Source organism: Callospermophilus lateralis, unplaced genomic scaffold (genome assembly GCF_048772815.1).
Source record: "Callospermophilus lateralis isolate mCalLat2 unplaced genomic scaffold, mCalLat2.hap1 Scaffold_65, whole genome shotgun sequence".
Taxonomy (NCBI): Eukaryota; Metazoa; Chordata; class Mammalia; order Rodentia; family Sciuridae; genus Callospermophilus; species Callospermophilus lateralis.
The window spans coordinates 2,066,388-2,138,476 of NW_027514826.1; the positions used below are offsets into that span (position 1 = coordinate 2,066,388).

Below are 72,089 nucleotides of genomic sequence, written 5' to 3' on the forward strand. Positions count from 1 at the left end.
ATGAGCTTTCTCCCCAAGGAAAAGATAATAGGAAAAAAAGGACTCATTCCCCAAATTCTGAAGAGCCCTTTGGCTCTTGGCCTCTTTGTGCCTTTGCCAGGGGCCATGACATCCCATGGCTAGTGCTCCTCTCTGGTGTGAATGGCCGTTGCTCTGTGACACACAGTGAGTGATGATAGAAGGGCTGATACCTCATTCTACTCATATTTCATCTCATTTCCCTTTGTCCTGCTTCACCTCGGTGATGGAGGAGAAATTTATATCCACAGATGGCATTTGCTCAATCTCCCTCTTATTGCTATTGCTATTTGGAGCTGGAAAATTCTTTGCTGTGGATGACATTCCCATTGTCCCATGTATCATGTGCTTAACAGCCTCCCAGGCAGGCATCTACCCACTAGCACTCTCTTCCTCGACCAGTCATGGCACTCTCGACATTTGCAGACGTTCTCTGGGAAGAAGGAGGAAACAAAATGACCACAGCTACAAACCATTGCCACTGACAATTTAAATGAGTTTCTCTCCTGCACAGAGAGAAACTCATTTAAATATTTGCCATTGGTGATGCCAACAATTAGATCACAGCACACAGTTTCTCTCAATCTTCCTCTATCCACTGAAGGAGACAGAGTCATCATCAAATCCCCATCAAACAGCTTTAGAATTTCTCATCAGCCTCTGGCCAGGCCTCCACGTTCCAAATCCCTTCTTCAAAGTTGAAGACAGATGTGCAAGAAGCCAGAATGAGATGTGAGAGGGGGTTATTCTTTCAGCCAGTCCACCCATGGTAAAGTCAAACAACTGAATTAAAAGAGCCCTTCCACAGCCAAAGCCTGGTTTGATAAGATAGGAAAGGTTGTTACCTAAGAAAAATTGCTACCATACATTCCAGCGACTTTGCAACCTACCGAAAAAGTCATCTTTAACACAACAGATGTCCTTTTAAAATTTTATCAGCCAGAAAAAGAGAGAGGGGGAGAATGTAAACCAGACCATTAAAATATAATCTACAGTCTACAAATTAATACAATGATCGCATAATCAGGTAGAAATGACATGAAATCAAATGATAGATAGCTGTCCTTATGGTGCCACGTAGAACGTAGCTCCTGGAGCCTGAAAAGGTGTGTGTAAAAATATGGGGCATGGTGACAGCTTGAAGAACAGAGCCACATCTGCTGATGAGTCCCCAAACACCCTCAGGAATCATGCTAACACAGCATTCCTGCATGCCTCTAACCACTCTGTGAGGGTGTTACAGGTCATGTGCATTTGCAAGGGCAGCCTCCTTGGAGGCCTGCCTGTGGTCCACACTTCATCAAATCCACAAATTGAATCACTTTTGTTGTTGAGCATAAGTACAGAAAATTGAAACTAAAGTAGTAGAAAGTCCTCCTTTCAAGAACAACAACAGGAGGGAGAAGGGGCAATCATGAACTGAAATTGATTTCCATGCATGTCTGTTTTGGGAGATGAACCCAACTACCATGTATAACCATAAAGATCTGATCAAGAAGCCAGTTTGGTCACCCCCCGCCTGTGATCTCAGCAGCTCGAGAATCTGAAGCAAGAGGATTGTGAGTTCAAAGTCAGCCTCAGCAACAGTGAGGTGCTAAGCAGCTCAGTGATAAAATGCACAGTAGGGCTAGGGATGTGGCTCAATGGTCAGGGGATCTTGAGTTCAATCCTGGAACCCTACTACTACCCAAAACAAAACAAAATAAAATCTGGTACACTGACGATTTGATATTTTCTCTTCAAACTTCATTCAAGTCCTGATAGGTCCTCTGAGGTATAGAGATGAAAATGTTGTTGGGACAGCAAGAAGGAGTCTTATATTAGCTTGTTGTTTCTGTGATATAAATTTAGGAGAGAAAAATTGGAAAGGAAAAGAAAGACATTGTAAACTAAATGGCTTGCAGAAAATAACCCCGTATGAAGAAAGAGATATACTGGTTATTCCTAACTCAAAATGTAGTGCCTTAACAAAACAATTCATTACTTCTCATTCTGTAAATTAAACGGGAAGTTCTACTTCTTCTGGTGTTGGCTAGAGTGTTAGAATGACTAGGAAATTGTGTTGGCCACATTGACATGGCTGGCAGTTGATGCTCACTGTCAACTGAAAGTTCAGCAAGGGCTATAGCAGAGGTTCTTAGTTGCCCTCCAGAGGGCCCTTTCCACATTACTGCTTGGTCTTCCTAACAACATGGCATTTCTTTCCAAGAAGCAGCATTCGAAATTATGAAGCAGAAGTTGCCAGTCTCTCAAGGCCTGCAAATGAAAATACTAGATTGTTACTTTACATTCCATAAATTTAAGCAGTCACAGGATAACCCCAGAATCAAGAGGAGCAAAAATAAACCCCACCTCCTCATGTGAGGAGCAGCGTACAGAGGGGAGAGGTCATCTTTGGACAGTAATAGCCATGATAAACTTGTCATTTGACTCCATATCTTACCACTTTGGGTATTTCTATATTTTTGATCCATATTTGTCTTTTGTCCCTTTTTTCTCCTAAAGTAGTGTCATATTGTAAGGAGAGAGGGGGACGTCCCCCTCCTTCAATTACAAAGATGGGAATGTGTCAGTCAGATACCTATGTGAACCGAAGGAGTCACCAAAAGGCCGGAGACAATGATTTCCTCTTTATACGAGTTTTGGCTGTGAACACTACTTTTTCCCCCTCCCCATGATTGTAACAAAGGAAATATCTAGACAATGTTCAAGAGCCATTTCCTTCTTTTTAATTACTTTTTAAGAGATCTGATTCCCATTGCATCTTCTGATGTTAAGAAATGAATGCACAAGTAAACAGTTGGACTCTATTTAAACCAAACTGCTTCACATGGTTAGTACAAACATTAATGAATGAATATGAGATTGCCTTTCATACAACAATGCTCAAAAATGGATGAGGAAGATGATGAATAAAATAGCTGACCATGGCACCTGATGTAGTAGGTGTTTAATAAATGCCAGCTAATATTATTGAATAGGGACTCTTTTAGAGTAGCATTGGGAGGACACGGGGGGCATCCATTTGAATGGGGGGAGAGGAATGTAAGGACCAAAAAGCTTGGGGTCAGGGGACGGGCGCGGTTCACAATGCCTCAAGGAGCATTTGACAGAGCTATCTCTAATACCAAATTATCAGAGACAGTTTCGGGATTTTCACTGGCACAGAAATGCATTTCCCCTGAGCCTTGGAATAAATACTTGCAAGGTTAGAGTTCAGTTCATTAATCTCCCCAGTTGTCTGTTTGTTTCGACGTACAGATGCGCCATTGTTAAGGCAATTTGAGGAGGGATGAAAGACATGCTGACCAGGAAGAAGTGTGTATTCTAATCCACTTCAACACGGTGGGGTGCAGGAAGGAAAAAAATATGTTTTAAATTTAATTCTCTGTTTTCAGAAACTGTAATCAAAATTGGAAGCTTATGACTTGGTTCTGTTCCTTTCCAAGGTTTGTTTATGAAATTTCCCTTCTAGCTGGCATCGGATCAACATTTCTTTTCCAAGCAAATTTTTATTTTGCTCAATTAGCCAAAACCTGTCAGGCGAGAGTGTTGTTAAGTTCTGACCCTGTCCCTTTGTACCAATGTTATTATATTGCTTTACTTAATTCAGCACATCTCCAATCCTTCATGAGACCCTGGTGAAGCCCTGTTCTTAGAGATGTTGTAACGAAAGCACAGAACGGGCTTGTATCTCCTAATGAGGCAAAGTGTGGGAGATTTTGACTAAAGTTGTCCTTGTCAGACTCAGCATCATATGTTTTCTTTTTTTGGCAGTACTGAGGATGGAACCCAGTAACCACTCTGCTATATCCATGGTCCTTTTTAATTTTTTTTTAAATTTTGAGATAGTGTCTTGCTAATTTGCCCAGACTGGTCTCAAACTTGTGGTCCCCATGCCTCAGCCTCTCAGCTAGCTGAAATTAGAGGTATGCACAACCATACCTGGCCAGGGTCATTTTTTTTTAATTGGCAAGATGCTTATCCATTTTGATCTAAATGATTTAACCTGAAAATGGTCAGCTCTCCTGAAGACTTTCCAGAATGGAGAAAAAAGCTTGGGAAAGAAATAGGGTGACTTGCTAATGATTATATGTAGACAATCTGAATACAAAGAAGGCAAATCCTGCATGTTTCCCACCTACCTGATTGGGAATATGGGGAGGCAGACATCAAGGTGGTCCCCCTGATGCCTATCTCTTGATATCCATGAGTCTGTGCAATCCTCTCCTTCAGGGTGTGGGTAGGATGTATGGCTTGCTTCTAAGCATTAGAATGTGTAGCAAAGGTGGTCATTCTATTCCCATGATGATGGTATGGTTACAGTACTCTGTCTTCTGAGCAGATTTACTCTGAAGTTCTGCTTGCTGGCTCAGGTGAGAAGGAAGCAGCCCTGTTGGAAAATCCCACAGGGCATAGAACTGTGGACAGTCTCTAAGAACCACAGGTGGCCTCCAGGGAATATAGGTAACCATACGGAGCTGAGCATGGCGTCGAGCCAAACAAAGAGCTGGGCTCTCATTTGCCCAGCCACAGGGAATGCGTGTGTCCCATCACATGAGAGAACATGGAAGTGGCTTATCCCCCAGTCAAGCCTTCAGATGAGTTGCATCCTGGTGGCACCTCGAATGCCCACTTGTGAGGCACTAATAAGAGGACCCAACCACCCAAACCTGAACTCTTAGCCACAGAAACAGGAGGTGATAAAAGTGTGTTGTGTTAAGCCATTGTGTCTGTGCTAACATGTTACACCAGGACAGAAAACATGCACGGTGCTACTCTGCTAGATAGCAACATATTCTCGGCATCCTACTTCAACTTGCCATGAATGTATCTCTGATCACTTGAAGGAAAACCAAGAAGTTCTCCCTGTATTTTCTTTTTTTATGTTAAAATTTCCCAAATGATTCCCTCTATTTCCTACCTCCACGTCAAATAACTCTCAACAAAAAATGTGTTACTTCTCATATTTTCTCTCATTTTTTTAAAAAATGGTTGCAATAGAATATTAATACAGATGGCCTTACTCACATCATATCTGGGGGAGTTTTAGCTCTATGGTCCCTTCTACTCCAACAAGCTCATCTGGGCTTCTTCACCTGACAGTCTCAAAGCTCCTAAAATCCAGAAAGAGAGTAGGAGTTACAGTGCACATTTTTAAGTCTCTTGGTCAGCCATGTTTATTTCTGTTCCATTTGCCCAAAGGAAGTCCTAAGGCTGGCCTAGATTTGGAAGTGGAAAAAATAGACTCTGTCTCTTTGTGAGTGAAATCACTATACCACATGTAAGGGCAGGGAAATAGGAAAAGTATTTGTGGCATCTTGTAATCTACCCCAGGATGGGAGACATAGCTGAGTGTGTGAACCAGAGTCAAGCTGCCAGGAAAAGGCACGATTCCAGTGCCCACAACTAGGGTGGCATGGAAGGCTGAGTCTCCACATTCTAGGACTTTATGTCACAGTACATTTACTCAGCTGCCAGGGCCGTCTCCTATTGTGGTGGAAACAAGAAATAGCGACCTTCCCCTACCTTCTCTCTCAGCTCCCAAGTAGAAAACAGCACTCGAACACCCCCCAGAGATACATCAGTACAAGGAGATATCTGACCACAGAAGAGAAGAAGGAAGGAGGGCTGATTCTTATGGACCTGTGGCCATTATTACTTAAGGAGAGAGCTCAAGATGCCACCCTCTGCTGATGGACAGACAGAGGCATGAAGGCCACACCTTGAAACATGGGGCCTTCTCATAAATTCCGATCTTTACAAATAAAGAAGTTGAAGTGCAAGGAAACAAAACAACTTGCTCTAAATCCTATGGTGACTGAACTGAGCTAGATCCCCCCCGACATCTGAACTCCTGAGAGGCAGCTCAGTAAGGTAAACAGAGACCTTGGAGATACACATGCTACCACCAGATGCTGCTGCACCTCCTGCACGGCAGTATTTCCATCTTGTTCTGATTTCCACTCTCTCCCTGGGGTTCAGGGAAACATCACCCCTACCTCAACTTTCAGGAGTAAATCCCAAAATCCCAATGGGCATTAAGCCAGTGATAGTACCCCTTTTCTCCTTGTCTGAAAATAGCCTGCCCAAGCTCATGGACAAGGATGATTTGAAGGGGATGCCATCTGTGCAAACCACACAGGATCCTAATCTTGAAAGTTCTCCATCGCTTGTCTTGGTGCTCTGCTGTCTTCTAGAAATTCTTAATAATGAATGAACAAGAGATATCACATTATGATTTTGCACTGAGTGTTGCAAATTGCTTAGCTGGTCCTGAGCATGTGATACAATTCTGATGAATATGACATTGGGAAACTTTATTGCAAATTCTAAAAAATATTTTTGTTGGTGACAGAAAACACACACACACACAGAGAGAGAGAGAGAGAGAGAGAGAGAGAGAGAGAGACAGACAGAGAGAGAGAACACACACACACACACACAAATGCTCCTCTTCTACCTGTGATGGCTGGAACACCCTTGAAGGGTGTTCCAAGACTCCTAGGAAGTTGGTCTTCCTTTTTTTGCACCCTTGAGGGTAGCTAATATTTCAAACTAAGTTTAAAAGAGCATGCGGACACTGAGAACAACATAGATTGCATATTTCCATCTCAATGATGTCAAGAACTACTGAATGAATGATCCTTGGAGTTTCTTGTCATATGATATAAAATAAATGCATTTACTTTTTTTTCCATTTGTGATGGGGCTTTCCTTTAAAGATTTCATTGACAAGTAGTAACTAGTTGACTTTCAGCAAGTTATTTGACTTCTGTGGATGCATCTTCTTAATTTTAAAATAAGGGCAGTGCCACTTCACAAGTTATGAGAAATAAATAGTTGTCATATAGCAGGGAATAATCCGATGATGATAGTGATGGTAGCTGTCATTGTTGTTACTAGTCCAGGGCAACTGTTTACTATAACCTACAACCTCCCACCCATTCCCACCCCATTTTAGATGTATTCAATTCACCTCCCAATAGTTCCTTAAAACATTTATTCAGTGACAAAGAAAATTTAAGCAACTTAATACAATCCACATGGGTCACGTGAATGTCAGATTATGAGGGCTGTTGAGTGTGCATCTGTATATATGCTAATAAACCAGCTCATTGATCCTATGCCTGAACGAGCAGCCATCAAAAGTAAATTAGTAGTTGGGTGCAGTGGTGGATACCTGGAATCCCAGGAACTCAGGAGGCTGAGGCAGGAAGATCGAGGGTTCAAAGCCAGCCTCAGCAAATTAGCCAGGTGTAAGCGACTCAGTGGGACCCTCTCTAAATAAAATACAAAAAACACTTGAGGCTGTTCAGTGGTTAAGTGCTCCTGCAAAAAGGGGGTTGGGGATGTTCAGCGGTTAAGTGCTCTGAGTTCAATTCTTAGCACCAAAAAAAAAAAAAACAACAAAAGAAAGAAAGAAAGAAAGTGAGTTAGTACCTAAATCTTCACATGCCAACGCAGACATCTCTCAAAACCATAATACTAAATGAGATAAAAATATTGAAGTCTGTTCTGATTACATGCTGCATGTCACCCTTGACATGACTGTAAAATAATAACAGTAACTTCCAGAGACACAGACAAAGGTTTATTTAGGTAAGCCAGAGACACTTTGAGGGAGAACACAAGCCATCCCCAGAGGGAGAGATGGCAAACCCTAGGTGATGGGCCTTCATTTTTGGAGAGAGATGATTGACAGGGGTGGAGCCAGGGTGGAGCTACACAATGTCACAGCAGCTTTCCCTGAACTTGCATGTGGCCCTCATGTTCCTTTTTACAGGTAAAGACATGGATAGCTTTCACTTTGGGAAGATGAAGTAAGTATATTTCCCCCCTTTTCTTTTCATTAAGTAAAACTAAAATCCCTGGATGTTATATATATACAAAGAACACACAAAAAGTCTTTGAAAAGTGAGAAGAAGACCAACTGCCTAGTTGTCTTGGAACTGGAAAAATGACACAGTGGCAAGTCCCCCTAGTCTTTCATATCATCCAGATTAGGAACTCTATATAGACACCAGGAAAGAACAACAACAGCAAAATCCCTCATCAAAAGTCTGCACGGTTTAGTCAAAGGACAAGGAAAGGGGCAGCCTCTCAAGAGAGAAAATATTTTGACATAATCCCCTCTACTCCAGCCAAACAACATGGAAAATATCATATCTCCCCGTCACCATCAACAAACAGTGGGAAGGGAACCTAGACTCTGCCGATCCTGTGAGACTTTATAAGGTACCTCAGTATTCCCACCATCTCCTTCCCCTGGGTTGTCAGAGAAAACCAGGTAAGGACCTGGGACTTCTATCCCCATTGAGCAGTAATGAGATCTCAGTGTCTGTGGAGACCACCTGGAGTTGGACCTGGACTTCCTTCTCCACCCAACAGTGATCTCCATCCTTCCCCATAAACGTGTACTCTGTGCCACTCTCCATGGCTGCAGGCAGCCCAGAAGCCCTCTAACTCCTTCCTCCTGATATTTGAGAATGAGCACCTCACTATCCTTTATGAGCTTGTTACAACATCATTACTCTAAGAAATATAAATCAAGATGAGATTACCAGATCCACATTCAAGTTTTTGAATCATACCCTAGCTGCCTTCTCCTTTGAGTCAGTCAAACTGGTACCCCCAACATTCCTCTTACACAAAAATTCCAGAGGTCTCCATCAATGGCAAGGCTAGAAGTACATCCGAGAGGAGCATCAAAGTGATAAATGGAGAGATCTGAGTTTGAAGGTTCCATTGTGAACCTTTGAATCTGCAGGTCACCTGAACTCTCTGATCTGCTGTTCATTATATTTTCTTTCTTTATGAATTGGGTGGGGATGGGCAAACTAAAAAATCAGAAGCCTGTTCCTATTGGAATAGCCTATGCTTTCATTATGTGTGAATCAGATTACCCTTTATTATGAAGGCAAGGCTCATGTGCAGAAAAGATCCTAACCATGCCTGGTGGATAATTATGACAGGAATATTTTCTAATCTAACTCTAATTCTGTTTAGGAATTTGAATGGTTTTAGCTTTGTGCCTGCGGCTTATAATGTCACCAGAAACCTGTCACAGAACCATAACCTTGTAACTCACTTAGCTGTTGATGCTCAAAGATATACATATATAATTTTAACAGTGCCCAGTACACAGACACTGCTATTATAACACTATTTCCACTTGGTCATAACTTCATGAAAAAAAATTCCCCTATTGGCTAAAATTTTTCAGGTCTAATCATATTCTTGAGGCGAACTTTTTCAATTAAACTCCACTTAAGCCAATTTTGAGTTCTTTGAATGAAGGAAAAATATATGTGCCAGACTTTTAAAAATAACTGTCAAGGCAGGTTCCTTTTTATGAAAATGTTTATTTAACACACTAACATTCACACTTCACAAAGGGGCTGACCCGCCTTGCATCTTAAATTTTCCCAAGTGCCGGGCACAAGTGCGTCTCTGCCTGCTCCTCCCCAAGAATTCTCCATTATCTCCTCTGCTGTGGAAAGTTACCAAGCCTGTAGGGTGGTTTTGTTTTAAGCTTGTGGAGCTACTTAGCATCTATGAGACAGATTTCAGTGAATACACATTAACTCTCCCCTTTACAATCACGGCAAAGTTTTCCATTTGGGGACTAATGAGAAGAAAGTCATTTGGATTATTGATCCAGTGTGAGTCACATAGAATGGGGGAAGAATGGGCAATTACCCACTATTTTGAATCACCTCCATTTATTGTTTCTAAACTTCATTCTGGAATGTACAGCCTTTGTTGATTATATTATTTCTGCAAAGGAAAACACACTTTGATTTCTCTCTCAAGCAACTGGAAAGGCAAGGCTTCTGGCTCTGGGGTCCTGTCTCAGACTCTCGGTTTTCCTTTCCTAGCAAATTCCCTCTATTCAATCTGTACATCTTCATCTGGTTGATTGGGAGCAGGAAGTCTGCCAGGACACACAGACACAGCCATCCTCTGTGGCACAGCCAGCCAAGGGCAGGACAAGAATGGATTTTTTTTTTTTTTTTTTTTTTTGCTGGATTCCTCATGTCTGGGCCTCTGTGCTGGAGACTTGCTTCTTGATTCCAAAGAGGTTTCCTCAGCACAGAAAACATGTACAAGAAACCTTGCAGAATGGAATCTCCTTTCTCCCAGCAAAAGCTTCCACAGGCTGCACGAGAAGCTCCAGCTAGGTAGAGATGGTCTTCCACAGGAGGTCAAAATACCTTGACCTGCTGACATCTTCTTTTTTTCCAAACCTCTGCTTCACCCCCTTCTTTGCAGGGAAGTCTTCTCGACCTTCTTTTGGGAGGGTTGGTTGGTGTCTATGCAGCAGTTATAGTGACCTTTTAGCCTGAGAATGTACCCCTGCCTCAGGACCTGTGCACATGCTCTTCTCATTGCCTGGCACACTCTAGCCACCCCTCTTCCTCTGCTGAACTCCTACTCATTACCCGGATTTTAGTTGACATTTCTTCAGAGAAGCCACACTCATCTTCCCAAATAGGTCAACCTCTGAGAACACTTGCTCTCATACCACCATATACTTCCCTTTTAGGTTACCTACCACTGTCATAATCTCACATTTATTTGTGTGATTGGCCTTGGATGACTAATTCTGTCTGTACTAGTTCCATGAATGCCCAGACCCCGTCTTACGCCCAATGCCTGACATAGGGCTTATGTAGGGGCCCAGCACTTATTTCTTAGGTAAACATAATGTAGGAATGAATGCACTTTAGAAATTTGCAAGGGGAAATGAAAGTCACAGAGCCCGGGCCAGCTCTTGCCAAATGCCTTGGCATCAGAAGAATTTGCCTGGTCTGTTTTACGATGTTATTCTAACCTTGATATGTAAGGCCTGGGAAAAGAGCAAGTGGACAGGAGAGGAAATGGTGGAGAAGAGGACCTGGACAGAACCTTAGTCGAGGTCTATGTGAAATGCTATCTGAGCCAGAATCTTGTAACCTAGAAATGGACCTTGGAGATCCTTCCCGGATTTTACAGAGGAAGAAAATGAGGCCCAAGATTCCATGGGAGTTATTGACTGACTCACCCCTCCCTTCATGACTCCTCCTCCTGGCCTGGCCTGCTGCTCCCTACAAGGAGACAGATGAAAAACAAAACAGAAAGCAGAAATAAACAGGAGGTGAAGCCTGTACTGAGAAGACCACAAGAGAGGAGCGTCTGGCTTCACTAGGAAGTCCCTAAGGGCACTGTGGGCACTTCTTTTTTTTTTTTTTTGGTAATTCCCCATAAACTCCTTTGTTCACTAGCCTGCAAAGATAAAAGGAGGGGAGATAAAAGAACCTACCCCAAATACCAGTCATTCTGTTAATATAGCCAAGTGGCTTAGGGTATGGGTCCTGTGACCAGACTCCTGATGGCATCCTACCAATGCCATTTGTAAGTTTTCTGGCCAATTTGCTTAACTTCCCTGCCTTGGTTTTCTTATCTATAATATGGGAGTAGCTGAAGTCATCTCAGAGTTATCATGAGGACGAACCGGTAATGTGATTTACAAAGTACCTGTGCATAACCCATAGGAGATGCTGGGTAGAAAATGACATTATTCAACATGCATGTACTGAGTGCTTACTGTATACCCATATGGGACTAGGCTAGATCTTGGGAGGCGGTTACTATATAACAGGAGAAGGCAGACAAATTTAAGAAATAGAAGAAGTATATGTAAGTGATGTAAAGAGACCTGAAGGACTGGGATTACAGCTTAGTGGCAGATGCTTGCCTTGCATGCACGAGGGCCTGGGTGCTATCCCCAGCACTGTCCCCCAACCCCCTACACACATGCAAAAGAAAACATCACCAAGAAACTGGAATGGAAGTGGGGGGGCTTTGATACTTTTAGACAGGTTCAATCAGGGCATGTCCTCTTTGAGGACAGGACATATGAACTGAAGGACCCAGCCAGATTGAGAGTTGAGAAAAATGTATGTTCCAACCTGGGACAAACTAGAAACAGAAAGTACAAGGAGCTGAGTGGGACTGTTCTTATTCTCCATGCAGTGAGAAGTCTGTGGATGTTTACAAGCAGCCAGGAGATAAGATCTGAGTGATTTTTTTTAAAAGATCTCTCTGGCTATGGTTTGAAGAATGGGTTACCCTTCCAAAAAAAAAAAAAAGTAATTGGCATTTTGAGGGGATCTTACTTTATTACAACAGTTCATGAAGCCAGGGGACAATCCAATGTCACTTTCATAGAAGCTTTCTATTTTTAACATAAATGCAAAGGAAAGAACACTAGATGGGTATCTTAGAGAACACATCAGTTCCAACTGAAGCACTCAAAGTCACCTGCTCTCTTTGGGCTTTGGTTGGTTTACCTGGGGGGGTGGGGAATAGGGAATTGGACTCCATGTCCTTTCCAGAATTAATGGCCTATCAAATATTGGCCAGGGTGAGACAAACTTTTTCACACTAATCAGGGTGATAATCATTCGTGCATTTGCATTTCCTGCTCTTTGGTTTCCCAGATGCTCAACTTAACTCCCTGCAATTCAGCTCCGTTGCTTCGATAGCCTGTCAGCTCCGGAGCTTCTTGCGTAAACTCTTCTAAGTTGGCAAGGAATCTTGGAGAAAAGAAGCATTCTTTGTGTGTAAGAATCAACCCTCTGCATAAACCTTGTCTGGAGGCCACATGTCTTGAAAGGGAGTTCTTTTCTTCCAAGAGCCCCCCCACCCCTCACCCCCGAGTTACAAGTGGTTCCAGTTTTCATTCATTTTTGGGTGGCTGCCTTACATGACTGAACAACAGGGGAACCCCCACAAGGGGATTTTACATGTGTAAAGCAGTGGTAATCAACCTTATCAACTTGCTCTGTGACACATGTGCGGCTTTGATTTTAAACCAAGGCAAAAAATGCATAGATACAAAATGATGAGCAATGAGACAGGAATAAGGCAAGATGCTGACCTACAAGAACTGCAGGTTTGGAGCAAGGATCTCAGCTCTGCCACTCACCAGCTGTGTGTCCTGGTGCGATTCATTCTGCCAGACTCAGTCTCCTCATCTGCCAAAAGCGGGGTTTGGATCATCATCATCTCCATGGTCTCTTCCAGCTTGGAGATTCCATGAGCAGTTGTGGAGCCGTATGGTTATCTATGGGTAGAGGACAAAGGATGACTTCCCTTGGCCTAGTTACTGGACTGGTACTTCTTCCTCATCCCATCACAGGGAAAAGTCAAGCAAGGAGCTAAGGAGCAGGGGACCAGGGATTGTGGAGACTCTAACGAAGGATTTCACCTTTCCCTGAAGGTTTCCCCAGGGTCTTTGAATTGGAGCCAGGACAGGTGGCAGCCACAGGGTAATGACGATTAGTAAAGCATGATGAGGTGGAACCTGCAGGGTGAGGTATTGACTTTGGCCTCCTTTAGAGTAGGAGAATGAACAGATGGAGTCTTACACTTCCACACATGTTTTTTTTTTTTAACTTAACCTTGAATGTGCAGAGAGGCAGAAGCCTAAACTCTCATAATTAAAAATATCATTTGTTATTGATTCTCTTCTTTAAAAAAAAAAAAAAAGTAAATCCAAACAAAGATTAATCTCGGAGCATTTCCCTGGGTTGAAAATATCCATAGTCTCAAAACATTCAACTAGATCTGGAAAATAAGATTCAGAGAGGAGACTTTTCTTTTAGGGTTTTTAAAAATTAAAATGACCAATATCTGTTGAATGCAAAAACATTTCTCCTCGGAAATTCATAATGAATTGATCATTATGATTTCAGTTATTCTTAACCGTGTCAGCAGTTCTCAGTGCCCTGGAAATGTTCCAAGTAGAAGGAGATGATAGCTCCCTAGGGTTATCATAGGACCTAAACCATTGCATACCTGTTCCTTTTTCAATTCTATTTTTTTTCATTCACTTATTCAACAAATACCAGTTGAATATGAATTATGTAATATGCTCTCTGCTGTGCACTAGGGAAAAATAGGGGATTGGACTTGATAAATAAGATATCAGAGAAGTCTGCAGCTTTCTCCTATATTTTATTTAAGTTTGAGTTCCTTTCCTGTTTTCTAAATTCTTCTATAATGTTCCCCTTCATCTATAAACACATACAGTATCCCTCTACTCATCCTGGTAAATATTCTAGTCCATTCTGCCATTTTCCTCCACACATCTACACACACCATCACCAGAACACACACATAGATGGGGTTCATGTCCCTGTCTCTTCATTTTCTCATGTCCACCTAGGCTCCCCATAACTCTTCTTCCATTCACTTCTTTAAGTCCCACCCAAGATCTCAAAACAAATACTCATTTTCTGGGAAATGCAGGAGTCCAACCTGAGGCCTCTTTTCCCTAATTGTACATACCCTAGACCACACATCTAATCAATCATTTTTCTCGTGCTCATTTCTCTTTATGTGTCCTGATTTGATCATCACATATCCATTCTATATACAGTCCAAAGAAAGGCAAATCATATTTTATGTCTTCAGTAATCCCACAATATTTGCTCAATGCTAGTCTCCAGGGAAGTTTTTCAGTACTTGCTTGGTTAGACATTTTATCAATAATCAAGATAAGCTAACATGGTGATGGCAGAGCTTCAACCACATGGCAGATGTTTAGAACATACATTAATGAATACAACATGCTTTAATCTGATACATTTCTTTGAGCCTTACACCAAACTTTCCCTTAACTCTACAACTCTTAAAATCATACAACATCAAAGGTCATAATATACTTTAAAATGACATGCCTAAAATAACTAAATACAGCTTACTACCTTTCTAAGTTCAATTATTATATGTAATTTAATTTTAGGTATTAATTTAAAGTCTCCTCTATTGCTCTGTACTGTCATATTCTTCTTAAATCAAGTGGCCCATATATATGTATCTACCTGGATCTGCCCTTATACTATCAGATAATAATTATTTTGCTTTTATAATCCATCTTTTTTTTAATGAGAGAGAGAGAGGGGGAGAGAGAGAGAGAGAATTTTTTAATATTTATTTTTTAGTTCTCAGCGGACACAACATCTTTGTTTGTATGTGGTGCTGAGGATCGAACCCGGGCCGCACATATGCCAGGCGAGCGCGCTACCGCTTGAGCCACATCCCCAGCCCTTATAATCCATCTTGATACCTAATAGCACACAATTCCTACAAGGTTTTTCATTAAAGATGTCTTGATTATTTTCAGCCTTATGCATTTCTTAATTAATTTAGAGATCGAGTTTTCAATTTCTACCACAAAAACCTGCTGGTGTTTCAGTTTATCTGTACACAAAATGTACAGATAAAATTAATTGACATTTTTAATCATATTCAGTCTTATCTTATGTGATATATCACATTATGAAAAATATAATAACCAAATTGGGAGGGATAAAATATGATCCTGACCCTCACACCACACACAAAATCAACTCCAGGTAAATTGAAGTCTAAATGTGAAATATAAACCAATGAAACTACTATAAAATAACATAAAAGTACATTTTTGAGGTCACAGTTTAGGGAAGGACTTCTCAAAAGGGACAAAAAGGTAATTATAAAAGAAACAATAACTTGGTCTTCACTGAAATTGAAATTAAACATACGGAAAAGACATAATGTATGTTGATTCTTACATACAAAGATGCATGCTACACAATGAGAAAGACACTGTAGATAGCAAAAGAGTTGTACCCAAAAGATATAAAGAACTCTTACAAGACAACAAGAAAATAAAGAAAGCCCAAAGGAAAAATGGGATATAAACCTGAAGACGAATTTCACAAAGAAAATTCAAATAGCCCACACATATAAGTAAAGGTACTCAATGCAATTTTGCATTAAAACTACAGTGAGATACCATGTCACAATCAGCAAAAAGACTAATATTGTCAAGTTCCGGCAATAAAATGAAGCAAGCAAAACTTCTATACATAGCTGTACCAAAGACACGTGCACCAAAATATATGCATGAGAATAATAGCAATCAAGAATAGTCAAAATAAAAATTACCCTAATCCATTCAATTTCAACACTGATCTAAATGAATAAATTATAGTGTGCTCATTCATTACGAAACTACGCAACAGTGAAAATAAACAGTCCATTTCTACATGCAAGAATATTGATGAACTTCAAAATAATGCGAAGTCAAAGAATCCAATCAAAACTAAATGTGTACCGAGTGATTCCACTTCTATAAGGTTCAAAAGCAGACTGAATTAATCGATAGTGGAGAAGAGAAAATAGACAGTGATTGGGGAGAGGATGCCAGGACTTACACAGTGCTGATAATCGTATTCTGAGTGGGGATCACACATGTGTGCTCACTTTGTGGTAATGCATGCATCATGCTGCACAATTGTAAGTGCACTTTTCTGTATGCATATTATGTTTAAATAAAGGTATTCTAAAATCAGAGGAGAAAATTCACCAGTATTTCTAAAGTAGAGTATAAAATATGGACTCAAAATTAATTGGTGAAGGAATTAGAAATACACCACTCAGCGTATTGACTATTTAATCTAGAAGCATTTGAAAAACATCAAGTACAAAAACATCTCTCTGACTTCCAAGCCATTTCTTAAAAGTAGAAGATGAAATATCCCTGTGAAAAAATGTTCTCCCTGTAACTAGGGAAAAAAATGGCATTCTTATCATTAAGGACTAGACAGTTGAGGTCAAAGAAATTCTGTACAAACAAATCTTATTAAGCTAATCTTTACCTACGCGGTCACTTCCCTGGCCAATTATGCCCTCCCCAGCCCCTCTTGCCTTATCACTTTTAACAACTTACTTTTTTTTTTAAATTTTTTAGTTGTTGACAGACCTGTATTTTATTTTTTTATTTATATGTGGTGCTGAGGATTGAACCCAGTGACTCACACATGTTAGGCAAGTGCTCTACCACTGAGCCACAACCCCAGCCCCACAACTTACTGTTCTTTATCTCATTCTGTATGTAAGCAACTAACTGCTTCTTTGCATGTTAATTCCCATTTGAAGGCTCCAGTGCCACGAACAATTTTTATTAAATAAATTTGCATGCTTTTCTCTTGTTCATCTGTTTTCTGTCAATTGTCTTCTCAGTTTCATCCAGGACCCTAAGAGGATAGAAATAGAGTTTTGCTGCCCCTGATCTATTAGTCAGTTTGCTGCTACTATAACAAATATCTGAGATAATTAACTTATAAATAGGAACAGTTTGTTTTTTGCTCATGGTTTTAGGGTTTTTAGTCCATGATTAATTGGCCCCTTTGCTTTGGGGTCTGTGGTTAGGTAGCACTTCATAGAGTAGAAGCACTTGATGGAGCAAAGACACATTTTGGCCTGGATGTAAAAGAGAGGAAAAGGGAGGGGTGGGGTTCCATGTTCCCTTCAAGGGCACACTCTCCCAATGACAGAAGACCTCCTATTTGGTTTCCCACTTTTTAGAGTCTCCACCACCTCCCCATAGCTGGAGAAGGAGCCTTTATTCAACACATGGGCCTTTGAGAGAGATTCCAGATCTAAACTATAGCATCACTTAATTTTCAGAAAATCTGAAGCAATATGGAAAAGATGTGTAGCACCTAGGGCTAGATTGGTCTCCCTTCTAATTAATGCCCCATTGGTTCTCAACTTTTGGTTACTTAATGTAACCTGTCTTTTCCATCCATTGGCTGTTCTGGATCTATTAACACCCAGGCAGTGAGCTGAGGACATACCACTTGGTTGTTTTACCCAAGGTCACCTTGACTTCTGCAGTTTTCCTGTCCTGGCTAAAGATCACTCAAGGTCACCACCACATGGTCTCAGGAGTGCCCATTTTCAGAAAGAAAATTCCTTTCACATCCTATTTTTCCTCTCAACCTGCAAAATGATTACTTTCCTGGTTAGAAACAGGAAAGGGTTCTTGAAAACCCTGGGCTGCTGTTATTCATCCATGTAACTGCTTTGACTTTTCACCTTTCTACCTCTCAAAAACAGTAGTTTTTCTCTTCCCAGACACAACAGGAAGAAGGAAACATTTTTTTTTCAGATTTTCCCTAAAATCTGCTACTACTTCAATTCTTCAATTCAGTAGACTATAGCAGAAATTTCAGATGAGGTAGTTATACCTTTAAGTCAAAGTTCCTAACTTTTATTTCATAATATGGACAGAATAATTTTCCCTTCTATCTTTAGAAAAAAAATATAATACATGTATTATATATATATATACATATATAATATTATACATATTATATATTATATTACATATATAATACACATATATTTTATATGTAATACACACATATACATAAAGTACATATATATTTCATTTTGAAATTACAGATATAAAATTTAAAGATTCAATAGTTCTCAGGTATCTCCTTTAGCAATGGAAACTGTGGAATTTCTAACAAAGCTCTTTTTATTATTCTTTTCATAAAAATTTCACATACAAATTAGAACTTTGTAAAAGCAATTTTCCAAGTTTTAATGGATCTACTAAACAGTCAGATACACATTGGCTTCTATATCAAAAAAACACAATTATCTAACAATCCTTTATAAATGTGATCACTAATTCTAAAAAGTCATTATCTTAAAATAATTAACTAATAAACTATATATATAGTTTTCTTAGTAAAGTTTCTAAGCAAGATTCAGTATGTTTTCACTTTATATAGGTACCCAATTCTGGTGAATGTGTTTTGTTTTTGTTTTGTTGTTTTTTATAACTATTTTAAAATCAGTTTTAAGTCCACAAGCAAAGTCCACTGATGGAAGGTACAGAGATATCCTATATGCTCCCTACCGCTGGGCATGGATAATGTCTCCTATTATCAGTACCCTTATCAGAGTGGTACATTTGTTATAATTAATGAATTTACTCTGACTTGAATACCATCCCTCAAAGCTCGTGGTTTACATTAGAGTTCACTGCTGATGTTATATATTCTATGGATCAGGACAAATGAATGACATGGATCTACCGTTACAGTATCCTACAGACCATTTACTTCTTTTTTTTATAGGGCCCATGTTATATTTTATAAATCAAAATTTACATACCAAATTCATTAATGGCACTTATATCACAGACCAACCTCTTCTTCAATGCTTGGACTTTTCTGTTGCATTCATTAGTTTATCCATCCATAAAACAGTACCACACTCTTTTAATTACTGTAATATAAAACAAATCTTTATATCTGCAGATGCCTCTTTCTTCCTATACTCACCCCTACCCTACTGGTGGAACCCAACCTTACCTGGTTCTTCTCTCTTTGTAGGAGTAGGATTGATAACCAGTACCTTCTTATTGGATGGGGCCATATGAATGATTTTTACTTGTAAGCACAGTGATGTGTGTGATTTTCAGGCCAGAGTATTTAAAAATCAATTTCATACCTTCTAGATATCTCTTTTATGTGTCACAATGCCTGAGATGGAGGCTGCTACTTCAACTTGACTCTCATTGTAAGGAAACAAAAAGAAGTCAACCTGCAGAGGACACACAGCATTAGAAATAAAGCTGTATTATCTTAAGGCACTGAGATGCAAGGCCAGGAAGTGGTGTTCTTACTGCATTTCAGTCCAGTTTATTCTCACTAAACATACTCCAAAATCAGTGATATTTTCAAAAACTGCCTGCAATTTCTTTTCTCATTCCAGTATTGTTTGCAAATGCATTAAATCTGAAGATTTATGTTGGAAAAAGTAATATCTTTACAATTAACCTTCCTGTCCAAAGGTATAGTGTGACTCTTCACTTACTTGTGTCTTCATTATTTGGAAAAATTTTGTCTATATTTCATGAAAATATACAGAGACTAAGAGCTAGGCAAGTATTGCTATTTTCTAATTATTCACATTTCCCCCCACTTTTTTGTGGGATTTTAATTATTTTGCAATTTGCCATCCTGGTGAGTTTATTAAATAAGTTCTAAATTGCTTTGAATTGAGCTTCTTAAGTTTCCTAGTTCAAAAATGAATATTGTTACAAAATGCTATTTTTTCTATGCCTTACTAATACCTATTTCCATTTCGTATCTTGTGTTGGATTGTAATTCCGGAATAAAACTGACAGTGTCTATGAATGTGTTTTTTTTTCTCTTGTTCTATATAAGAGATTGGCAAGCTAATTCTGCAAAGATCCATGTAGTAAATAAATTTGGGAGGGGGGGAGGGGGTAACTCTTATATAGAAAATTTGTTATTTTTTTGGTTTTGTTTTTTGAAAATTTTCCCCACATTTTTAATTGAAACATAATTAAAAGGAATAGTTGCACTGTTCTGCAGTATTTCCTCTTCCCCAGATAGTGGTTACATTTAGATTTGTAAGCTATACCATCTCTGTCACAACTATTCAACTCTGCCATTGTGGTATGAAAGCAGAAACGATGATTTATAAAAAAAAAAAAAAAAAAGTGAGCATAGCTGGATTTGGTCCATAGACCATGATTTACTGACATGTTTAATGATAGGACTTTTATAATGTTTCACTGCTACTATAATCTTGGTTATTGGTTTCTTTGGTTATTGGTTTCTTTGTTACTTTATTCTACAATACTAAAGGTCTTTTCAATTTTTTCTCTTTCTTTCTCTTTCCCTTTTTCTTTTTCTTTCTTTCTTTTTTTTTTGTTTTTTAGAAAATTGCTTTTTGACATCTACCAAGATCATCACATTAAAAAAAATCTTTCATATTTTAATTGTATAAATATATTTTAAATATTTCTAGAATGTTCTACAGTGTTCTATACTTCTGTAATATTGAACCAATCTTACATCCCTATTATGAATTTTACTTAGTAAAAGTGAAATATTTTCCGTTTATTCTTGAACCTTATTAAATACATATTATCTGAATACCGACAACCATCAGCCTCTCTTCTAGAAGGAATGCAGTAGTCAATTAAACAGACAAGAGTCCCTGTTCTCATGGAGAATCTAGCGGGAAGGCACAGATAATAGCAAAGACACTTATTTTGTTAGGAGAAGGATAATAAAGCAGAGATACAGAGTGACAGGTTTACCATAGTAGAAATATGGGGTTCAGGAATGACCTCTTCAATCAAGTGAAGTTTGAGCAGAGACTTTAAGGAAGTGAGGGCATGTGTGAGTCAGCTAAATAAGAAAAGTATCTGGATAGGGAGTAGGTAGGGTGTTGCAGGAGCACAACCCAGGAACCCCACATGGGCCACTTGCAGAGGAGTAGGCTAAACAAGGTTGTGGGGAAAAGCAGCATTTAATCTGACACTTAAAGAAATGCTAAATAAATGTAATGATGACTCTCATGTGCAAACTGGACTAGGCCACAGAGTGCCCAGACAGTGTTCAAACATTCCCCTAAGTCTATCTTTAAGGGTGTTTCTGGAAAAGATTAACACTGAAATCAGAAGTACTACAGATTTTCCTCCTTAATGTGTGCGTAGGCCTCATCCTTTCAATCAAATAAAAAATCTGAATGGAACAAAAAATGGTGAGTAAAAGGAAGCTACTCTCCAGACACATACTGAAACATGGCGTCTTTCTAGGTCTTAAGTCTGACAGCCTTCAAATTGGAGCTTACACCATCTGCTCTCCTGTTGCTCAGACTTTCAGGCTCAAACCAGAACTACATCATTGGCTCTCCTGGGTCTCCACCAGCTGTGGATCACAGGACTTGTCAGCTCCAGGATCATGTGAGTCAATTTTTTATTACAAATATAGATATCAATAAAGATAGGAACATGCATCCTCTTGGTTGCTCTGAACAATCCCTAATACAATAAATAAGAAAGAAAAAATGTATTCCATAACAATATGACTCATGGTTCCAAAATTAGAGGGAAAAGACCGTTTCAAGCAAATGAAAGAAACTTAGTTTGATTGAACATGAGAAGAGGTGAGGGTCAGGGCTGACTGGATGGAAAGGATCTGGATTTTTGCATGGTTCTGAAAACCATGCTGGATATACACCATATCCTGCAGGTATAGAAAGCCATTGTGAGTTTTCAGTAGCAGAATAAAATGACTAGTGAGGCCACCAGGTTTAATAGACCCAGAGGTCATCATTCCAAACCTAACTACTAGTAGAACACATGGGCTGGCACCAGAGGAAATGGGCAATGTTGGGACATTGAACTGGATTTTGTCATAAATTGGGTTACAGAGAAAATTTACATGAATTTTATGCAGAAATTGTTCAGGCTACATTCTTTGGTCAAAGCAAATCAAATTAAAATGTAATAAAAGGGTAGCTAAAAAATATAACCACAAAGGGAAAAATTGTAAATACTCTTTTTTAAGCTTATACTTGAAAATGGCATTTAGAAACTACTTAGAAATTAAAAACAAATTTCAGATTTATGCAGGATATTTTCTTATTCTGTTTTGTGTTTCTACAACAGAAGACCTGAGACTGGGTACAGAAGAGAGGTATATTTGCTGATGTTTCTAGGGGCTGGAAAGTCTAAACAACATGGTGCTGGTGATTGACGGAAACTTCCTGGCTGTATTACAGTATGGCAGACAAGCAGAAAGGGGAATGGCTGCCTGCAGAAAGGAGCAAGCACCTGGGGTGGCCTTGTTTCATAGCAATCCACTCTTGCAAGGACTAACCTAGTCTTGTGAGAATTACTATTCATCCCATACCAGGGTGGTTCCCCCCATGATCTACTCATGTGTCCCAAGGTTCTACCATTTAAATTTAAAATTTCCACCAGCTCAATAATGTTACATCAAAAAATTATGCTTCAACTTGAGCTTCATCAAGGACAAACCACACTGAGACCATCCTTCCCCTGACAAGGTTTTTTCAACTTATATTACTATCTCTATCCTCCGGCTGGAATACAAGTTTCCTGAGAGCAGGGACATTGTTTGTCCCCTAATGAATCCCCTACTTCTTGAGGCGTGCCTGTACTAGGGCTCCATGTGGCAGTCTCTCTGACTAAATTTTATTAATTTTACAATGTTTCACTGGACTTTTAAAATAATGAATATTTTTTGAGATATAAAACATACATATGTAATTATTAAACAAAATATAATTATTAAATTAAATCTAATGTTAAATTATTTATTTCACTATATCATCCTTTTGCATCTAATTGATCAATTGGATTCTGAAAGTCTCACTTTATTAAAGGATAATATGAAGATTATATCAACTTCAAATTTTCCAGATAATTGTGCTTTCTATGTCTCAATACTGAATCTTTGGGGGACATAAAATTTCAGGACTCTTAATTTTTCTTGTTTATAAGTTCTCATTTATACCACATAATCCTTTATCCCTTATAACACATTTAGTCTTTAATTCCATTTTGAGTGATACTAATATTAAACTAAGTGTTTATTTTTGTTTCATTTTCCTGGAGATGCATTTGCCATCCCATTATTTTTAACTTCTGTGTCATTCGATTTTAGGTGTCTCTCCTGTGAACAGTATATAACTGAAATTTGCCTTTTCACCCAATCTGAGGACTCTATCCTCTCATCCATAGTTTAAAATTTCTAGAAACATTCTTAATAGGGCCACAAGTAAATCTGGTCATATTTTCACCTCTGTATTATATATTTCTTATTTTGTGAATGTCTTAGTCTACTACGGCTGCTATAACAAAATGACATAGATTGAGTGGCTTAACCAATAGATATTTATGTCTCACAGTTCTGGAGGCCAAAAGTCCCAGATGAGGGTGGCCTTCAGCATGCTTGGTTCTGGTGAGGGCCTTCTTTCTGGGCTCCAGAAGGCTGCCTTCTCATTGTGTTCTCACATGGCAGAAAGACGAAGATCTGGTGACTCTTCCTCTTCTTATAACAGCCCTAATTCCATGATGAGGGCCTCCTCTAAACATAATTAGTTTCCAAAGATTCTATCTCCAAATACCATCACATTGAGAGTTAAAAGCATCAACATATGAATTTGGAGGTGGGGAGGTGACACATTCAGTCCCTATATGTCTTTGTATCAGGGCCATGTTTCTAAATCATCTTGTGCCTTCTACCCAGTCTCTCTGTTTTTCTCCTTTATGGATGCCAAAATATCTGGCTTTCAGAGAAAGAGCCATGCAGCTAACAGCCTGTGTCAGGAGGATAGGGTCTGTCTCAGCAGCTTCCTCCTGTTGACTTGTTGGTGCACCTCCCAGTACCAATGCTTCCTAGATGCTGTAGATCCTGACATTTGCCCAGATCCAGGGACCCAGCATCTTCTCTTCATGGCCTCTAATTCCTGCTGCCAACCCTCACACCACATACCCCGTTCAGGGGCTTATCCCAAGCCACCACTTACACCAACTCCCCGTGACAGTAATAGAGCCGACCTGCAGGCTTGTGAGAGCTGAATCTGTGCATCCCTTCCCCATTCCCCTTCAGTAACTTGAAATAGGCCATGGGGGTAGCATTATACCACATATCAAGTGCTCTAAATCAGGGCTTTATTTTTCCAGGCATCCAGTTTACCAGTTCACCATTTCCAGCACCTGCATTTTCTAAAAAAAGACAAATTATAGCCATATTCTCTGTCACCTTCTCTGTGTGGTCTCGGAAATTCTTTAAACTTTGTAGCACTTCAGCAGAACCCTTTCCTCATTTCTGGTGCCAAGTCTGTATTTTCCTCATCTTTCCATCCTCTTGCAAAATTAATTGGGTTTCTGAATGTGGGTTGGGGATATACAATGAGATCATGTTATCATCTATTTCAAAAGTCCTTGTGGTAAGTCTTGATTCCATTATCCATGCAAAACATGGACAGGATAAACCAGGTCCTTGTTTGTTCCCTTAATTATCTCCACTCAGCCAAATAGCACTTGCTCTGCCACTAATGATTCTAATCCAAACTGGGAATTGATGTTGACAAAACACAAGCTGTTTCATTTTTGCAAAGGCTGATCAAATCTACAAAAAAAAAAGACTTTGCTAGATATTCATAATCAAAGCCCCAATTATTGGAGAAAGTTCTAATTGATAGGCAGGGAAGTAGAAAAGCAAAACCATTGGAAAAGTAAGAGGGTATTTGCAAAATCGTAAAAGTATAACTATAGTCCTATCACAGAGATAAGATCTGAGCCATGTTCTCAGTTTGTCCCTCATGAAAATAAGACAAAATTATCACTTAACGTACATGCCCTATGGAAGCTCTCTATGGTTCATTGTTAAAATAACACCTCGTTCAGGGTAGCTTGCCAAGGGAGCTGTGTGTGTGTTTTAGAGCTTACAAAAGAATCCAGTTGGCATCTGAAGCAAAACTGGGGAGATTATGGCGATTTTGTAAATCAAGAAGAATTTATAGTGGGAAGTAGGGAGCCATTGAAGAGCTTAAAGCAGGAAAACAATGCCATAAAAGTTGTAATCAAGCAAGATTAGTCTGGCAGTATTAGGGCAAGATCTATCTTAAGTGCAATGAATTAGCAATGAGTTAAAAAACCAGAAGAAGAAGAAAAAAAATCCTATCTCTTCTACTTTTAGTAGGTAGTTAAGGTAGCACATAGACTGGGAAGTACTCAAGGAGTCTTGCAAAGCTTTCTCAGTTCATTAAGTTAAATTACCTATTTGCTCTCATTCGATATTCATGAGTGTTAAAACAAGTCCTGCGGCCCAGGGAGTCTCCAAGCAGCCCAGGGACCTCTTGAACATTTCTTTTCCTACCGTTCCATGGTTGCAGTAAATGAGCACTATCAACCAATAGCCCAGATACCAGTTTGAACCTCCTGCTGTCCCCCTTTTCTGGAACAATGGAAATCTCTTCCATTCTTATGGGAATAAAAGAATAGGAGCTCATGTCTGCTAACTCTCATTCAAAAGTAATTAGACAGCAGTAAAAAGGCAGTCAAGGAAACCAAGATGAGGAGGAGCTCATGCAGGCTTGACACGTGAAGGAAATTTGCTAAATGTAATGGTCAGAGTTCATCCGTGGGATAGATCGGATCTAAAACTTCCAGCCAAATTGTGTTTGTCAAGCAGCAGGCGTTCTCACCCGGAACACCTGTCCTGCTTGTCTACGTTATCTATGGCTTACCCAAGATCCAGTTCACATCTCCACTCATTGGTGAATCCTTCTGATCTCATATCCTCACAGCAATCTTTGACCTTTTCCACTGTAATAGTTGTTGCCTGCACCACAAAATAGCATCTAGCTTGTGTTTCTTGAATGTTTATGTTTTCCTGGGTGAATTCTTTGTCCGACCAGACTATCAGGTTCTTCCAAACAAGATCTGTGTTTTAGATGTCATTCACGCTCAGGAGCATATGAAAAACAGAAGAATGTTGAGTTTAAATTCATTCTCAATAACCCTTGATTCCAAAGTATGCCCATCATGGTGAAGGTCATTTCATGTCTCCCAAGCCCCAGACCCAACCATTGGTCACTCACTCTCAGCAGATGCTCAGCAATTGCTCCTTTCAGGAGCAGTCACATGAATTAAGTGACCACAACTTCCTTCCTCTCTACTTTACAATCCTTATCTTTCCTTCCCCGCTTTCTTAGAAGAAAGTTTGTTCCGGATTGGGAAATCAGACCGCTTCCTTTTGAAATTTCCTTCAAGAGTAACCCTGTCTTTTACCTCAACATCTTCAATCCATCCTTCTGCTTCAAACATCACAAGTTTCCCCTGAACCCACCATTTCCTAGTGTTAGTGCTCTCACTGTTTCCCAAAAAAATATTTCCCCCCAAATATATTTTTACAAATAGTATGACTCCTCTGTCCTCTCATAGAAGTACTTTGACTTTGGTTTAATCTTGGGTTTTTCTAATACCAATTAATTGAAGCTAAAGGAATAGGAGCTCATGTCTGCTAACTCTCATTCAAAAGTCATTAGACAGCAGTAAAAAGGCAGCCAAGGATACCAAGATGAGTTAGGGGCTCATGCAGGCTTATCACGTGAAGGAAATAGATCTGCCAAATGTCAGGGTCAGAGTTCATTCATTCTTTTAAGATTTCCAGTTCAAGTTCAGGAGTTCTATGATTCATGCCACTGGAGGGGACTTGCTGTTCAGACACAGAGAAAGAACTGATTGTCATTGTCACTGGAGCTTCTTCTCAAGGTGCACTGTTCCCTGAGCAGAGAAAGTATAGAATAAATGTTTGAGTAGGCATTTGAAACTAGGGTTTCATGTTCTTGTAAGGTAGGTCAGTATTGTTAACGTTGAGATGAGTTATCTGCAGGTAAGCAATCGTGTAAGTTCAAAAGTTAGGAAAAAAACAAGAAGAAAAAAGGACTGGTGACATAATGTTGGGAAATGACAATATGAAAGGAAAAAAATTGAGGAGGGTAGTGAAATATGGAGAACAAAATAACATTGGGCTGGGGATGTGGCTCAAGTGGTAGCGCGCTCGCCTGACATGCGTGTGGCCCGGGTTCAATCCTCAGCACCACATACAAACAAAGATGTTGTGTCCGCCGATAACTAAAAAATAAATATTAAAAATTCTCTCTCTCTCCTCTCTCTCTCTCTCTCTCTCTCTCTCTCTCTCTCTCTCTCTCTCTCTTAAAAAATAACACAAGGAAAAGGAGATGGAAAAAGAGTCGAGAATCAAGCATATAAAATGTTCCAGAAATATTTTTTAAAAAATGAGACTTATGAGAAAAAAATAAAAGTTTGGGTGCTTATGTTATGGGTTTTTGTTGTTGTTGTTGTTGTTTAGTGCTAGGGATTGAATTCAGGGCCTTGGTCATGCCAAGTACACATGCTACCACTGAACTATATCCAGAAATGATGCTTCTTAAATCATAAAAAGATTATTATTCAATGTAAAAAAATTAAAAATTACAAATAATCAAAACAAATAAAAACCAATAGTCTATAATCTCATCATTCAAAGGTTAAGTTAAATTACAAATAAATAAGGAATACTTCACTCATACTTATCTTCTCTAACTTTATCCATTTACCTGCCAAATGCCATGATTTTATTCTCTTTTATTGCTGAGTAATATTCCATTGTGTATATATGCCACATTTTTTTTATCCATTCATCTATTGAAGGGCATCTAGGTTGGTTCCACAGTTTAGCTATTGTGAATTGTGCTGCTATAAACATTGATGTGGCTGTGTCCCTGTAGTATGCTGTTTTTAAGTCTCAAATAACCAAATGCCAAATGTTTTCTTTGATATAAGGAGGCTGATTCATAGGGGGATAGGGAGAGGAAACCTGGGAGGAGTAGACAAACTCTAGATAGGGCAGCGGGGTTGGAGGGGAAGAGAGGGGGCATGGAGTTATTAATGATGGTGGAACGTGATGATCATTACTATCCAAAGTACATGTATGAAGACACGAATTGGTGTGAACATACTATGCATACAACCAGAGATATGAAAAATTGTGCTCTATATGTGTAAAAATCATTATAATGCATTCTGCTGTCATATATAAATAAAAAAAAATAAAGTAATAAAAAAGGAATGCTTCTAAAATATGAGTATACCCCAAAAGTTACACAGGGCATACTTATAAGAATCATAATTAAAACCCTATCTGAAAGTCAAATTAAAGTGGACATCTTGCATTTATTTGGCAACCTCAGTTAGAGTTCTGGGACTCTAACTGAGGCAGAGTCTGAAGAAGCTTACAGAGCTGCTACCTACCCACAACACAAGGTCATCACTTGGTTCCCCCAACCTCACCAGACACCTTGGTGCTGAAAGCAGACTGCCGCCATCTTGGCTCAACATTCTCGTCATATTAGGTGGAGGCAGTGCCCAGATTGGATCTCCAGGGCCCATGGCATTTTTGCAGAAATCACCAGCACTGCGACCACCCACACAGAAATCAGAGCCTCTGGGCTTGAGTAAGTCTCTGGACTCTGGACCCAAGCCCATAGTTTTAGCTCATGCATGGCTCACAAAGGACCTAGCAGAATCACCTATAGTACCTCTGCAGAACTTGAGATTGCGTTCTGCTCCCATGCAGGTCACTCAGCTGCTACCTACCCACAGCACAAGGCCATCGCCCAGCACCCCCCACCTCACCAGACACCTCAGTACTGGAAGCAGACCAACTCCACCTTGGAAAACCTTCCTCACCATTTTGTGGTGGGTGTGGCTATCAGATAAGATCACCATCTGAGCAGGTACCTGATTTCCAATCCTCCCCCGCCCCCCTATTGACGTTAACTCAGTACAGTGGCCACCCAACACAAGATCAGCTCTTAGTTGGACAGGAGTGCAGTGCAAACAGGATGCCACCCACCTGGTGTGAGCCTGGGGGTGAGAGGTCCTGCAGTTGGGACCTGATAAATAAGAGAGAAGAGACGACTAAAGTCTAGAGCATAATAGAGGGATTAGGATTTAGGAAATCTCCAGGCAAGAGAGGGAGACGATACCAGGGGCTTGGGTCAGATGAGTGGTCACAAAAAAAGACCCACAAGGCGCTATTTCTCTGCTGGGACTGGTGGGCGGCACTCCCCACTTCCAGATGCTCCACACCAGGTCCAGTCTTCACACCCTGGTTACCTACACCCTCCTGAGGGCAGAGACACCTACTGGATGAGACAACCCCACCTACTAGATGAGAAGAAAAGAAACGGATCTTTTAGAGCATTATTTTTTCTCTCTCTGTCTCTCTTTTATCTTCTGTTCTACCCTTCTATCCTCTGGCTCTCACATCCCCAACAAATGTAAAACCAACAATTTTGCATGAAATAGGACTTTTAGGACTATGTCACCTGAATAATATATTTTAGAGGAATTGCATAAGCCCCCCCCCTTTTTTCTCTTATTTTTTCTTTTTCCTCTCTCTTTTTCTTTCTTTCCATTTTTTCTTTCTTCTTCCTTCACCCTCCAAATTATACTATTTTAACATCCTGTATTTTTCTAAAAACACATATGTGTATGTTTTATGTACTCTACTGTCTTCCCACATAATTGTCTTCCCACGTAATTATCTACCCCAAATTATCTCCTATCTATTCTCCTGCTACTAACCCTCTTCACTAGATATCTCCTTCACATTTTCTAACATATATTAACCCTATACCCTCACATCTTCTCCCTTCAACATTTCATTCTATGCCTGACCCCCAGTTCATTGTCCACCACCAGAAACTGTAAAGCTTTTTATGAAATTACTGATTATATTTTAAATAATAATTGAATCCAACATTTCTGGACATTAAGGCTAAACTGTAAATGTCCTAATAACAACAATTTGTTCATAGGTGATGTATTGTTGATATTGGGATCTGTTAACATTATACTTCCCCACAAAGGAGAGATCTTGGAACCCTACAAAAGCACTACAAATCTATAGGGTAAAAACAATAACACACCAGATCCACAGAGCTGGAAAGGAAGACACATGAGCAACATGAAAAGACAAGGGAAAAATGTACCACAACAAATCAAGACAACACATCATTAGAAAAATTAACAACCATAGCAGAAAAAAAATTACAGAGAAAGATTTCAGTATATACATAGTAAAATGTTTTGGGATGTCAAAGAAGACATAGAGAACAATTACAGGCAGTGAAAGATCACTTCCATAATGAGCTACATAAACAAATCCAAGAAGCAAAAGAGCGCCTCAACAGGGAGACGGAGGTTCTACAAAAAAAAAAAAAAAAAAAAATACAGAAATCCTTGAAATGAAAGAAATAATAAACCAAATTAAAAATTCAAATGAAAGCATCACCATCAGAGTAGAACACTTAGAAGACATGAGACAATGAAGATCAAATAAATAATCTTGAAAAGAACATAGACCACACAGTGAAAAATGATAAGAAACCATGTGTAGAACATTCAAGAAATGTGGGTTAGCATAAAAAGACCAAATTTAAGAGTTATTGGGATAGAGAAAGACATAGAGGTTCAAACCAAAGGAATGAACAATCTATTCAATGAGATAATATCAGAAAACTTTCCAAACAGAAAGAATGAATTGGAAATCAAAATTCAAGAAGCCTACAGGAAGCTGAATGTACAAAATCCCAACAGACCCACACCAAAGGCACATTATAATGAAAATGCCCAACATACAGAATAAGGAGAGAATTTTGAAAGCACAAGAGAAAGGAATCAGATTACATATAGGGGAAAACCAATTAGGATAGTGGCAGATTTTTCAACACAGACCCTGAAAGCTAAAAGATCCTGGAACAACATATACCAAGTCCTTAAAGATAATGGGTGCCAACCAAGAATCTTGTATCCAGTAAAATTAAGCTTTAGATTTGAAGATGAAATAAAAACCTTCCATGATGAACAAAAGTTAAAAGAATTTATAGCTAGGAAACTGGCACTACAAAACATCCTTGGCAAAATATTTCATGAAGAGGAAATAAAAAACAGCAATGAATATCAGCAGAGGGAGGTAACACCTTAAAGGAAAAACTAATCAAAGGAGAAAACTAATTCAAGTAAAATAACAAAAATAAACAAATATGGCTGAAATTACAAACCATATCTCAATAATAACCCTAAATGTTTATGGCTTAAACTCACCAATCAAAAGACATAGGCTAGCAGATTGGATTTAAAAAAAGACCCAACAATATGCTGCCTCTAGGAGACTCATCTGTTAGGAAAAGACATACACAAACTGAAGGTAAAAGGTTGGGAAAAATCATACCACTCACATGGACTATGGAAGCAAACAGGGGTTTCAATACTCATCAAATAAAGTAGACTTCAAGCCAAGGTTAATCAGAAGGGAGAAAGATGGACATTACATACTGCTCAAGGGAACCATACACCAACAAGACATAACAATCATAAATATATAGGCCCCAAACAATGGTGCAGCTATGTTCATCAAACAAACTCTTCTCAAGTTCAAGAGTCAAACTGACCATAACACAATAAACTTGGGTGAATTTAAAACACCTCTCTCACCATTGGATAGATCTTCCAAACAAAAGTTGAATAAAGAAAATATAGAGCTCAATAACACAATCAATAACTTAGACTTAACTGACATATATAGAATATTTCAACCAGTATCAAGCGGATACACTTTCTTCTCAGCAGCACATGGATCCTTCTCTAAAAGATACCATATACTATGCCACAAAGCAACTCAATAAAATTCTGGCAAATCAAATACAAAAACATATCAAAAAGATTGTGCACTATGATCAAGTTGGATTAATCCCAGGGATGCAAGTTTGGTTCAACATACAGAAATCAATAAATGCAATTTATCACATCAATCGACATAAAGATAAGATATGATCATCTCAATAGATACAGAAAAGGCATTTGACAAAATACAGCATTCCTTTATGTTCAAAACACTAAAAAACCTAGGGACAACAGGAACATATCTCAACATAGTAAAGGCTATCTACGCTAAGCCTCAGGCCAACATCATTCTAAATGGAGAAAAATTGAAGGCATTCCCTCTAAAAACTGGAACAAGACAGGGATGCTCTCTTTCACCATTTCTTTTCAACATAGTTCTTGAAACACTGGCCAGAGCAATTAGAGGAAAGAAATCAAAGGAATATGTATAGGAAAAAAAGAAATTAGCACTATTCGCTGATGATATGATTCTATACCTAGAAGACCCAAAAAACTCCACCAGAAAACTTCTAGAACTAGTAAATAAACTCAGCAAAGTAGCAGGATATAAAATCAACACCCATAAATCAAAGGCATTCCTGTATATCAGTGACAAATCCTATGGAAAGGAAATGAGGAAAACTACCCCATTTACAATATCCTCAAAAAAAAATACTTGGGAATCAACTGGAAAGATCTATACAATGAAAACTATAGATTCCTAAAGAGAGAAATCAAAGAAGACCTTAGAAAATGGAAAGATCTACCTTGCTCTTTGATAGGCAGAATTACTATTTTCAAAATGACCATACTATCAAAAGCACTATACAGATTTAATGCAATTCCAATCAAAATCCCAATGGCATTCCTCATAGAAATAGAAAATCAATCATGAAATTTATCTGGAAAAGTAAGAGACCCAGAATAGCTAAAACAATCATAAGCAGGAAGAGTGAAGCAGGTGGCATCACTATACCAGACCTTAAACTATACTACAGAGCAATAGTTTTAAAAAAATCATGTATTGGCACCAAAATAGACTGGTAGACCAATGGTACAGAATAGAGGACACAGAGATTAACCCACAAAATTACAATTATTTATATTAGACAAAGGTGCCAAAATATGCACTGGAGAAAAGATAGCCTCTTCAACAAATGGTGCTGGGAAAACTGGAAATCCATATGCAACAAAATGAAATTAAACCCCTATCTCTCATCATGCACAATACTTAACTCAAAGTGGATCAGGTACCTAGGAATTAAATCAGAGGCTCTGTGTCTAGTAGAAGAAAAAGTAGCCTCTAATCTTTATCATGTGGGATTAGTCCCCAACTTCCTTAATAAGACTCCTATAGTGCAAGAATTTAAAACCAAGAATCAATAAATGGGACGGAATCAAACTAAAAAGTTTTTATCTCAGTAAAAGAAATAATCTGTGAGGTAAATAGAGAGCCTACATCCTGGGAGCAAGTCTTTACCCCTCACACATCAGATAGAGCACTAATCTCTAGGGTATATAAAGAACTCAAAAAGCTAAACACTGAAAAAAAAAAACCCAAATCAACAAATGGGTCAAAGACCTGAACAGACACTTCTCAGAAGAGGATATATAATCAATCAACAAATATATGAAAAAAATGCTCATCATCTCTAGCAATCAGAGAAATGCAAATCAAAACTACTCAAAGATATCATCTCACTCCAGTCAGAATGGCAGCTATAATGAAGACAAACAACAGTAAGTGTCGGCGAGGATGTCGGGGAAAAGGTACACTCATACTTTGCTGGTGGGACTGCAAATTGGTGCAGCCAATATGGAAAGCAGTATGGAGATTCCTTGGAAATCTTGGAATGGAACCACCATTTGACCCAGCTATCCCTCTCCATGGACTATATCCAAAGGACTTAAAAACAGCATACTACAGGAACACAGCCACATCAATGTTTATATCAGCACAATTCACAATAGCTAAACTGTGGAGCCAACCTAGATGCCCTTCAGTGGATGAATGGATTTTTAAAAAATGTGGCATATGTACACAATGGAATTTTACTCAGCAATAAAAGCGAATCAAATCATGGCATTTGCAGGTAATTGGATGGCATGGGAGAAGATAATGCTAAGTGAAGTTAGCTAATCCCAAAAAGACAAATGCCAAATGTTTTATCTGATATAAGGAGGCTGACTCATGGTGGGGTAAGGAGGGGGAAACATGTGAGGAATAGATGAATTCTAGGTAGGAAAGAGGGAAGGGAGGGGGAGGGAAGGAGAGGGAGGAGGCAGGGGATTAGCAAGGATGGTGGAATGTGATGGACATCATTATCCAAAGTACATGTAGGAAGACACGAATTGGGTGTCAACCTACTTTATATATAAACAGATATGTGAAAAATTGGGGTCTGTACGTGTAATAAGAATTGTAATGCATCCATCACATCTATTGTTTCAGTTACTAAGCCATATTTGCAAAATCATTCAGTCACTCATACATTCAGCGAATGAAGGGTTTGATAAAGTAACAGCATCCAGCCTCAACGATATATGGGAATTGCCCAGGAAGCCTCAAAAGTTGCTAATGCTTGGGGCTGGCATTGGAAAAGTGCTTTCCTAGCACATGCAAGACACTGAGTTCAACAGTAAGCACCACATAAAAATAAATGAGTGAAATAAAGGTTTTGTGCCCAACTATAACTAAAAAATAAATATTTTTTAAAAATGCTAATGTTTGCAGCCAGGTTTGAGGCGCACCAGTAGAGCACTCGTCTAGCACGCAGGAGATCCTGGGTTCCTGGGTTCGATCCTCAGCACCACATAAAAAATAAAGGAGTGAAATAAAGGTATTGTGTCCAACTACAACTGAAAAATAAATATTTAAAAAATTTTTAAAAAATAAAAATGCTGATGCTTCTTTTCCACCTTCAGAGATTCTAATGTAATTGATCTGGGGTCCTATCAGGGAATTAAGAGTTAACATTTCCACAGGTGATTTATGATGTACAGACAGGGTTTAGCCGCTGTCTAACAGAAAAAGAGTAGGGCTTAATTACTGATTGCATGAAGAGGGAGAGAGAAAAAAAAAACAAGCTTTCAAAAACATTTATTTACTTCCTTTTGATACCATCTGAATTCAATATTTATATTATGAATGGCAGTAACAGAACTTTCTTAGTGTAGTCACCTCCTCATCAAACTCAACTCATCTTTTTACCGTTTGCAGGATATATGGAGAGATATTTATGTTTCTCAGCTTATAATAAGTTTATTTCCCAATAAACTCATAACTGAAAACATTTCAAGTCAAAAATGGATTTAATGCACCTAATCTACTGAACACCATAGCTTAGTAACACACTTACACTGTAAAGTGCCGTTGTTTACCATCATGATTGTGTGGCTGACTGAGAGCTGTGACTCACTGCCACTTCACAACATCATAAAAAAAGAATTATATAAGGCATAACGCTAGCTCAGAAAATATTCAAATTCAAAATCTAGAGTATAGTTTCTACTGACTACATATTACTTTCACACCATAGTAGAGTGTGAAATATCATAAGTTAAACCATATTAAGTCAGGGACCATCTAGTCAGTCATGTAGACACTCCTGTTTTCCAACACAGTCTTCCGACTGTTTGCACACATCAATTAATAGAGCTTTCCATTACTCCTGAGACACTATTCCAACCTGAGTTTGCCTTTGCCTTTACTATTGCTTCCAACTTGGATCTCCTTCACTTCAATCATTCTCTATTCCACCAGTCCTTTATCTGTTTGATGGAGAACCAGCGATGACAGCAAGTACCTCTGGACCCCCAGTAGTAATTCCTCACTGTCTTAAACTCCAAAGCACCCGACTGCACTTCACAAAGTCTGTCTATGAAAAAGTTGTGAAAATACACACCATATGCTTCCAATTAGATTTTAAGCTCCCTGGGGGGAGAAGCTAAAAATTCCATCAATTCTATATAGTGGAAATAAAGGGGTTCAATGTGAAGGCTCCAGAGTCATCTTGTCTGAGTTTATACTCAAACTCTGCCACTCACACACAGCGTGTGTGACTTATAGGCAGGCAATTGACCTTCTGAGCCTCAGTTTCTCTTCCTGTGAAAGCTAATAACAAGATCTTTCAAGATTTCTAGGAAAGCAAAATGGTAAATATATACAAAATGCTTAGCACGATGGCTCCAAATGGCATCAGAAGTGATGGGGATCAGCATTTGAGGGACTAAAATATATCAAGAAAGACATTCAGAGATGAGGTTGACAGCATTTCTGTGTATAAACACTCTTGGATTTGGAAAATATTTATTATATTTTCTAATGTTACACCCTAGGACGATTCAAGTTATTACTGGGGTTTTCAATTATTCCAGACAGCTAGTCTTGCTTCCTGATAGTATGTAAATTTCCCAGCTTGGTGCCATCTCTCAGATTCTAAATTTCATTTTTGCCATGACGGCTTTTTTGAAAACTTGGATGCTCCAAGACCCCTGTGTGCTAAATGCTGTTTCTTTGTGGAATGCAACAGTTTTAATCAGGTGAAACAGTGATGGAGAGCATGTCAGATATGCATACAGGCCATGCTCATTTATGAAACATGAAATCCCGCTGTTCAGACGCCAATGAGCCAAGAGAACAACAAGCTATTTCTAGTGAGCTGATAACATTACCGCCTCCGGATCTAAAATGAGATCTATTTTAAATTTAATTCATTTTCTGAAGGATAAATAACAAGAGCCCCTTCTGTCTGCAACTGCATCTGAAGACCATATGTTGTGCAGACAGCTAAGTAAGCAAGGACGAGAACTTAGAGGGCAGGTTTCTTGGGGACTCCATGTCCCATGGCCACCATTTCTCTCAGTACAATGATCATGCTGTGTTTGAAGCCCATTTGAAGTACCAGAGACTTAACAGAGTGAATCTGTGTGGTGAGACTACAAACAAGTGCATCATCTGACCTTACAATGTATCTGCAATTTCTTTTCTTTCTTTTATCCTCATCCTCAATCTCCCTGTAGAATCCATTCATCAGCATTGAAGTGTGTCCATATCCCTCACAGCATTTTAAATTAAAAATTCCTCCTTGATACATACCTCATCCAACTGCCAGTGCACTTCCTACCTCATCTTCTGAACAACCTTGAAAAGCCTGTCTGCACTGTTTCTATTGGCTGTGTTACATGCACTTCTCAAACCATCTCAACATGGCTTCCGAATCCTCATTGTTTTAGTGCCGTGACCAAAAGACCTGCCAAGAGCAATTAGAGGAGGAAAAGTTTGTTTGGGGGCTCATGGTTTCAAAGGTCTCAGTCCATAGATGACTGACCGACTCCATTCCTTAGGGCTCAAGGTAAGGCTGAATATCATGGTAGAAGAATGTAGTGGAGGGAAGCAGGTCAAGACATCATCCCAGGAATCAGAGAGAGAGAGAGCCCTGCTCACCAAGGACAAAATATATACCCCAAATGCACACCCTCAAGGACCTACCTCCTCCAGGTATCCCCTACCTGCTTACAGTTACCATCCAGTTTATCCCTATCAATGTATTAATGCACTCATTAAGTTAAGGTTCCTATAACCCAATCATTTTACCTTCTTGTATTGTCTCACGCAGGAGCTTTTGGTGGACACATAATACCCTAACAATGACACTCCCCTCTAACTTTATCAGAACCACTCTTCTGAGGTCAATAGTGATTTCCAGGTAGCAAAATCCATTGCTGAGCTTCTGTGACACAACTTACCATTTTTTTCTTCTGAAAAGATTGTGTTTTCAGATTTTATGATTCCTCATTTTCTAGGCTTTCCCCTGCTTACTTGACCTCTCCTTCTCCATATCCTGTTCAATGGATTTGCTTTTCTATATCAAGGCTGAACCTTGGGCCTTCTTTGATTTATAATCTTTCTTCCAAGAAATATCAACAACATCCAAAAAGTTAATGATTAAGGACAGCTGACTGGTTCTTCACCACCAAGAGCTCCCCTCCCAGGAGCACATAGCCACGTGTCTGCTCTGCATCTTCTATCTGCATTCTCAAGACTACAGATGTCCCTTGACTTACCACAGGGTTCCATCACAATAAACCCATCATAAGTTGAAAATGCATAAAATAATTTTTAAAATGCACGTCATACACTTAATACTACCAAGCATACTAGCTTAGCCTCACTATCCAAAATATGCTCCCAACACTTACATTAAACTGTGGATAGAAAAGATCATCTAACACAGATCCTATTAGATAATTAAGTGTTGTATATCTCATTTAATTTATTAAATATGGGGCTGGGGTTGTGGCTCAGTGGTAGAACACTCACCTAGCATGTGTGAGGCCCTGGGTTCAATCCTTAGCACCACATAAAAATAAATAAAATAAAGGTATTGTGTTGATCTTCAACTAAAAAATAAATATTAAAAAAATATTAAATATTATGCTGAAAGTGGAAAATGATATGTTAGCCTGGATATACTTTTTGCCCCATCATAAAATCAAAAAACCCTAAGCCAAAGTCAGAGATCATGTGCATTCCAAATTAACTGTCCCCTCCTTTATTTAAATGATCACTCCAGAAACCCAAGAAATACCTTTAACCTTTGCCTTGATTCTGGTCCACCCTAACATTTGCAGGTTCTCAAGCTCATATGCATACATGTAGCTTTTATGTGTATGTAAAGAAACAGTATCATGTTAGGTCTAGCTCAGTGTAATATGAGTGGTATATTATAGCAAAGTATTCTTTAGCTTATACACACAATACTGTAATGAACATACTAACTTTTGGAATTCCAGCAAAAGAGGAAATGCACAAGGTGGATGCTGAACACGTTGACAAATTGCAATTTGCTATGAGAATATATTTCATTCATATCATAGACTAGGCAAAGATTTGGATAAGGTGGTAAATTCTTCTTTTATTTCACTTATGCATTTCCTTTGCCCAATTCTTCCTCACACTGGAAAGCAGTATTAGCCATTGCAAGCATCAAAATCGACACAGCATTTAGGTACTTTCATTTGCAGGAGCTGGAATGAATTGATGGAGAGAAGCCCCTCCTTGGTGCCTGGGCAGCCTTAGTCCTAAAGAATGATGGTTAGGGTTATGGTCAAGAGATTTGCCTAGGCTGAGAGAGACCTATTTGTCTGAGAACACCTTCATTTTTTTGTGAATATTTGTGATAAGAGAAGACTTCTAAAGCAGGGTCAGCACATTTATCCTGTAAAAAAATCAAACAGTAATTATTCACTATTGTGAGTCAGACAGTGTCTATTATAACCTCTCAACTCTGCTGTTAAAAAGTAAAATAGCCCGAAATAAAAGATCTTATCTGTGTTTCAATAAAAATTTATTTAAAAAAAAAACTCAGAACAGGGAACAAATTTAATCCCCAGGCTGAAATTTGCTAATTCTTCATCTTTTTAAAAGTACAAATGCTCCTCACCTTGCAATAGGGCCATGTTCTGAAAAACCCATCAAAAGTTGAGTTGTAAGCCAAAAAATACATTTAATACCCTTAACCTATGAAATATCGTAGCTTAACCACGATGTGCACAGTAGAGTAGCAGTTTTTTTTCCACTCTTGAAGACATGGCTGAAAGTGAGTTCCAGATGACTGCTGATGCCCAGCATTATGAGAGAATATCATACTGTATATTACCTGCCCAGGAAAAGGTCAAAATTTAAATTTTAATATATGTTTCCATTAAATGCATGACTCCCAGATTACCATAATGTCAAAAAAAATCATAAATCAAACCATCATAAGTCAGGGACCATCAGAATGAGGGCAAAGTAGAGACACCTTTGCCCAAAGATAAGGGTGGTATTGCCCTCACCATCTATTTCTCATAAATAATCCTGTTCTGTTGTATACCTTATTCTATTATATATGTATACCTATCCTGTTTTGTACCTTAAAGCCTATTTCAAATCCACTTCTGAACTTTTTACCATCACCAACCTGGCCAAAACTGCATTTATTTTCCACATTTTGAAATAAACGTATAACTGACCTCTCATTTCATTATTGCTCATGTAATCTCTGCCCCCCTCCCCACCTTTGCAGCTAAGGAGATCTGATCACATTGCTTCCCTATGTTAAACTTTTATACATTCCCTGGTAACAAGTTGATGGTGGGTGACCTGTTGGCACCCAACCAGCCTCAACAAAAGCTTCCCCTCTCCTGATACCAATCCTCAAGCTCTCTTTCATGTCTTGCAATGCTCCTGTGTCCTTCCTTCATGAATGCCACCTCTTCTTCTCTCCTGACTGTGGCTCTTCTTCAGCCAGTAAATACTTGGGTCTTCCCCACTAAGAGAATTTCCTGGTCTTCCCTAACAAGTCTTAGCCTGACCCCATGCTCTCACCAAAGCCTGCATCATTTTAGTTTCTAATCACAGTGATAAGAACATAAGACAAAGAAAATCACTCAACTCATGACCAGGAAAGAGAAAGAGAGAGAGAGAGAGAGAGAGAGAGAGAGAGAGAGAGAGAGAGAGAGAGACAGCGCGCGCGAGCGCGCAAGAGCGCAAGGGACTGGGTCCCACAGTCACCTTTGAAGGCATACCTCCCACTGTCTTCTAAAGATCCACAGCGCCTCTCAGTATGTCACCCTCGGCACAATTCCTTTAACTCATGGACCTTTGGGGGACTCTTATCTAAACCATATCTCTACCTAAGGTTCTGGCTGCCTTTCAAGAATAGGTTGGTTTTCTGGTTCAATTTCTTTGATTGTTGCTGTTGTTTTATGCACGGCTTGCCCTCTGCCTAGCTTAAGAACAGAAACAGAAAACAGTTCAAGCTCCTAGAGGTTTCTCCTTTAACCCCCCAAATCACATTCTTTGTTGTGGGTTGAGTTGTATTCATCCAAAGATAAGATATATTGAAGTCCTAATCCCCAGGACCCTGTACCTCGGAATGTGATACTGCGTGGAGATCCAGACTTTATGGAGGTAATTAAATTAAAATGGGGTCATTAGAGTGTGTCCTGATCCAATATGACAGCTGTCTTTATAAAAGAGGTAAATTTGGACACAGAGAGACACAAAGACACATATGGAGAGAAAATTATGTGTGGATGGGGGTTGGGGATGGAATACAAGGACTGTCTGAGGCCACCAGAGGCCAGGAGACATTCCAGAGCAGATTCACCTTCAGAGTCTTCAGAAGGAACCAATCTTGAAGTTATAGGCTGAATTGGGCACCCACCCCCCCAAATCCGTATGTTGAAGTCTTAATTCCTAGGACCTCAGGATGTGAGTGTTATGGTTGAAATATGAGGCATTCCCTAAAAGCTCACACGTGACATAATGCAAGACTTTTCAGAGGTGAAATGATTAGATTGAGATGTATAACTTAATCAGAGGATGAATCTACTGGTATGAATTCACTGGGAAGTAACTGTGGGCAGGTGGGGTGTACTTACAGGAAGTAGATCCCTGGGAATGTGCTTTTGGGGTTTATTTTTTGTCAGCTTCCTGGCCATAATTCCCTGGGCTTCTTCCCTCGGCCACGCCTTCCACCATAATGTTCTGCCTTACCTTGAACTCAGAGCAATGGAATTGGTGACAGTGAACTGAAACTCTGTTACATGAGCCAAGATAAACTTTCCCTCCTATATACTGTTCTTGTCAGGTGTTTTTGTTGTGGTAACAAATAAAACAGTGACTGAATTTGGAAATAAAGCCTTTAAAGAGGGAATTAAATTAAAATATGTTCACTATGGTAGGTCTTAATCGAATCATACTGGAGTCCTTACAAGGAAAGTAAGACACATGAGAGGCACTAAGTGTTCAGAATAAGTGTCCTGTGAAGACACAGGGAGAAGGTGGCCATCTGCAAGCCAAGGAGAGACACCAAACCTGCCAATACCTTAATCTCAGACTCCAATTTCCAGAATGTGAGAAATAAATTTCTCTGTTTTTTAAGGCCCCCAGACTGTGGTATTTTAGTATGATAACTTCAGGACATGAATACATTTTCCCTCAGCTCGATTTTTGCATATGTTGCTTAATAATTGTATTAAACATGCATATTCCTGTAAACGATATGTAACATTGCTTTGCATGAAGCAAGAAAGGGGTTGCCCCATGTTGGAGTTTTATAATAGCAGAGACTGGAAATGTGTGTGGTCAACTAAGTAGAGAACAGTTCACTAATAAGTCTATAAAGAAGTCTAGGATGGGAGGTGGGTACTGCTTAATAATAGAGCACACATTTAGCATGTATGAGACCCTGCACTGAATCCCCAGCATAGAAGAAGGAGGAGGAGGAGGAGGAGGAGGAGGAGGAGGAGGAGGAGGAGGAGGAGGAGAAGAAAAAGTAGTGGGAGGAGATAGTTGAAAGGTAAGTGAAGCAAGATTCAGATGTGTGGGGAGTTTGAACTTGGTCCTGTAGCAAAAGGACTGTTGAAGTTTACCTGTAAGGTAGCATACCTACCTCTGGAAAGTGTCTGAGGAGAGGACAGTTACTGTATTTAGGGAATGACAAAAAGCCCATTTCTATAATAGGATGAGGTTGAACTACACCCTTTCTGAGACCTCATGCTCTGCATAAACAGGCCATCTTTAAAAGGCATGAGTGTATTAAGAGGAATGAAGGAAAGGCACAGTGGATAGTGTTGGAACATAAAAGTTCCAGACTTGAGCTCAACCCCTATCCATGCCATGTACTGTGTCATTTTCTCAGCCTCAGCTGAGAAACTGTAAAACAGGGAGGGTTACTGTAAAGACACATGTTGTCTTTAGCAGCCTTAGGTGGAGTCTCTGTGCATTGCTGCTCTGTGATGAATATTCATCAATTTTATAGTCATTGAAAGGTCAGAAGCAGCAGTTTAGTGAAGATGATCTGACAAGACTTTTGATGAGACATCTAACACCAGCCATCTATATAGTGCTTTGATTCCAAAGTGCTTCCAATTTGACATCCGGTTTAATTCAGTGTTTAATACCATGAGTTAGGAATGCTTCTAGAACTTTAAGTTCATCAGAAATAGACAAACTTAACCAGACAGGGTGGTGCACGCCTGTAATCCCAGCAATGCAGGAAATTGTGGCACGAGGACTGTAAATTTGAGGCCAGCCTAAACAACTTAGTGAGACCTTGTCTCAAAATAAAAATAAAAAAGGCTGCGGATGTAGCTCAGTGGTAGAGTGTCCCTGGGTTCGATTTCCAGTACTGGAAAAAAATAAAAAAAAAAGAAAGAAATAGACTCATTGGTGAGGAAAGAATAGTGCACCATTAAAATTCTTCAAAGACCAAGCCATTTTGGATTGCTTTGTTCCTGGAGATCCTTCATAGCTGGCAAGGCAGACCATAAACCAAGTTGTCCAATACACTACATTTGTCATCCTGCTCCAGGAGAAAAATCCCCAGGAGGTGATTCGTAGTCCTGGCCCTTCCCATCACTGGACAAACTGCTTTTCCACATCTGGAAACACAGAAAGAATCAAGCCCTCAAAACTCACTAGAATGAGTTGCACAAATGAAAACTATTGTAGTCAGCTTTGTGTGCTCAGAGCCACATCAAGGCTTAGCTAAGTACTTGTTTGAAAGACAGTATGGCCCCCTAAGAACATGGGCTTTGGATCAGATAGGCTCAAGGTTACATCTCAGAGCAAGTCACTACTAGCAAAGAGCCTTTCAGCAATGACCTCGTCTCTGTGTTCTTTACTTTCCTTCTTCAAGAACTGAGCCACCAAACTGGCAAAGCTGGTGAAGATTGGTAGGTGCTGAATCTCAAGTCTCAAGTCTCTGACTTTGGACAATTTGTCTTAAAATACTTTCTTCTGAGTACTGGTGTCAGATCCACGTGGAATTTTAAGGTTAACATGCAGATTCAGAGTTCTGAACAAAGCAACTGAATGAGGCATACAGGGATGAGCCTCTTTAGTCTGCATTTTTAACAGGCTTGGGGTGTGTGTGGATATTTGGAAGTGTTCAGTGCAGGGACTTAGGATCTATTTGAAAGGCAATCTAGCCCTACTAAACCATTTCACCTGGTGTTTGTGCTGCATGGGGAATTTGGGGTAAGAAGATTCTGCCTAGAGGAAATGACAATAGCGCTGTTGGGTGCTTGCAACACAATGAACACTGTTCCAAAACTCAGTGACTCTGGCTTCTCTGTGCCTGGAAGCCTCTATGACCACCTTCCACAGCTCCCTGAGAGTCAGGCAGGCATCAGGAAGTCAGAGACTTTTTGCTCCTGGCCTGCAGCAGACTGTCACTTAAACACAACTGTGCAGGCTACCTGCATTGGTAATATTCTCTCCTCATTTCCAAAAATCTCAGCCAGCCAAGGTGTCTATGCAAAGCACAGACAGCCCTAACTCCCTTGTTCACAAGCATAAAAACAAGCATCATTCTTAAAATTTCCTTGAAGTGACAAAATTTCCTTGTGACATTTTTTTAATGACAGTAATGAGTACAGGGAGAAAAAATCTAACTTTGATAGGAGGATAAGATTTTAATCCTGCCCTTTTGAATAACAGCCACTTTAAAAGTTTTTGTTGCATAACAGTGAGGTTAATTTCAATGTTATTTCTCTTCCCTCTTGAAATAGCTAATAAACTATTTCTGAAGCTTCCAAGAAGGCTATTAGAGGATTTTCCAATATCTCTGCAAAAGGGTGAACTACTCTGGAAGCAGGTAGATTGTGACTTCCATCTATCTAGATGTACACACCGCTAAGCATGAAAATCTATATAGAATCACTTGCTCAGACTTCAGAGTAAATGGATCATATTTTAGTAACTCCCAAATCTGATGTCGCAAGATCACAAAAGTTTTCCTATTCATTTGCAAAAGGTGGGAGCCAGTGGCATTTGGTGGTTGTCCAGGATGGGGGATGTTTGCTGGTAATTCTGGCAAGGTGACCCAATTTTTTAAAAAACAGTATATTTCAAGAACTTAAAGGAGATATGTTACTGACTGTTGGAAGCAGTGTTCAAGGAAGGTTAGCAGGCTCAGTGTGAGTTTGAATCAGAGGGGCCAGATGAAGGCAGGCAGGCAGGGCTGAGGCTGGGAAAATGTTCTTACCCCCTATACAATGTCTTAAGGTCTCCCCCATTCTCAAAAACTAAGGATGATACCCCCTTACAACACTTGTAAACAAGTGATGCCAAAGCCTTACTTGATTTCTAGCAGGGGGTACAGGTAAGGGTCAAGAGGGTAGGAGAAATTAAAGACCTTCAAGATAACTAGTCCCCTGTTGCAAAAAAATGTAAACTGAAGATGAAAAATATATTTACACTTGTTACTAAAACAGAGGGACCTGTCCTAAGAAATTTCAAAAGTGTTTGCCACTATGAAGATATTATTGATGCCCTTCACATTTAGAACATTGTCTACACCAAGTGTCTCAACAGTCATACCTGCCCCTTGAATGGAGTAAAAATTATATGATTGTATTCTGGCCTCCATTTCACACAGCAATAATTCCCAAGCGGACTGTTTAGGTAAGCATGACCATCTTATTCCCTTTGCCAGTGGAATTAGCTTAGAAATGTGGAAGTGAATCAACTCTGGCCAATAAGATTGAAAAGCAAGTCTTTGGGGAACCCTCTGGGAATGATTTCCTCCATCAGAATAGAGAATAGAGAAAAACAAAGAAGTCTCTGTCCTAGACACTGTCCTGTGTAGTTGGAATTGCTGTAGCCACTCTGAGATCATAAGGGGGATCCCACAACACCAAAGCAATGAAAATGGAAAAGTTGTCCAGCTGCAGAGTCAGACAACCTTAGAGCTACCCTATCTCAAGTCTCGTTAAGTTACATAATAAAATTTCCCTATTGCTTGAAGCAAATTTAATTTGAGGTATTATTTCTTGCAGCTTAAAGTATACCAACTAATGCAAACTCAAACATTCACAGGTGGATGGTTGTGCTATTCATTGAGTTTGTTCTCCTTGAAACAACACACATGCAACAGCCAACACCAAGTGGGAGCTACATAAAAGGACAGAATAACATCTCTGCATAAGAACCTCTTTACCCAATCTTACCAAATTGAATAAAAACTAGGCACAGTGATGGACATTTCATACCAAAGATTTCTTTTTCTTTTTCTTTTTCTTTTTTTGTACCAGGAATTGAACTCAGGGGCACTTGACCACTAAGCTACATCCCCAGCCCTATTTTATTTAGAGACAAGGTCTCACTGAGTTACTAAGCATCTCACCATTGCTGAGGCTCGCTTTGAACTCTCAATTCTCCTGCCTCAGTCTCCCAAGCTACTGGGATTACAGGTGTGCACCACTGCACTTGGCCCAAAGATTTCTTTTATCATTTATTAATAATATTGATTATTATGCTATCATTTTGATGGCAATAAATTGCCTAAGAAATGCTGAGAACTCTTCTAATTAATCATGGAGTGTGATACCTTTCACTTGAATGCTTTTTGTGAAATACACTCACCAACGTTCAGGTGAATGATTTTCCCAGCTTTCTAGTCCAAGAAAATTAACACAGAGACCACACAGCTAGTAAATAGCAGACACAGAAGCAGAATCTCCATCATGTCCAGGACTCTTCTCACTCCACTTACGCCACTGTAATACTGCCATTAATGGTATATAACTGTTTTTAAAAGTGGAGTAAAAATTATATACTTCCTTTGGTCTAAACCTTATTACTTAGAGCAGGAACTGAAAAATCTCAGGCTCCACCTTGGAGCTGTTTAATTCGAAGCTGCATTTGAACAAGACTCCTGAGATTCCAGTGCACATTAAAGGGTGAGAAAGATGCAGCCCTCCAAAAGAAATGAAGATGGTAGGAATTGCTTAATGTGAATCAAAGCGAACTCTAGAAAGACCATGGAAGTGACAGCAAGTGTCCGCTGGAAGCCGCCATAGGCTGTCTGGGCAGTGTTTGTACTAATTTAGTGGTGAGTCTTCTGGCAAGGGTCAATCCAGCTGCTTTGCATTCCAAATAACAGCAGATCATCTCGGTTTAAACACTAGTACTTCGGCTAAGAAGCACACTTCTGGCTGCCGCAGTCTGGCTGGGCACAATTCAGGAGCCACTTGTCAAAAGAAACTAACTTTATTTTTAGAACCACACAAGATAAACAAAACAGCTCCTCAGGAATAAAACCCTCAGAGCCCAACTGCCACCACCAGCTTCCCACAAGCCACACACCCCAACAACCTCTTCTTCCCACAATCCTCCTGCTCTTGAGGCCGATTGGCTGGGTTGCATGGGCGGAGCCAAAAAAGTCCCCCAATGAGTAGCTCCGTGGTCTGAAAAGGCAGGGAAACAGCCCAATGAGCATCACCGCAGAGGAGCCAATCAGCTAGATGTTGCTGGGGCCGCTGTGAGCCAATCATCAGCTGGTAGTCTGAAAGGGCAGGGAAACAGCTCAATGAGCATCTCCACAGAGGAGCCAATCAGCTAGGTGTTGCTGGGGCCGCTGTGAGCCAATCATCAGCTGGCAGTCTGAAAGTTTGCTGGAGCCCCTTCGGCTGTGGCTCTCAACATCTGGCTATAAACACAAAATAAATCAAAAGAAAATTAAATTCAACTCCTGACCCCAACAACCTGAATCCTGGAGCCAGGCCAGCCAAGCCCAGTTTCAGGCAGTCAACCCCTCGTGGACAAGCAGAGCAGCTTGGAGGACATGCAAGTCAGGCTGTCTGATCTGGTCTAAGCCACTGAGTTTGGAGTGAGAAGCTGACTGATAGACCAGCTGAACCTTATTCTGCCAGAACTGCTCGCTGCACAGAGACCTCATAACAATAGGGTAAAAAATGTACATATCGATTATTTTTTTGTGTGTGTGGTATTGGAGATTGAACCCAGGGATACTCTACCACTTTACTACATCAGCCCTTTTTATTTTTTATTTTGATACAGGGGCTTGCTAAATTACCCACGGTGGCCTCTAACTTGCAATTTTCCTGCTTCAGCCTCTTGCATTATTAGGATGACAGGCAGGTGTCATGGTTCCTGTTAAGAATTATAAAAATGGCAAAGGTGGGGCTGGGGATGTGGCTCAAGTGGTAGTGCGCTCGCCTGGCATGCGTGCGGCCCGGGTTCGATCCTCAGCACCACATACAAAGATGTTGTGTCTACTGAAAACTAAAAAATAAATATAAAAAAATGGCAAAAGGACAATATTTTAATAAATAAAAAGATTATTCTCCTATGAACCTCAAGAGAGGTAACTGAATAATTACTAGGAAAATAATTTTTAATTTATTAATAATATTGATTTTTATATTATATAATAGCATTTATATATATTAACCATAAATAATTAGAAATGAGAGGAAAGGTTAATATACTATATTCACAAGAGCAACAAATATGGACTACTTGGGAATTTCAAGATTAGTACAAAATGCAAGTGAGGTTAATTAGCCAAATGTAGTGGCAGGCTGGGCCCTTGATGGTAATACTCACTATGTCACTTCTCAAATTGTCCTGTAATATATAACTCCAATAAAAATGGCAAAGGATTTTGGATAAATTGATAATACTGGAGTTCTTGCCAAAAAATATGAAAATATACATGAATAAAATCCGAGGAAGGAAATCACCTGAAACGTATTAAAGTATGTATTTTTAATACATTAGTATTGTATATAATTCCATATCTTTTATCTTACAATGTGCTACTATGTTACATTATATAAATAAATATGTTAATATATTTTATATAAAATGTAAGCTACAAAAATTTAAACTGTAGGATGATGACAAATAGATCAATAGAGCAGAATAATCGGACAGACTTCACGTGAAGCTCAGTTTCCTCATCTAAAATACAGGAAGTGATTACAGGACCTACTTGAATGAGCTGTTATGAGGATTTAAAGAAGCATACAAGTGCTCATCATGGTGCCTAAGTAACAAAGCTCACCAAGAAAAAACCCTTGAGGACTATAGCTCTCCAAGGCACCATCTGATATGGAAGGAAGAGCCAAAACTCACTTCGTGGAAGTGCTCTGGCACAGATGGTACGTAAAAATTCAGAGAACAGAGGAGTCCAAGTTCACTAGGAAGGCTGAGGTCCTCCCCAACTGTCTTCTCTCACTATCTCCAGGCTCAAAAAATGGGCCACAGGGAAAAAAATGGATGAAAATAAATAGAAACTTGAACATATAGTTCAAAAGGGAGGTTGGGTAAGAAACATGAATAAGCTAAGCTAGGACACGTCATGTTGATTTTGAGTATAATTTCCAACAAGAGACATAATAAAAGAGATAGAAGGAATACATGATCCACAGTGATAAAAAGAACATTAAAAAAGTAGGCAAAGAAACCACTCTAGAGAAAAACATAACCCAAAGAATCCAAATGCACTAAACTATAGAATATAAATTCAATAAAAGTGTAATTGAGAGTCAAGATAAAACAAAGAAATAAATAAAAATAGAGAGTAAGAAACAATAAACCGAGGGTCAGAGCAATGTTATTTTGGATCAAATTTGATTTTTTTAGAAAGAGCAAAAAATATAATACATAATATTAAATATTAAGATAATGGCATGGAATGAGAATGTGAGGTATTCTCAATGAATGGAAGTGATGAGGAAATTGAATTACAGAGTGGTTAATATTGAATTATTAATATTAACTAGATCAATATGATTAATATAGTTCTCCTATAATGAAGAACTCAGGCATTGGGAAACAAAAGCATTTGGAGAAAATGAAAAAAAACAGAATCTGAAGATTAGACACATATAGCTGTATGAGGAATAAGTGACAGAAAATTACTGGCATCAAAATATAAACTTATTAAATCGTTTAAGGATAAAAATGGAATCTTCAAACCTACTAACAAGAAATAATTGGGAGCAGAAGGAAAAAATAAGGCAAGTTTCAGAGTTATTACAGCTAAATTCCACATGCCAAATGACTAAGGAGCAATACCTATGAAGTAATGAGGGAAATAAAGCGTGAACCAAGAATATCTACTTAAGTTCATTATCAAGTCTAAAGTAAAGAACTCCATAATCTACTGTTCTTAAGCCACTGCAGAGTGGAAAAAACAAATTTCCCTGGTCATCTCTCTGGTTTCTAAAATCTTTCTTCCTGAAAATGAAAGAAATGTATTAGGATCTAAAGTTTCGTGTTGTGAAACTTGCTTCAGATTTACTTCATCTCCTCTTTCTTCAGTTGGATGAAAGTTGATATGTTTTATTAAAATATAAAAACTTTAGGAGAATTTTATGCCACCTAAGAGTTGGCAGGATTATTACTTGAACAGGAATTTTTAATTAGCAAATGCAAAGCAAATTCAACACAGAACACACACACACACACACACACACACACACACAAATGTTGTATAAAACTAAGAGCTAGAAACTCACTAGATTGCACATGCTCCAGTCTATAATTAGATATTTTGTTTGTCAAGATAAATGAGAGTACAATTATTCCCCTGACATATCTTAAGGGCACTGGTTCTAAGACCACGTAACACCTCCCCCCAAAAGATACCAAAATATGTGCATGCTCAAGTCCTCTATATAAAATGGTACAGTACCAGCATACAGCCTATCTACATCCTTCCATATACTTTAAATCACCTCTAGATTACTTGCAGTACCTAATGCATTGCAAACCTTATGTAAATAGTTGTCACACTCTATCACATAGGGAATAATGACAAGAAAAAATGTCTGTACATACTCAGTACAATTTTTTGGAATATTTTTGACCCATGGTTTGTTGAATCCAGATGCAGAAACCACACAGAGAGAGGTCTGGCTGGTGTATCTTATAGTAGGTGTGTATCTTCTCTCTACTTTTCCTTGAGTTAATGGCTTGCAACCAGGATTGTGTATTAGAATCACGAGTAGAGATTTTGGTTTTGCTAGGGATGGGTTCTTTCCAGTGATATTTTATCCAGTGTCCAGAAATTTCTTTCTCCCATACCTGCACACAACTGCTAGTTCTTGCAGGGTCTTAAATGTTCTTAATTTGTAGGTGGCCAGGAGAAGGCAACACAGAAATATATGGCCCTGTTTTCTTTTCTTCCTTTAAAAAAGGGGGGAATAATAGGGTAACAAATGAGAATGGCGGGGCTGGGGATGTGGCTCAAGTGGTAGCGCGCTTGCCTGGCATGCGTGCGGCCCAAGTTCGATCCTCAGCACCACGTACAAACAAAGATGTTGTGTCTGCCAAGTACTAAAAAAAAATAAATAAATAAATAAATGTTAAAAAATTCTCTCTCTCTCTCCCTCCCTCTCTAACTCTTTCTAAAAAAAAAAAAAAAAAAAAAAAAAAAACAAATGAGAATGGCTATGCTGTATCTTCACTAAATGATTTCAGTTCTTTGGAAATGCACCTAAATTATTCCTTGGCATCCTTTGGATGGGAGGAGATATCTTTGGGAGCGTGAAAGCGCAGGGCCACCCCTTTGTAGGGAGATGCAGAATTTTTTCCAAAGGAAATGTTTTTCATCATCTTTAAAAAGAGATCAATCCTGGGATAAGAAAGGAAGACTTCCTTAAAGGTGACTTCCTTCTCTCTTTGGAGAATTAATATTGGAACTTCTTAGCAGGGAAGGAGAAAATAGAAAATCAACCCAGATTCGGGCCACCTGGATTTGGATCCCATTTGCCGGGTGGATGCCCTGGAGTGAGTCACTGAATCTTCCAGGGCTTCAATTTCTTCTTCTGTCAAATGGGGATCATAATAGCACATTTCATAGCTTTTTTTTTTTTTTGGTACAGAGGCTCAGAATAATACTCATAAAATTCTTAGAATCGTGTCATCATAGGCACCCAATGTAAGCTGATGATTTCATTACACGAAGCAAGAGGAGAATTTTCCTCTGAATTTTCTCCTTAGAATTTTTCTTAAAATTCTCCTTCGATGTGGCCTGGATGAATATAGAGAATTACTTTAGGTCATGCCTTTTGGTAAAGCCACCAGTGGAGTTCCAGTCCTGCTTTCTACTTGGCATCATTAGGAGGGAATTACCAGGGGGTGGCAGTGGGCCGCCTGGTTAATTCACAGCTATGACCTCATAGTTCTCAGCAGCAGCAGACTTCTCAGTGTGACAGCACTAGGCTGTGTCCAGCATCCCATCTGAAACAGCCAGGGTGCCCTTTCAGGGGGCTTGGTTTCCTGTTATCAAGGCAGTGAGGGCTCCTCTTCTCCAAAGGAGGATTTTTTTTTTAATATTTTTTAGGTGGACAAAATATCTTTATTTTATTTTTATGTGATGTTGAGGATGGAAACCAGCACCCTGCATATGTCAGGTGAGCGTGCTACCGCTTGAGCCACATCACCAGCCCTCCAAAGAAAGATTTTAAAAGGAAACCTCAACAAAGCCATGAGGCCTCAATATTTGAATTATTCCAATACCTGTATCTTGAGACAACAGGTGTTCCAGCTGGGGTACCAGTGACTAACAGCAGGTACATAACACCTGGTCTGTGCCAGGGCCTGGGATCCACCCTCCCCAGCCCACCCATCCTGCATCACAGCTGTGGAGGTATGAATCGCTGACAGACCAGATGCCAGGAGCACTTCCCTGCCTTAGATTCGTCCCCGAGGACAATCACAGCAGTAGGACAAATAACACCGTGCAGAGGCGGGGTGATCATTCATTCCTGGAGCTTGGGCATCCCCTCCAGCCAGCGCTAAAATGATAAAACAACAACAGAAAGAGCCTCCTCCTGCCGGTCGAGCCCTGGTAACCTTTGCCACTGTCTCCTGCTTCCTTTTCCTGTTAGGTAAAGAAAGGAAGTAGGTCACACCTTCTGAGTTTGTACCTGGAAGCAGCAAGGGAACTGAAAGAAATCCCTGGGACCAGTTCCCTTAGGATCATGATGGGAAGCTCAGGAGGTCTGAGGACCTGTTTCAAGACAGGAGCAAGTCGGGTCCAGCATGGGGCGGCCCTGAGGTGAGGTGTCCAGCATATGGGCGGGCGGGGGCCCTGCAGGCCTCCACAATCCTGTGCTTCCCCAGCCCCAGTTCACCTGGTCTTTAGTGCAGAGGAAACAGGAAAAGCCAGCCTTGCTGAGCAGTGGGAGAGAGAATTCTACCACTTAATCTCCTGGTGATTTAGGGTTCACATGTGTCCCAGCATTTCATGAAAACCTTTTGTTTGCTTATTCTATATCTTTAAATTATTTTAATACAATAATTTAGAGAATAAATCACACAAACAACCAAATGGTCTATATAACAAATTTTAACACAATTTAACAAATGTTTTGAAGATCGGCAAAACCTGAATCTGTTGTTCAGTTCACTTGCTTTGCTGCAGACCTCAGAACAGAACAGGGGTCTCAGAGTAGGACCACAGAGACCCAGAAGTATCATGGGGACTGAAGGCCATTGAATCTAGGAAGCATATTTTTGCCTGAGGATATGTGGGCCCAACATTGCAGATCTTTTTTCTTTCAGATGGAGTTCTATGCTGTAACATTATGCAGTTATGAAAAATAACCACTAAGGATCCAACCTGTGACCAGCTTCATTACCACCTGCTCAATGAACTGTGAATACTAATCACAAAGAAAAAAGAAAATCAAATGAAAGTGGAGTCACATAGTTTTCCAAGATTGGCACTTAGTGAAATGAATAAAAAACCAGAACTTTGCATTCAAAGAAAGAATATCAGTATGACCACCTCTAGGAAAAAACTCTCTTTTTTTAATTAAAAAATATTATGGCCAACATGGTGTATTCATCTGTAATCCCAGTGACTCTGGAGGCTGGTGTACAAGGATCTCAATCAAGTTCAAAGTCAGCCTCGGCACCTTGGTAACACCCTGTCTTAAAGTAAAAAATAATAATTTAAATGGCCTAGTGTTGTAGGCTTCTGGCAAAGTGCTTGCCTAGCATGTGAAACAGCCTGGGTTCAATTCCCAGTATCACAAAAAATCTTTTTCTGGGACTCCAAGGAGTTTGTTGAAACACACAAACAACAAATTGAGACTGGAATCTGCTGCAGCCCCTTTTCCCTTTGCTACTATGGGCAGGGCAAAATATACATTTCTTTTGTTGATTACAACATCAACCAATAAAGATTCATTGGAGGAACCCCATATATTGAAGATTCGTAAGAAGAGGCATATATATTCTTCCAAGTCACACAGTGGTTTGAATTTTTTCCATGTGTCTGTTTGTCATATTTCATGATGGCTGTGTTCGAGGCAATTAGACAGAAGATTTCCTTAACGCTCACTACGTTAGCTTATGTTACATATCAAAATATTCAAAAATTTAGTGGCCTTAAAGACCAAACTCTTATAGTTGTGAAAGTTCCTCCAAAAACAACACTTGAAGTGCCTGATTCAATAGAGATAAGGAGCCGGCATCTGATCCCTCTACAGAGGGATCTCTGCGGGGCCTGGTGCTCAAGAACCAGTGACTCTGGTTGGCGTCTGCCCTTGCTGAGCACTTGACGGTTCCTTCCCATTTATTTTGCTTAACCCTAAATTTAAAAACATTTTTAACAGTTCACTGTTTGTTCAATATCCAAAAAGTCTATTTTCAACCTACTGGGACATTTAACTAGAGCTGTCAGGTGCCTTGTCCCTTCCTGCTTTCTTGTTCACAGTTGACTCTCTACTGGTTCTGATCAGTTAGAACCACTTGGGAAATTCAACATCGATTCCCCTGTGTGTGGGCCCCCACCATGAACAGAGATACCCGTGTTTTCAAGTATCTCCATAACCTAGCACATTTTAAGATTTTTAAAAAAATTATTCATAGTTTTAAAGAACTTAAACATGACTTTGGGGAAATGGAAAGACTTAAGAAAGTAGGGAGTATACTTTTCTGATTGCTTTTGGATATTCTTTGATAATATAGACCTAAACTATAACCTATAAGACAGAGATTGCACAAAAGATAGAAAGAGACTGTGGTCTAAGTGCCAGATGGTGCCTGGCTGTGGATTTGTGAGCCGTGCACCCTCTGTGTTGGCTGTTGGCTCCTGAACTCTGCCACTGTAACATGAAAACAGCCACAAACGACTAGAACCATCTTGATTAAGTTCCAGTAAAATTTTATTTGCATGGCCAGTCAGGGGTTGGAATTCGGCCTTCAGGCTGTAGCCCTCTGGCCCTGCTCTAGCAGTTGACAATTGTCCCTGGAGCTGAAGACCCAAAAGGAAGAATGAATGTTACCCTCACAGTCCACTTATAGATGAAAATGGCTAAGGTTTTCATTTTTAAAGGAGCTTCTGGGTTGAACTTCTCCCACTTCTGTTCCCAGAGCCTACAAATACATTTGGCAAGTACCCAAGGACCCATTGAGGTTTACTTGTGTCCAAAAGAGACTGAAACCCACAGTCCAATGAAAGCAAACAACCAAGACCACAATGGGAATATCCCTAAACCCACTTAAAAAGGTAAACACCCCTTTTGTCTTTTGGAAACAATGTTAAGAATGAAGGTAACTAGAAGGATCCTGTGTCAGAACTTCTCCTGTTACTAAGGGAGTAGTTTAAGTCAGGCTGTTTACAGTTTAAAATAATAATTTTGGGCACATGGCTCCTCCTCTGCTACCAGAGTCCCTTGGGCTTCTGTCATCAGCAGAAACCATTTCCTCAGTGCTTTGGGGGCTGCTGAAGTGAAGACTGAGGTCGTGCCACTCTTGGAGGAGGGCATCAGGCTACACCTGGCCATGCATCTTTTAACCCTGTACAGAGACTGAGGGACGTGAAAATGTGTGGACAGAAGAGGCTTGGCTGTCGAGTTTTTGGATATGGGGGGAAAATAAACCTAACTTCTCCTTCCACCTCTGTGGCTAAGACAAAGTTTTTTACATTTTCTACCCTACCGTCTCCTAATATAGCAGCAAAAATAGGAGTGATTTCAGTGAATTGGTCTGATTTAATACTGAGCATATACACTGCACCCGAGCTGGTAAAACAAAAGACCACCCTTTTCACCACTGAGATTCCAAATGGATGTGTCTTATTCTATGCAATATTTCTAATAAGCTGGTGGTTCAAAAAAGAAGTTAAAATTAGTGAATTCCTACTAGGGAGCCGACTTTTAACTCTGTATGTTTCGTTTTTCTCAAAACAATGAGTAGGTACTGGAGAGAAGTCTTTGAACTCATAAGCCTCCAGTCTTTGAAGCTGCTGGGTTCTTGTTTTCTGACAGTGGGTGTTTGAAAGGATGATTTAGGCTAGGACATACTCTTCCATGCCTGTTAGCATAATAGGTGATCTGTACCAGAAAGCCATCTTGGGGCGAGCAGACCAACGGTGACCTACTCATTCTTCTAGAAAAACTGAATTTGATTTCTCTCCTAACTCTTTGTTTACACCAATTGTTTCCCTTTCAGACTTGGCTTCAAATAACTCAGGACATAGCAACTGCTCGGTTTCTATGGCGAACCTCTCTCCCTTGGCCTCCCCTGCCAACCTCTTACAGCAGACTGAGGACCAAATCCCTTCCAACCTGGAAGGACCCTTTGTGAACTTGCTGCCCCCCCCCCCCCCCCCCCCCCCGTGCTCCAGGAGGGCTACCTGCTGAGCCTGGGCAAGAAAGAAGGCATCAGCGATCTCTTTGATGCTTATGATTTAGAAAAGCTCCCACTAGTGGAAGACTTCATGTGTAGTTGATTATGTCTTTTTTTTTAAGAGCGAGAGCGAGAGCGAGAGAGAGAGAGAGAATTTTTAATATTTATTTTTTAGTTTTCAGCAGACACAACATCTTTGTTTGTATGTGGTGCTGAGATCAAACCTGGGCCGCACGCATGCCAGGCGAGCGTGCTACTGCTTGAGCCACATCCCCAACCCGTTGATTATGATTTGTATGAACTCTCCTGATAAACCGATATTTTTTTATCATGGAACCAGAGCATCTGTCATGCAGTGTTGACCCTTCCTACCTTCTTCCTCTAAGAGAGTATCATGAAGTAAACTACAAACTTGGTTTTAAGTCTGTTCTGTTGTGTGCATACAAGGCTGTAAATATCCCTCTAAGCATTACCTTTGTTGCATCTCACAAATTTTGATAAGTTGCATTTTCATTTTCATTTAATATCTTTTAATTCATCAAGAAGTTGTCTTTGACTCCTATTATTTAGAAGTATGTTGTTGTTGTGCTGCAGTCTGGTTGGGCACAAAATCACGAGCCACTCACAGCCTTGTAGATTCAAACAGCAATTCTTTATTCCCGAACTCACACTGGCGCTCAACAAACATGTTCTGGGCAAAATCCACACACTCCACCGGGCTCTGAATCCCAAATACTCTCTGAATCCCGCGAGAACACAACGGGAACTCTAGGAGTGGGAACTCTAGGAGCGGCACGCCTGAGACAGCAGGATATGCCCTATTCCCATCAGGGTACACCTTAAACCTGGAACTGCCCTAAACCCAAGGACCGGGATACTCCCTAATCCCAGCAGGATACACCCTAAACCTGGATCCGCCCTGGTCCTTGAGCAAGGTCACCTTACATGCAATGTCACTGCAAATGACCTGGGTCCAATATGGAGAGTCCTTCCTCTAAGCAACATTGGGTAGGCTGACAAAGAAATTGCCATGTGTCATTCCTACTTGGCAATGGCTCTCAGCATTGTTGTTGTTTAACTTCCAAGCGTTCGGGGATTTTTAAGCTAGCTTACTGTCAAGTGATTTCCACTTTTATTCTGTCGTGGTCTGAGAGCAGACATCATGTGATTTCTTCTCTTTTAAAAATTTAAGGTATGTTTTATGGCCCAGAATATGGTCTTTCTTGGTAATGTTTCATGTGATCTTGAGAAGAATGTGCACTCTGCTGTTTTGGTTGATGTAGTTTATGGATGTCAATTGTATCCAGTTGATTGATGGTGCCAGTGAGTTCCACTGTGCCCTTAGTGAGATATATATATATATATAAATATTTGTTTGCTGTTGCCCATTTCTGATAGTGACAAAATCTCTCACAATACTGGATTCATTCATTTCTCTGATATTTTTCCTTGCTCTGAAGTTTGTTCTGTTGGAAATTAATATATTTACTCTTGCTTCTTTTTTGATAAATGTTAGCATAGTAAATTTTCTCCAACTATTTACTTTAATATATTTGTGTCTTCATCTTTAAAGGGGTCTTTGTAGATGGCATACAGTTGAGTCTTGTTTTTATCCTGTTTGTCACTGATTTTAAAAGATTGTCAACCTCTTAACACTTTAAATGATCATTGATATTCAAAGTGATTATTAATATAGTTGATATAATCATGTGGTTAGTTCCTTGATAGCTTATGTGGCTTCTGAAGAGAAATTAAATGTGATTTCTATCTTTCCTTCTGTATAGGTAAAGTATTTCTCCCCTTGGATTCTTTCAGGATGCCTCCTTTGACTTTGGTTTTCTGTCATTTGAATATGAATTTAAATGAATTAATAGTCATTCAGTGAATGACTATGAACTCATTGTTGTGGAACATCTCCGGTGTTTCTACTACTGTTCCTTTACCTCTCTTTCTGCACTGGTATCCCAGTGTATGTTGTTCATTTTGTTTGCAGCCCTCCATTTCTTGCATATTCTGTGGTTTCCCAGTGGGATAGCCTCAGTCCCACTAAGCGCAGACTTAGTGTCTTCATTAAGCCATGCCTAGTCTACTGAGGAGCATCAAAAGCATCCTTTATATAGTAGCTTTGCTCTTGGAATTTTATGTCCAAATTAAACAAAAAAATATATCAACATGGAAATTTAAACTGATTCCCAGGGAGGCTAACATTATGATTTAGATAGGTGATAACTTCAAAACAACCACAATAACCACAACCACAACCAGGATAATGAATGCAGATTCTTATCTGAAAACTTGGGACAGGTGACAGGTAGACCAAGGATAAAAAAAGAAACAGAAACCTCCAACACACAGCCTGATATCTAGATGAGCTTGCTGGACTCCACAATTCCCTTCACTAGTTGGGACCCATGCTTGTTTCTGGAGCCCAGCACAGAATCTGATATGTAATGGTATCAATAAACTAAGAAGTTTCACCACCTATTTCAATTTCAAATGGAAAGAAATCTGTTATTTACCCACTTACTTGGACAGTACTATGTTGTACTGCAAAATAAGAAAAAAAAAGTTATCATAACCACCTGTAGTGTCAGCCATGACAGAAAACCAGATGTGTATACTAGTCAGAAAAAGAGCAAGGGCTTGAGGTTAAAACTTGAGAAGAAAAAACCTTTGAGAAGGGTATATAAACAAGTTAACTGAATTAGATCTTGCTCTTTATAGAGGCTGGAATTTTTTTCCCCCTTTCCCTAAACTCCCCTCTTTCCTTTGCCATTTTGAATTGAAAAAAAAAATCAAGAACAACATTTAATAATCTCCCTCCTATTATAGTAAACACAAATGCCAGAGGCCCCTAGAGGTTCTAAGAATACTTGTTTCACATCCAGAAGTAGGTCAATTTCTCTAGAAAATGCATGTGTCTTCCAAGTACAAGTAAAACACACTTTGGGACACCCATTTCCAGCATCGACAGAGGCTCCCTTCACCAGTCCTCAGGCTGAGCCGAGCCTGGGGTCAGAAGTAGAAGGTTCCCAGCATACTGCCTGACACCCAGGACTCAAATTGTAGCTCTTATTTTTTAGATAATAGCTGAAGAATTAAATTAAGATACTTTAAACTCAGTTTAGATCTTCCAACTTCAATAAATAAATGAAGCTATTATTTTCTCAAAGAAAACTGAAAGGAAAAGAATAATACCCAATTTAAGAGTGGCAGTCCTGGGCTGGGGATATGGTACAGTGAGAGTGTACTTGCCTAGCATTTTTGAGACTCTGGTTTTGAGCTTTGGTACTTCAAAAACAAAGAGTGGGAGTCCTTAAAAAAATTCAAGTTGCAGTTATCAGAATAGTTACAAATTATAATTATTTATAGAATAAAATAATTCAATAATTCCTGAAAACTGGCCCTTCCTTAAAAGTATTACACATGTCCCTTGCTGCGCTGCCAAAAGGACTTATTTATTTTTTAATATTTTTTAGGTGTAGATGGACACAACACAATGCCTTTATTTTTATGTGGTGCTGAGAATCAACCTGGGTCCTGCCCATGCTAGGCGAGTGCTCTACTGCTGAACCACAATCCCAGCCCCAGGATTTATTTTTAAAACATTTTTCTCTTCCCCTCCTCCCCTCCTCCCTAATCTCAGGGGAAACAGGATTATCTTTCTTCCCCATCCTAGGCAGAATTATCAGTCCTTGGGCACACACCCACCACAGGAATGAAGTAAATCAAATTTAGGAATGGTTCCAAAAGATCTAAGAAAAGACTGTCTCCCAAATTAACAAGTAATTACAACTCCAGACAGAGAACTGGAATGTAGCCTTTGAATCATCTTTTTAAAAGGACCTCTTTTCCCCTGATGGGCAGAATCACAGCCTCTGGGACAGGAATCCCCTGTGTTTCCCTTTTGCTAGCAAAGCAATAAAACCCTTTCCTTAAAAAAAATAAAAATAAATAAAAACCTACATGTCAATGACTTAGAGATTCCACTCAGGCAGAGCCCCAGGGGAACAGGGGACCGTGATGTTCATACCAGCACGCCTAACAATCCAAGGCAGAAATAAGTCCAAAGCCTTCAGTGATGAATGGATACACAAATGTAAAAGAGCTGCGAGATTCACTCATCAAGAGAAACAAGGTTCTGACAGTACTACAAAGACAAGCACAACACACCACCGCATGGCAAGAAGCTAGACACAAGGCCTTGTGCTCTGCAAGTCCATTTACATCAACAGCCCATCAGAGACAAATCCAGAGACAGAAAGGAGACTGCCATGGACAAGGGGAGGGGAATGTGGAGACTGAATGCTAGTGGGAACAAGGTGTCTTTTTAGTGATGAAAATGTTCTAAAATTAACATAGTAATAGTGGCAAAACTAAATATACTGAAAACCACTGAACTGTACACTTTAAAATGGATGAATTCTTTTTCAATAAAACTAATTTTTAGAAAGTGTTCTACAATGTAAGTGTATTTACATATGTATCCCATACAATAAGTTTTAATGATTAGAGACAGTTTCATATCTATAATTAATGTTAATTCTTTAAGGATTCTAAAATATTTAAAATTTAAAGGTACACTATAGCATCACATAACCTAGTTTGATAATCACTGAAATCTTCATTAAATTGGCAACTTTAAAGTCCTAAAATCAGTAGCAATCTGCTCTGAGTTAGCTTTAATTTCCATTTTGTATCCGTATGGAACCAAACCCTCTAAGTAAGTACATCATGACAGCAGGAGCTACGTCTTTCATACCCTCATAATCTTTGTGGTTTGCAGCACAATCCCTTGTACATATCTTGGACTAAATAATGAGTAAAATGCTTTATTAATTATTTATTTATTATGTTGGGGCCATAATGGTCAAACTTTCACTCCATGTGCTGTTCCTTTTGATCAGGTCAACAGCTGCCTGTGAAGGCCACACGGGAAATACTTCAGGCTTTGTGGGCTAAACTGTTTCTGATGCAACTACTCAACTCTGGCCCAGAAGAAGAAGGCATTTAAATGAACCAATACCTGCTTAAGCCAGCACTGTCTCTGGAACTTTCTACAGTTACAGACACATTCCAGTATCCCACTACTGAATATCTGAAATGTGGCTAGGAACTGAATCTTTGTAAATTATTGCTGTCCTTCAATATCCAGGACCTCCTCCATACCAAAATCCAGATTCTCAAGTCTCATATAAAATGGTGCAGCATTTGCACATAACCTAATGCACACCCTCTCATACCCTTGAAAGTCATCTCTAATGATTTAAAACACCCAGTGCAATATGAACAACTGCTATACTACACTGTTTGGGGAATGACGACAGGAAAAAAATTATGCACATATTCACAACAGAGATCAAAATTTCCCAAATATTTTAAATGGCTGGTTTGTGGAATCCATGGACATGGAGCTAGTAAATGTGGAGAAGCAACCTATTTTAAATGTGAACATCTACATGTAATTGGTGGCTACTATACTGAATAACAATGCATGAGATTACTAGTCAAATCTTACCTCTGCTCAAAAATTAAAGCAAAAAACAAAGTTGGTGACTGTATTATAGGATGAACTGGGAAGAGTAAACATGAAGTAAGATTTCTAATGATTCAAAAATCAAAATAGTAAATAATCAAAATTCTTAACAAACAAATCTCAGCTCAAGCAGGAGGATACGTGTAGAGTTCCATGTATCTTGTCTTGGCCATGCTTTGTCTGGTGTACACTTGCTGGATTCCAGCTCTGAGGTCATCCGAGATCTGGTCAAGGCCAATCTGCTTCAATCCATGGGGATTCTGACTCCCGTTTGATGACATTGTGAGCAATGTTCTGAAGTCATCCAGGGCAGCGATCCTTATTCAAGACACAGCTATTTCTCCATTAGTTGAAAATATACAGTATCATTCCAAATTCATTCACGGCAGCTCAGAAAGGATGGCCTTTAAGTGTGAAGAATGAAATCTCATTGCAGGCAAACCTGAAGAAGAAATAAAGGGAATTAAGTTTTTCTAACATCCCTGAGCAGGTAACATGGTGACACACGCTGACAAAAAGACTGAATCTGGGCATCAGGAGGCACTGCTCTTGCCCTGAGGAAATGTGAAACATTCATTACACAGTCCATGTGTAGAAACATGTTTACTTGACATTTCATCCATAATCCCTTCACTCATGAGAAAAGTTGGGTAAAACTTTGCACAAGTAGAAACTGTTGCCTTTCTTTACTTCTAAATTTATCAATATTTAAAATATCATAACTTGACCTATATAGCAATTAGTAAAACAAACTTGAAGAAAAAAGGTCAAAGGACATGCTCAAGAAATTCCCAGAAACACAAATAGCAAATAAATAGGAAAACTCATTCAATCTCAATAACTATGAGTTTTAGTAATTTTTTTGCTTAGCATTTGACAAGAAGGTGAATGTTGGTGAAGGAGAAGATGAGAGGATATGGGCACTTTCTTGTAGAAGAGAATTTGGCAAGAACTATCAAAATTTACAATGTGTCCTAGACTTGAAGCTCACCTCCTCACCTTCTAGGTAGATATGGGCAAGCTGCTTATATTCTCTAAGCTTCAGCTTTCTACATGACAAATCACTTTCCTCAAACGGCTGTTGTAATACCTAAAAAAAGATAACATATGTAAAATATTTATACACAGAAAATGTTTAACAAGTGGTAATGGCTATTATTTCCAAGCACATGAAGCTACTGTGAAACACAATCTATGTTTCAGATCTTGGATCCATAAACGCCCTTGGTAGTCAATATATATTTTTTAAATTTTTATTATTAGGTACCAGGGATTGAACCCAGGGGTGTTTTAACTAGCCCTTTTTAATATTTTATTTAAATACAGGATCTTACTGAGTCGCTTAGGACCTCACTAAGTTGCCGGGGCTGACTTTGAACTCACAATCCTCCTGGCTCAGCCTCTCAAATGCCTGGGATTACAAGTGTGTGCCACCATACCTGGCATCAATATTGTATAACGCTTCTCAATACTGTATAATTTAATGCTTCTTAATGCTGGATAAGTTAAGGCTTCTTGATACTATGTAAGTTAACACTTCTTAATGCACAGCATATTTCAGGCATACTTGTAAGGGTTGTCTGTGTATACCACATCAAAATGTGAAGGTTTTGAATACATATTTCTGGTTTAAATCAAGAAACACTTCTGAATTATTGTAATGACCATTGGAGAGCTCAAGGGATCTAAGACAATAAGGGCAACAAGGTTGCCAGAGCCTGTGGATCCAGGTCTGAGTTGCCATCTGGAGTTCAGTACATCCCATGTCTCTCCACATCACTGGGCTCTGAGTAGCCCAAAGCACATTTAAGGACCTCAGGGGTTGTGCCTATGGATAAGTTTGAACTACCAATACCTGAATCATCTCTAATACTTATAATCTAAGCTTGTAGGAGTTAACATTTTCTGAAAACACACCACTGAGTTCAAATAGATATGTTCAAATGTGAACTGAGAACATATCTAGCAGAAGGACTCCTTGAGTACAAAGAACTAACAACTCAGCAATCACTCTGCAAATGTTTCTAATGTGGGTCTTGAATCGGTCCTTCTTTCCTCTGCCTGGGGAGGATCATATTGACATCCCACGTAATAACGCTTAGCACATCTGGACTGGCACTTGCCACCTGACCATGGATGGACCTCTCTCTCTTCCCCAACCCTGTTCTAATTTCCCACTTTGACTGCCCAAACTAGAATTAACAGTACAGTTAATTCTACCTTGGATAAGCTTTCTCACACGCATCTAGATGTTCTTTGACTTTTTCTTTTCTAATTTCCACCAACAACTGAGGAAAATGTTCTCTGCCTCTAGCTCCATTCTCCACCATCACTGCCCACCTGTGTAGTGGCAACACCACTGTATCTAAGCATCAGAAATTTGGGAAGGATGCTGATTGCCTCATCTTTCATATTCAAGCTATTGATGTTAGCTGCCAAGGCTGACTTGCTCAATGTCATTTCCTCTTACAGTGATCTCCATGATCCCTTACCTGGGCCACTGTTTTAATAGTCTAAACAGAGTATGGTAACTGTGTCCATTTGTATGCTCTCATCCCTTTCTGACCTACCTATCAGTCTAAAATTGTTGTCATCCTAATTCTGAATAAGCTGTCATCCTAAGAGCAATGGGGACACCAGAGAGTCAGAACAGGAAAATACTAATGCAGCACAACCAGACCCTTCTTTCTGCCCACTTGCATCTTACAAAGCTCCCCTTTTTTTCCCCAGAGTCGACACACAGAATCCTCTCCTTCCTGGGCTGGCTTGAAATGTGCCTCCCCATCTCCAAGCCACCCTGGTTTAGACCTTTCACAGGGAGCCATTGAGTGACATGACTGACTGCGTCAGGCCACTCAAGAGTTAAAGAGCAACAAGGTATTCACCAATGGCACACAGACATGCACTGTTTTTGCTGTACTGGGAGCCAGAGTCTAGAATCCTCAGCATAGGTACATGGTCAGAATATTCCTGAAGGCCACCTGGGGCAAGTGCTAATGGTAGACACATCTTACATAAGTGGCAATGAAGACAGTGTCACTGACAGCAGCACAGAATCCTCAGACTCAGAAGATTAAATATTGTTAAGTGCATACTTCACCGCATGGTAAATTTTCTCAACTTTAATATTTTGACTAAACATATGCATTAATGTTATTAATGAAACTAATGTATTAACTTTTTTTCCACACTGAAAAAATGTTTGCTTTAACTGTCACAAAGAAATGATGTGCATAGATTCGGACTATTTAATTATAATCTACAGGGGCTGAGGATGTGGCTCAAGTGGTAGCGCGCTCGCCTGGCATGTGTGCAGCCCGGGTTCGATCCTCAGCACCACATACAAACAAAGATGTTGTGTCCACCGATAACAAAAAAATAAATATTAAAAAATAATAATAATAATTATAATCTATATTCTCAACACCCTAATCTTGCACCAAAGACAGGTAAAAAATTATTTTTAAGTACTACTAGGGTGAGGAAAAAGAATCTTCATTAATGGTTGCCCCTTTTGCAAAAAAAAAAAAAAAAGGCATAAAATGTGACAATTATGTGGTGAAATATGATACTCAGGTGAGATTGACTGGGGAGTCAGAGAAGAGGTCAGGGGACCTTCCTTTCTTAACACTTGTCCAAAGTGGTGGCCCATGCTTGTTTCCTCACTGTGACACACTGCTTCATGGGTGTGAAGATCCAGGACATACTTTTTCTTTTGCCTACCAGGTTATATTGAAAACCCAGTAGAGAGCCCAGCACAAAGCTCAAAGTTTTGCACATATAAAAGAATAAATTAAAGAACTAAATAGTTGTAAATTTTTAAAAGATCTACAAATATGAAAATCCAATACCATAGAGCATCTAAATTTGCTCAAAATCCCTTGAGAATCTCTACAACAATCTCTATCTAGTTTCTTTTAAACTTCTGCCTTCAAACATTCGATTTTAGACTAAAATTTACTTCCCAGCTGAGCATGGTGGCACACACCTGTAATCCCAGCAACTCAGGAGGCTGAGGCAGGAAGATTGCACATTTGAGGCCAGCAACTTAGTGAGACCATAAGCAATTTAACAAGACTGTTTTTATTTTTATTTTTTTATTTTTTAAAGAGAGAGAGAGAGAGAGAGAGAGAGAGAGAGAGAGAGAATGAGAATTTTTTTTTTAATATTTGTTTTTTGGTTTTGCGGCAGACACAATATCTTTGTTTGTATGTGGTGCTGAGGATCGAACCTGGGCCGCACACATGCCAGGTGAGCGCACTACCACTTGAGCCACATCCCCAGACCCAAGACTATTTTTTAAAAGGGCTTGGGAGGGTCCCTGGAGAGTGGCTCAGTGGCAGAGTGCTTACCTTGCACATGTGAGGCACTGGGTTTAATCCTCAGTATCACATAAAAAAATAAATAAAAATAAAAAAGATATTGTGTCCGTCTATAACTAAAAAATAATTTTAAAAAAAGATATTAAAAAAAAAAGGCTGGGGATGTGGCTTTGTGGTAAGGCACCCCTAGGTTATGTGTCTGGTACCACCCAAAGAAAAAGTGTTTTTGAAAATAAACACAAACACTAAAATATCAAAACAGTAAAAAGGAAAAGGTCAGTATACCACATGTCCTTTCGAAAGTTAAAATACACCAAACAAAAACAGCCAGTGTGGATTCTCCTATTAGCACCTCTGCTCTTCTGTCCTGCATATGCAATATGTCTGACGTGTGTTCTTCATGTGTTGTTCTTTATATTATACTTCTGATCCCTTGAGTCATATGCATCCTCTTCATGTTCAATGTCAGATTTATTTTATTATACACTCCTACATCCAGTTCTACATGTGATAACTGAGCTACACATTCAGCTTACATTCAGAGTAAGGTGAGAACTTGGCAAAACCTTCTAATCCTGATGTTATATATTTATTATTCTCCATCTATCCATTCCCTTTTTCTGGTTGAAACTACTGAGTATTCAAAATCTACACGCTGATGTTCTGAGGTTTTCAAACATTCACAAGTCCTTACCTATACCTCATACCTACATACATAAAACATTTTTAGCTAATACAGCAAAGGAACCTAATAGTAAGTCTAAATGAAAATGTCAAATGTAAGCACCACAAAAATGTCTGAAAAGAGAAGAGTGGCTGATCAGCAGCAGCAGATCTGCTGATCTCAGGCTGTGCTTCTAGGGCAGATGTTGAGACCCAGCTAGGGTGCAAGATGCTTCTTAGGGATGCACACCTGTGAGAGGAAGAGCAGGAGCTCACCGGGCAGAGGGAAGAGGACTATGGTGTCGGCCCGCCAAAGCTGTTGTCAGTGCTTCACCTGGTGCCGCAGGCCAGCCTTCTAACTGAATGAACTGACTGCAAAACTCCATGGAGCAATGAAGAACACAGGTGCCCACAAAAGGCTAGTCTGGCAAGGCATGATGGCACATGCCTGTAATCCCAGTGGCTCAAAGCCATCCTCAGGAAAAGGAAGGGGCTAAGCAACTCAGTGAGACCCTGTCTCTAAATAAAATATAACATAGGGCTGTGGATGTGGCTCAGTGGTTGAGTGCCCCTGAGTTCAATCCCCAGTACCCCCGCCCCGCAAAAAAGCTGGCTTATCTGGCACAATGTTGAATTTCCAGAAGTGTACCACTTTAGGTACCCTCTACCTCATATCCAGGCCATCAAAAACCATCAATAATCTTAAGCAGACTTCATAAAAGTCAAGTCAAAGGCCAAATGGTTTTAGGTAAAAGGTTAAGACCTTTACCTAATTACACCATGTAGCCAGAAAGCTTAGGAGGTCCGCCTAACCTACAGATAATGACAAAAACAAAAAACAAAACACACTTAGCCCATCAGGCTGTTTTGAAAGTACGCTTGGCATTAGTGTTCACCAAACTATGGTATGAAGGTCCGCAAGTTTCAGGACACATCTTCAGATTCTCTACTGCATGACTTTGGAGCAAGGCCCCAGCAGCTGGCAGACAGGAGGTCACCAACAAGGGAAACAAATGCCAGTTCAAGTGGCCACGGGTCCCTCACCACTCACAAGCCCCCTTCAACTCCACAAAGACCGTTTTCCTGATAGGTGATCAAGGACAGGACACCCAATTGTACCTTCACACACTCTGGTCACTGGTTACTCAAAGCTGTGCAGATTGCCACAGCATATGCTGTTGTCCTCCTTCAGTCATTTCATCTTAGGACAATGAGAATGGGATGGAACACAACAGTCAAAATAAGCAGGTCTAACAGAAGAAGGGGGACTGGATATTTAAGAACTCATCTATCAGAAAAACCTCATTCCAAAAGGAGATAAGTCAACTGATTCATTAAATAAGCTTTCTAACAATTTGAACTGTGAACTAACTAGCCCATTTCAAGATTCATGTTGTATAAGATTCCTTCACTGAGCAAAATTATCTACTAACTCAACAACTAAAGGACCTCCAAGAATCCTGAAAATGTATTTCCTCTTTGATACTAGAAATTCAAAGTTTTACCCATGCATGCTGAAAGGCCTTTTAAAAAGTACACTTACAAGACCTTCCACAAAACACTAATTGGAACGTCAACTGAACTGAACATCAAGGGAATCTGGGAAGTAGCAGCTTCAGTCAAGTGAAATACTTTGTTGCTACAACACTTCAGAGGCCTTAATGACTGAGCGTGTCTTATGAACTGCCCAGAAAAAAATATTTTTAGTATAAAACATTTTCACTCAAACTCACTTGGCCTTAGCATTTATTTTCCAGAATGTATCTTGGATTGTTTCTCAAGAAAACTCTAGAACTGTAAGGAATTCCCCCAACCCCAAACAGTGTTATTTGTGTTGACCACCCCCCGCCCAGCTCTCTAGGTACCACATACTGTTCTGCAAACTTTTTCACTTAAAAATGAGCTACACCTCACTTTACTTAATATAATACAGAGAGCTATATAATATTTTATACTCATTGAACTAGTAGTCTCCTACTAAAAAGCTTTCAAGTCTTTTAAACAATTTTAAATAATACTGCAAAACACACCTTGCAAGTATTTATTTTTTGCCTACTTTAGGAATGCAGATAAAGACCTACCTGTATCTACATGACAACTATCAGGTGAATTATGATGCCACCTATTAGGACAGGAACAAAGACAGCAGACTTGAAAGTTACCTGGACAACTGGCCACAGGGGACTACAGCACAGAAGAGAAGACTGGACTGGCTCTGGGTTTATTTCTAAAAGATGCTGCTTGATTCTGGGAAACACCAAAAATCACAGAAATCACAGCTAATGGATGGTCTTAAACAGTTCTGAGTAACATTTAAGAACCGACTGGGGGACTGGGATGTAGCTCTCTGGTAGAGTACTTGCCTCACATGCACAGGGCCATAGGTTCAATCCCCAGCACTAGGGTGACAAGGAACCCAGAGAGTTTGTAACTGTGAACTAGAAGTCAGGAGATGAAAAGGCAGTGGTTTGGTGGCTGGGCCTAATGAGGCCACATAAAACTGCCATTATCTTTTCCTATGACCTTGAGCAGATTCCTTTACGTCTCTTCACCTGCCTATGGACTTGCAGTAAGGCTGTTAAATGAGGCGACAGTGCTTGGCAGATGCTATTACTGTCATTGTCATTATATCTGAATGTACCTTCTCAGTTGAGTTTTGTGTAAGTTGGTGGTGACCTTAACAAGGCAAGAGTTCCAAACTAGAATGGGCTAGGTCAGCATGCCTGTCATCTCAGGCGTGGAGGATCTCTGCAGGCTAAGGCAAGAGGATCACAAGGTCAGTCTGGGCAACCCAGAGAGATCTTATCTTAAACTAAAAATGACTGGCGGTGTAGCTCTGTGGCACAGCATCCTGGGTTCAATCCAAGAAGGAAGGAAGGGGTGAGGGAAAGGAAGAAATTGGAACAGGATGGGAGGGCTAGAAAAGCAGACTAGGAACACTGAGAAGGATGAACAAACAGAAAGGCCATGTGATCTGCCCCCAGACCCCAACAATTCTCTCTCTGCCTTTAGAGAAAATGGCACAGGATGGAACAGGAGGCATGGCTGGCAGGCAGACATGCAGATCACTGCTCTGCAGGGCAACATCTGGGTGAGAAACTAAGGCAGGGCCATGTCTATGAATGACAGGAACAAAAAGAACCTCAAGGAAAGGAGGCAGGACACCCTGGCAGGCTTCCCATGTGAAGGGCTGCCTATGACAATAGGTGTTAAGAGTGAGGGAGGCTCTGGACAGGGCCAGAGGGTCCACTGAACTTCTAGATCTGGCAATTAGTGGTGGCCACTACACAGAGGAGAAACAGGCAAGCCACAGAGCTTCCAAAGAGCCACTTCTGGATTCTCTGTGGTATGAACGAACAGGTGTGGACCATGAGGCCCAGGGATGCTGGAGGACAATGGAACAGGTGTACCCTGAAATACCTGTGAAAAGTCTTCGTCCTTAGTAAGGGCTGGGAGGAAGGTGACAAGAGGCCACGGGTTGTTTCCTACTGGTGACTAGGACTCCAGAGTGCTCCTAGTCACAAGTGGAGAGAAAAGTGAGGGAATGGGGCACAGGCCTTGGCCAGAGGACATCCCAGGCAGCTGGGACACACCAGTTCAGACGATGGAAAGATGACCTGAGGCTCGCAACCAAATACGAGAGAGACAGGACCACTGGTTTCAGGAGGCTGGCCTCCACCATGCAGGATCTGGCCCCAGAGGGCCAGTGTCTCTTCACCATATCTGACCCAAACAAGTTGCATTGTCTCCTCATGTATCACTCCCCTGGCAAGTCCTAGAGCTCCAAGAAGAATGCTACGGTCCCGAGCGATCAATGAGTATGAATAAATCTCTACTTGCTGCATCACAGATGTAACTGTGTCCCTCCTTAAATTCTTCAAAACCCAGACACCATTTTTTGCCCATAAATGTGAAATATTTGCCTCCATTTCTATAAATTAAGACCAAACACATGTCTCAGATACTACTGCCAAAGCCAATGTTGAAGAGTGTTAAACTGAGATGATTCAAATCAGAGTTGTGACAGGAACACAAGAAATAAGCTCTTTCAAGAAAAGATGACAACTACTCTGGTACAAATTGGTAGCTTTTGAAAAAATCTACAAGTATAAAAGCAGCAAGACAAAATGTTTTGGTATATCATTAAAAAGTCTATATTTGAGTTAATAAAAATAGTTAAAATTCACTATTAAATATAAAATAAGACTCAATTCAGCTTATCTAGCTCAGCGACACTTTAAAAAAATGATCCTAGACACTACTCAATAAAGTAATTTTTAATTTCCTAACACCTGGTGGGAGCATGCACAACACTCAGGTGTGAGATGTGAAACGTGCAGTGAGCACCTCAGACCTAAAGAACCCCCGTTTCTCCTCATCAGGAACACACAGGCACAGCACCTGTGCACTGCTTAGAGAAGGAAAAGAACACTCTAGAAACAACCCTCCATGATCCCTGGCAGCAGACTCACACGGAAGCCATGATAGGACAAAGCCATGATGGGACAATCACACAATACCATACACAAACGAGTGGACTGCAGCTACTGCTTGGCAGACGCATCTCTCAGAATCCACGTGAAAAAGTCACAGAAGGCCCATGACATATGGCACCATTTCCACACATAAGATTAATTTTTTAAAAGCATTTTTACAAAAGAAAAGCAGGTTGGAGCTCCCCCTGCCATTAACCACTGGCCACCATGGTTTCACTGCACTTATGTTTTAGAAAGAAAATAAACAAAACCAAACCCCTACTGTTGATGGTACATGCTTCTGTGGGTAAAATGACACGATGACTGGTATTTACTTCTAAATGCTACAGGAAAAGAACTATGAGATGCAAGGGGCACTGTGATTTCTACACTCCATAATTAAAAGCTAACAAAAACTCAGCCGAACCACACGACATATAATGCGATGAGAGAAAGAAAAGCAAAATGAGCCAGGGGACAAGCAGCATGAAAGACCTGGGGAAGGAACAGCTCGGGAAGGCCTTCGGAGCCTTCACAGCTGGGGTCCCAGGGACTGGCTGTGGGCCTGTCACAATCCACTTGCTTCTCAGCTCCTTGTGCAGCACCTTATGTTTTATTACCATCTCTTTGACATATCCAAAAGGAAACTATTAGCGGCTGAAGGGTTCCTGGGTGTGAGAAGAGTGGGGGACACCGCAGT

At 39.7% G+C, this 72,089-nt stretch overlaps 1 pseudogene; it reads left to right on the forward strand.

The window, feature by feature from the left end:
• Positions 1–44,030: 44,030 nt before the first annotated feature.
• On the forward strand, positions 44,031–56,496 carry LOC143640818 (transcription factor E2F3-like; annotated as a pseudogene).
• The last annotated feature ends 15,593 nt before the right edge of the window (positions 56,497–72,089 follow it).